Source organism: Saccostrea cucullata, unplaced genomic scaffold (genome assembly GCF_032062105.1).
Source record: "Saccostrea cucullata isolate Sc308-1 unplaced genomic scaffold, CSIRO_AGI_Scuc_v1 ctg472, whole genome shotgun sequence".
Classification (NCBI taxonomy): domain Eukaryota; kingdom Metazoa; phylum Mollusca; class Bivalvia; order Ostreida; family Ostreidae; genus Saccostrea; species Saccostrea cuccullata.
Window position 1 is genome coordinate 247,545 of NW_026928959.1, and position 72,089 is coordinate 319,633.

General features: G+C 33.0%; 5 protein-coding genes across 6 annotated transcripts; all 5 read left to right on the forward strand.

The window, feature by feature from the left end:
* The first annotated feature begins 3,750 nt into the window (after positions 1 to 3,750).
* On the forward strand, positions 3,751 to 7,766 carry LOC134279414 (uncharacterized). The gene is made up of 4 exons (XM_062761809.1): positions 3,751 to 3,936; positions 5,063 to 5,195; positions 5,432 to 5,782; positions 6,626 to 7,766. Exons 1-4 carry the CDS (start codon positions 3,757 to 3,759, stop codon positions 7,510 to 7,512), a joined length of 1,551 nt encoding a protein of 516 aa, XP_062617793.1. The 5' UTR covers positions 3,751 to 3,756; the 3' UTR covers positions 7,513 to 7,766.
* A 1,471-nt stretch (positions 7,767 to 9,237) lies between these two features.
* LOC134279413 (uncharacterized) lies at positions 9,238 to 20,156 on the forward strand. The gene is made up of 5 exons (XM_062761807.1): positions 9,238 to 9,474; positions 14,896 to 15,104; positions 15,831 to 15,963; positions 16,684 to 17,034; positions 18,953 to 20,156. Exons 2-5 carry the CDS (start codon positions 14,925 to 14,927, stop codon positions 19,840 to 19,842), a joined length of 1,554 nt encoding a protein of 517 aa, XP_062617791.1. The 5' UTR covers positions 9,238 to 9,474; positions 14,896 to 14,924; the 3' UTR covers positions 19,843 to 20,156.
* A 5,121-nt stretch (positions 20,157 to 25,277) lies between these two features.
* On the forward strand, positions 25,278 to 35,024 carry LOC134279416 (uncharacterized). The gene is made up of 5 exons (XM_062761812.1): positions 25,278 to 25,375; positions 30,387 to 30,553; positions 32,334 to 32,466; positions 32,767 to 33,117; positions 33,719 to 35,024. The coding sequence occupies exons 2-5, from the start codon at positions 30,398 to 30,400 to the stop codon at positions 34,627 to 34,629; spliced, it is 1,551 nt and encodes a 516-aa protein (XP_062617796.1). The 5' UTR covers positions 25,278 to 25,375; positions 30,387 to 30,397; the 3' UTR covers positions 34,630 to 35,024.
* Positions 35,025 to 39,020: 3,996 nt separating this feature from the next.
* LOC134279417 (uncharacterized) lies at positions 39,021 to 44,479 on the forward strand. Its single transcript, XM_062761813.1, has 4 exons — positions 39,021 to 39,086; positions 40,682 to 40,814; positions 41,476 to 41,826; positions 42,859 to 44,479. Exons 1-4 carry the CDS (start codon positions 39,021 to 39,023, stop codon positions 43,773 to 43,775), a joined length of 1,467 nt encoding a protein of 488 aa, XP_062617797.1. The 3' UTR covers positions 43,776 to 44,479.
* Positions 44,480 to 47,852: 3,373 nt separating this feature from the next.
* Positions 47,853 to 57,482, forward strand: LOC134279415 (uncharacterized). Of its 2 annotated transcripts, none has more exons than XM_062761810.1 (6): positions 47,853 to 48,041; positions 53,459 to 53,628; positions 54,042 to 54,183; positions 54,881 to 55,060; positions 56,388 to 56,555; positions 56,789 to 57,482. In XM_062761810.1, the coding sequence occupies exons 1-6, from the start codon at positions 48,035 to 48,037 to the stop codon at positions 57,304 to 57,306; spliced, it is 1,185 nt and encodes a 394-aa protein (XP_062617794.1). In that variant the 5' UTR covers positions 47,853 to 48,034; the 3' UTR covers positions 57,307 to 57,482. The 2 variants fall into 2 exon arrangements, with proteins under 2 accessions (XP_062617794.1, XP_062617795.1); XM_062761811.1 differs by lacking the exon at positions 47,853 to 48,041 and adding an exon at positions 48,308 to 48,328.
* Positions 57,483 to 72,089: the final 14,607 nt, after the last annotated feature.

Genomic DNA, 72,089 nt, shown 5'->3' on the forward strand with positions numbered 1-72,089 from the left:
CTCGAGAGATTCTGAAATTCTATAGCGATCCGTTTTAAAGGAAAAAAGAAGTTTAAGGTAATTGTATTTTTAAGCATTTTTATCACTAATAAAAAAATACTATTTGCTCATAGAAATATCATAAAAATGCTAAAGAGCACAATGATTATTCTTTAACTGAGATGTTTACCTATATTAAGCTGTTTTATCAAATGGGCCAATCTTTCGATTTTGTGTTTTTCTATTTAAATGTTTATTCATAACCCACTACTAGTTTATAGGCATAAAATTGAAACAGCAATTTATACGTTGGTATGAAATTACGAAGAAAGTCAATAGCATTATATGCACAAAAAGTAAAATAATTATAAAAACGTGTTTATTTGATGTGGCAATTTATACTTTATAAAATCAACTTTATTGGTTTATTAAAATCACAAAAAATATTACTTTAATGGAACAGGTACAAAAATGTCGTTTAAGAATATTTTCTCTCGCATAAATTTGTGCTGCAAGCAAAGGAAATGGGCTTCTATATTTTTTATATGGCGTAGTTTCTGAGCATACCTGTGCAATGAAGGTCTTGTATGTTTAAGACCATTGTGTCTTTTAAATGTACCAGAAAATCGGGCCCCAATGAATTGTGCAGAACGAACGCTGACGGATACCTAAAAAGCTGTTTTGTTTGAATTATTTACACACTTGAAACTATTTATAACACCAATTCAATCAAAACGTGTTTTCAATCTGAATGATGTACATTTCTATTCATATTGCAAATTATATTTTCATACAAATTAAACCTTGAAGGATATGGACATAACGAACAGTATTCAATATTAGTCCATGAAACAATAAAAAATATTAGCAGTGCAAATACGGACCTTTAAAACATCAGATAATATATTGTAGAATATTAAATACCATTGCACTGTAATTATTATAAAATTTATTTTTTCCAAATGACATACATGTTATGCTATTGAATTTATTTCCTCATTTCGTTGTTTTCGAACCTTTGTCAGAATACTTGACCATTCAAATTTTTCTTATATACAACTAAAATTTATATTTGCTGTGATTTTTATAGGAAATGTAACAATTATTTTCGTACAAAGATATTAACTGCTGCTAAAGAGAAACTTCAGGTGTACTGTTCTGTCGTAATTGTAGCATGACACATATGGAGGTAACGAACATTATTCAAGATCAAATATCTATAAAACAATGTAAAATAGAAGCAGAACAAACAGCGCAACGAGGTTAAGGGCTACCCAAAGGTAGATCAGTGTATACAGAGCTTCGAGAATTCGATTATTACGTCACGGTGAAATTGTACAACAGAATCTCGGCGAATAAATAAAAATTTTCTTTTTCATATACTCTTACATACTTTGATTTCTCATGATAATTGTAAATATTAATCAATGTGTAACTTATCTTGTCATTATAACACTATTCAAATGTAAAATGAAAACCAACTTGATCTCGCTGTACTAACAGATATGACGTCATAGGCTAGTTTGACACGCAGTTTCTCTGTACTTGAGACGCAGATAAAGCTATTAGTGGAACTGAAAATGTGAAAATTAAATCTAAATAAGCGTGATATGACTATAATTGATTAATTTTTTGAATGCATTAATAAATAGTTCACAGTCTTATTTAATTGATAACTATTAGGTCTCTTATAAAGCCGCAGTCATGCACTTTCATACAGAAACGTACTACATTCACAAGTATAACCCCTCCAAAATCTCAAAAGTTCAACGATATTCGGTAGATTATAAATTATAATATTTTATACACATGTAGCTACTGTCCCTACTATTTTGAAAAGTGCTGGGAGCAAGTTGTGCGCTGTTGATTTTTTCCGTAGTTTTACATTTCTTAAATGCGTATAGTGTAAATGCACATAGTTTATCAAAAGACGGCTAATTTTTATATAATTCCCGGGCATGGAGAAATTGCTCCCAGCACTTTTGGGGTTAAGAAATTTGTCTTAAAGAAAACACAATCCATTTCATAGTGAAAAACTATCCGTATATCGTTGAACTTTTATGATCTTTGTATCGTACATATTTTTTCTAATTTCATACAAGTCACGTGACATACAGCTGATGTAAGTGAAGTCGCGTTGACCGAACTCGGTCGAGACCCCATACATACATATGCATTAGTATAGTTCCTATTAAATTAAAACTCATGCTAATAAAAAAATATCAACATTATATTGATTTTTTCGGAATGTTTTCAGGCTTATTTCCTATGAGCGGCCTTAACCTAGCTGCGAGGGACCTTCAAAACATCAGAGGTGGGATCTAATGCCATGGAGTAGTGAGCATCCCTTGCCGACCGGTCACATCCGCCGTGTGCTTCTTGTCCCGATCAGGAAATAACGGAAAAATCCGTCGTCAATTCAGTGTATAAATAATAGACTAACAATTGGTATGGAAAACGTCAGTCAGCATTTGATTAAATGATAAATTTTATTTGCTCATTGTATCGACCATAGAACGTAGGAAATGATGAATTTAAACGAGACTTCTGATATTCTTGTTTCATCAAGTTGTTTGTCAGTAATTCACCTCGTTTGAGAAATTGTTCATACCTAGAGCTTGCTCTTTTGTGTCGAATCAACTAGATATATAAACCGCGTGAACAGGTGATGAAGGTATATTGCTGCTTAAGTAAGGGAAGTTGAAGATAGAAAAGTTAAAGTCATCACGTTTATCTTGGAGCTTGGTTGTTAGATTACCATTAACGTCTTTTCCAAGTAAAATGTACAAATATGAAACAGATGTGTCAGACTCTGTGATATCTTTTATTTCCAGCTCACCAGGATATATCGTATCGACATACGAATGGTAAATACCATTGATAATTGACATTTACGTCGTCGATATATCTAAATGTCGAGTTGAAGGTCACAGTAAGTGTTTAACCTTTTCACGCAGAGGTTTGTGCATAAATTCTGCTTCATATGAATAAATGAAATAGTTCTGCTAATAACAGGACACAATTGCCAACCATAGGAATTCCAATAGATTCTTGGCGTTTTTAAATGTCTTGTAATATTAATGATAAATATAACAGAAAAGCCAAGACGAACTAATATCTGGCGTGCATATTGAGCTTTATTCTAATGAGCAATGTAAATTTATTTTTAAAAGCATAACCAACGTCGCCCTTGGATGCAAGTCGAACTATAATGCTACAAGCAAGTCGAATAATAAATATTACGGACATGAGGAATTAACGTTTTACGAGCAAGTCTGACTTAATCTTATCATTAAGTAAGTTAAAATATTCAAACTAAAATTTATAAAGCATATGGGGTTATAATTTTACAAAAGTTGAACTGAAATTTTAAAAGCATTTTCAAAATTAAAAGTAGCAAGCAAAATATTATTCAAAATAAATATTTATTATGTATGTATGTATGGACATCAATAAGATATATTTTTACAATGTTTGATTTTTCAAAGAGGGGTAAAAATAATCACTGTCTTTGCGAACACATTTCAAGACTTTAAGTCAATATAAAGAAAAAAATGGACATTCTTAGAGTATTGTTCAATATTTCTCTAGCAACGGAAACTATAGAAATTTCACTGTATGTAAGTATAGGTAACCTTCGGTATCTCGACATAGAATATGTCGACAACCTGGGATATGTCGACGTCCGTCCAGGGTTCCAGTTGCATTTACTATTGAATTGTATTATTGTATATAAAGCTTTTTGTGCTTTTAGAGTTTTGTTAGTTTATGTCGATCATGGACCAGTCAGATGCTTCCGAGGAAACAATGAACTCCCATACCTGTATTTTTGACACAAAGGAACAACTTCCACTCCCTGATTTTCACCGGAAGTACAAAAACAACTTTCCAATGATAGCCATAGTTGTTGGGGGACATTATGGGCCCACTCAATGGGACGATCTGTCCAGTGATCTGGTAGGCTTTGAGCACATGTTATATACTAGACGCAGGGGAATCTCAGAATACGTATATATTAAACATAATGTCGGAAGAAAATTGAAGGGGGGGGGGGGGGGCTAAACGAACAAGAAAAGGTAAACTCAAAATTTCAGTACCTATATTATGTATACATTTGCAAAAAAAGTGGAAGGGGTCTTAGCCAATCATTAATGATTGCTTTTTTTCACCTCAATGGATAACCTGCATGCACATATACCAAACGAGAAATGAAAGAATAATTATGTATTCTAACAATATATTCTGTTTCTAGATATCACTTTATATTCCTTTATTACCAAATATTTGTAGTTCGATATTCAAAATTGGCAACAGCTTTTAAGAAGTGTATTTGAATTTTCCCTTCAAATCTGATATCTACGACAATCATTCAAAATTGAAAGGGACTTCCCCAGATTTTACCACGTCAGAATTATTTATTCAACCGAGTAAAAAAGTTAAGGTTTCTGAAATGTTTTTGATGCAGTTGAGTTGCCAAAAAAATTCTAAATGATGAAAAATCATGTTTAGTCATTCAAGTTCACAATGGAATTTTACTTTGACATTTTAACCTGTATCATGTACGGATGTACAGGATTGAAAATAGATTAGAAAATCTTTCTAGTTGCAGTAGGTAAGGGAATAGAAATGTGAAGGCCGGGAGGTAAGGGAAGGGTGGTGGTCGTTTTCTTCAAGGACAACTTATTTGTGCTATGAAATAGTTCACTATATTCGTTGAATTAAATTGAGCTAAAAATTTATTTCGTAAAAAAAAACCTCTGTACTTTTTCCTAGTGTAAAAGTAAGCCGTCAACTGTACGAGATAGCTCTCCTTGCAAAAGTCCAATACTCCTATTAACCATGTCAATGTAGTGGGTAGTTTTTTGATTATGTTAAAAAAAAACAAAGATCAAATGCTTCCAGAACACGATAATTTAATTGTATTAACAAATATAATAGAACACTGTTAAAAGTACAGTAGTCGGCCACCGCTGTTAAATCAGAAATTACAATAATGACGTCTTTCTAGACTGGCAATAAACAACACTTTCCTGTAGAAAAAAATCATTAATATATAAAATACGATAACTTTTTCATATTTTAGGTGATGCGAATTGAAAGAGAGTTTAAACAAAAGAGAGTTTTGGCCAAAAATCCAAAATCATACCAAGAACAGTATATTAGTATACCTGTAAATGGACGATATAAATTCAACGTTGTTAAATCATTCAAGACACGTAGGTCACATTTCTTTATATAAGTACTAAGTGTATAAGTACTAGTGATCAATGTTTTGATTCTGTTTTTTAATAACATCATACACTGCTTACATTTTCTTTATTTATTTTCTATTAACGTTTTGATAATCACATTTTTCAATTTACCAAAATTAGATAGTAGAATATAAAAAGAATGAAATTCATGAAAAAAATACACGAAGGTCTATCTAAAAAAATCTTTATTTCAATATTAGAAAGCAAAGATCAAAGTATGGCAGATATATTGAAACAGAACGCTTTACCAGTCCTCATTCAATTTTCCGAGAGACAAGAGGTTCCCAAAGAAGGAAAGGGAGGTCCAGATGGAAAACCAATCAACCTCCTTATCGAGTATTGTCACGAAGAAATTTACCTCCAAGGGAACTACTATTTTAGTGGATGCATCACTAAAGAGAGTGCGTCTGTCACTTTATCTCCCTTTATTACCATGGCACCCGTCCACGGGCTGATGACAATGACAGAGGAGAATTATGACCAGTACCTACAGCGGATGACTGACTACGTCAACAAAAACAGCAAATTTTCCGAGGATACGTGTAACTTAGGTAAAACAGCAAATCGAATCACACCACTTTTCAAAGAGACGAAGAAAATATAAATTTTAGCTCTGTTGGTCAGAGACCAGATAAACTCATAGAATGGAAAAGTTTCTGTTCGTTCTCTAGCCGTTCGTCAGTTTGTCTTAATTCTTAAAAAAATTCTGTTTTTCTCTAAAAAGTTTCCATTTTCAATTTGTTAAAAAATCTTTAAGTTCTGGTCAAAATCACTGTTCTGAGTTGGTTCAATACGACTTCGGACACAAGTAGCCTCATATCAACTTGGTACATTACTTTTTGGATACAGCGCTGCACTTAGAGGTATAAGAAAAAAATTGAATCAAGCAAATTCTCTTTGAACACACATTATAAATATAGAGTTATAAGTGAAATACCTGCAGAATTATTAGTCCTAATTCAGTAAAGTATACTGGAAGACTTCAGGTTCTATACATGAAACATATGGAATAACGAGCAGTATTCAAGATCAATGTCCATAAAACAATACAAAAGAGAAGCAGAGCAAACATTGACCTTCAAAACATCAGAGGTGGGATCAGGTGCCATGGAGGACTGAGCATCCCCTGCCGAACGGTCACATCCGTCATGTGCTCCTTATCATGATCGGAAATAACGGGAAAATCCGTCAATTTAGTGCATAAATGATGGACTAACAATTAGTATAATAGGCTAAAACAAACAAAATTTGTTTCTACTTTTTGCACAATTTATTGTACTAGTAGAGCTACAATCTCCCCAGTAACATCTGATTTAAAAAAAATATTTCTGTCATGCATTCAACATGGCACTGTAGAAATATTCTGCTGAGTCTTTATATATTTTCTGATACAGGTATCAAGATTCTGGAAGCAGACGATCCAGATATTGCCCGAATTGTACCGAAAAAGCCGACAAAAGACAGTGGACCAGCTCCGGTCCTCCCTGCAAGAGGGTCACAACGGAAATCAAAAGTAAAGTCAACGAGTTCAAGTCAATGCAAGCGTTTTGACGTTAGCCTCAATCCAGAGACACAGAGTCTCAGAATATTTGATACTAGTGTAGCATCTCAGAGTGTAAAAGAAGAACAGAAAAATGAAGCAAAACTGGAAAAACCTCCGAAACCGAAACTAAAACCAAAACCAAAAGTATTTACCAAACAAACGATCAACGATGACTTGGATACAGACGTTTATGAAGAGATTGGTGAATGTTCCAAATTGCAGTCTCCAAATGTACAGCCAAAGAAAGTACACGGTTATGTGAATGACAATTTTTGTCCAGTCCAACCAATTTCAATAACACAGGATTCCGGCGCTGAAAATGATTATGAGGAGTACATCCAAGAATCTACGTCCACTCCAGAATCTAACAGAGAACATGGTGACATTGTTTCGTATGAAAGAATGTACGATAAGAAAACAGCTGGACAACAGACACCAGAACCAGAGTACGATTACATAGTGTCACAACCATACGTCACAGAGCATTCAGTGGGTCCATGTACTGGCTTAACGTCAAAGGAGTCGAAATATGTGTCTGGACGGACAATTAAAGAGATTGGAGAAATCCTTATCAAATTAAAGCTTGAAAAATTCGTGGATCAATTCGCAAAAAACATGGTAGACGGTGTTATAGTCCAAGAGCTTTCAGCAGAAGATTTGAGAAATGAATTTAAATTTACAAAGATAGAGGCTTTGAGGCTTCGGAAATACATTGAAAATGGTCATATTCCAGTATAAAGTTATTTTTACCTTGTAGATATTGATACTAAATCCTTAAATATCCTGTGATCCTTTGAAATTAATGTATTGGTTCATTCTTGGAGATAAATATATTACTTCCCTATTACAAACTAGAATATAAATTGTTGAGTTTTTTTATGACATTTTTTGGTTTGAAAAGATAGGAACCTGTTGAAAGGATTGTTAAATTTTGACATTATCTATCAATTTCCTTCTTGTACAGAAACTGTAAAATAGCTTTGTTTACACTCACAAGATATATTTTTTATAATAAAAAAAATTAAACTATCATATAATAGGTAGATGTTTTAAGAAATTGATGCAAAATGATAAAAAATAAACAGCATAGGCTTTCTCAATAATGAAATACCCCAAGGATTTGCTTGTAAATATATGCATTGAATTACTTTCAGGGATAAACCTGTATAAATTACTTTTGCTGTAGGCGGGACTTAGATTGAGAATTCGTTGTCGTCAATTTCTCTGCAAACCATATCAACAGCAGCCATTAGCTCTTACCATTGCATATTTGCGTAAAGTAAAGATACATCATAGCTGACCACCAAATTTTCATTGTGTGGTCGCAGGAGTTCTTCAAATTGAAGTCTGGGCTATTTGTAGAGCTTGTGCTCAATTTATACTTGTACAAAAGATTTTGATTACAAAATGTGGTCAATACAATTGTCTTCAGTTTTCAGTAAGAACATTTTTACGATGAATTATATGGAGATGATATACAGTATTCAAGCTCAAAAGTCCATGAAAGAACACAAATTAAGAACAGAATACTAAGTGAACACAAACCTCCAAAACATCACAGGTGGGATTAGGTGCCATTGAGGAGTGAGCATCCCCTGCTCACAGGTCACTCACCTTGTCATAATTGGAAAATAACGGAATATCCATGAAAAATTAATTGTGTAAACAGCCAGCAATCGACTTCATGACAAATTATATTTGCTGACAAGGTCATTGTATCGACAATAAAACTCACAAAATATTCTTGTACTTATTATAAGTTTAAACGGTAATAGCAGTAAATATTTTATTACAGCTTTATATCTTCTGGAGTTATTTAAGGAGTTGCAAATTTAAATATCATTCACCCTGTACTAATTTTTATGCTATTTATTGCTATTACTGACTATCAATTACAAAAAAAATTAATGAAGCTTAATGATCGCCATTTTTAAACCTTTATCCTGTGCCCACCCAGATTTATATTGTTTGAATGTACTTTTGAGTTTAAATACGTTTGTTACGTCCATAAATATTTCACACTTAATTTAACTACAGAATATTCCGCCTACTTGAACAAAACATTTCATTCACGACGGGTGTTTCCTGTCAAGATAGGGATATTTTCTTACCTAGGCACCTGATCCCACCTCTAACATCACCAGAGGCCTGTGTTTGTACCCTTTTCTCAGTTTTTATTGATCACTGTTTGCTAGTTTCTCGCTTTTTTTTGTACGTACATAAGATCATTGTTTCAGTAATTTCCATTTATTTCAAAGATTTCAGAAAATTCATAGAACAATTAACATCAGATACAAAATCTAAACCAAACGCTCAGGTTTTCAAAAGTTATTTTGGAAATATTTATTCAATGAAACATATATTATGAAACCTCGTATTCTTAAAACCAGTAACTCATTCAGAATTAAAGGAATTTAAAAGAAATTCCCCTTAAGAAAATTTGCATCTGACTCTCAGGTTGGAAGATTGAATTTCTATGGGAAAGGAATTTGAAAAGGGTCTTTGTAAGAAGCGTGTTTTATGAAGAGTTGCCTATATCTGGGTCAATCATTACGAAAGAATATACCCTAGGGTGTAGGAGTACCCGTGTTTCTTCAAAGGATCGCTGAGATTTTCTATTTTCAAGGTCTTATGTACGTGACTTTTAGTGCACAGAAGAATAACAATACTGATTATACAGACGGTTTAGGAATTTGAAAGGTAAGCTTGTAGGGTTATTCTTTGTTAATACAAATTGCCTATTAAACTTTATTATGAAACTAGAAAAAAAAATGTTTAAATGTCTTTTATTTTTTTGGGGGGGGGATTTCATTTTACTAGTATTATTTTGAGCTAATTGATATACTTTGGTATTAAACGGAATATGATGACAACGAACAGTATTAAAGTCCACATTAATAGCACAGATCGGGAGCAGACCTCCAAAGAATCAATTGGGTGCTATGTAGGAAAGTAACCTCCCTGGAGACTGGTTATATGAACAGAGTGTCGACATTTCACTTAAAAATAGACTTTATTTGCTGAAAATATCACTGTATCACCATGAAACTTACAAAATGATGCCGATCCATGGGGATACGGGTTAGAATAAGTCCTCAGTACCCCCTTGCTTGTCGTAAAAGGCGACTAAATTGGACGGTCCTTCGGATGAGACCGTAAAAACCGAGGCCCCGTGTCACAGCAGGTGTGGCACGATAAAGATCCCTCCCTGCTCAAAGGCCGTAGGTGCCGAGCATAGGCCTAAATTTACAGCCCTTCACCGGCAATGGTGACGTCTCCATATCAATGAAATATTCTGGAGAGGGACGTTAAACAGTATACAATCAATCAATCAATCAATAAATCAAAATGATGCCTGGAAACGAGACCCTTGAAATAAATATCCTACCGGTGATGTTTTAGAGGTCCGTGTTTGCTTTGCCCCTATTTTGTGTTGTTTTCTCGATTTTTGATCTTGAATTCTGTCTGTTTTCTCCATGTTTTATTCAAGACCTTTATCATAAATAGTCGGATTAATTTTTAAGATCCTTAATTTAACAAAACGATGCAGACGTATGGCATAGGGACATAAATTCTACAGTCTTAATTTAGCCCCGTTGCGTAATTGATTATTTGGTTTTATGTCCCATTGAAAAATTTTTCACTTATACAGAGACGAGACCCGTTGAATTTTACCAATTAGCTACGTCTTCAATCACAATCTAATTAAAATTATATGTTAGATCCGCTCTGATACTCGTTACACTAACACAGAGGGATTTGGAGATAAAGCACAACATTCAACATCAAAGTCCATAAAACAATACAAAATAGGAGCAGAGCAAACACGTTCCTCCAAAACATCAGAGGTCGGATCAGGTACCATGGAGAAGTGAGCATGCCCTGCTGACCGGTAACAGCCGCCGTGTGCTCCTTGTCATGATCGGGAAATCACGGAAAAATCCGTCATCAATTCGGTGTATAAATAATGGACTAACCATAAGTATGAAAAATATCAGTCAGCAATTGTCTCAATGATAAATTCTATTCGCTGACGAAGAAACTCTTCTCAATATTTTTCCTATTCATAGGTTCCTACCATTTGATCGTATCACCAATTATTCAGAATTCAATTGCAGGATTCTTTTCGTTAGATATAAATTTTATAAAATGAGAAAAAAGGTCCCATATATGTTAACGGTATATTTTACCTGTAAAGATGTTCAAAGTAGAAATTGTTTTTAAAAAAATATCATGATGTGGCTAATTTTTGTGTTTTAAAATTATCTGTCCCTTGTTTTATCTTCATTGTCTGTAAATCGCCTTAAAAGTGTTTGTTTTTAAAAACAAGTTTGTATTATTATCCTCAATCTTCTTAAAAGCAAGTCCAACTTAAAATTTGCAAGCATGCAGAACATAAAAGCTAGAAGCATATCAGATTAATATCTTAAGAATGCTTTGAGCTAAATTTTCCCCATAAGTTGAATAGGTCTTACAAGCATATATATATATATATATATATATATATATATATATATATATATATATATATATATATATATATATATATATATATATATATATATATATATATATATATATATATATATATAAAAAACCAACAACACTGTATATCCTAAATGTCGGATCTACCAAGTAGATACAAGGTCACGGATGGAAATTTATATAAAGCACTAAAAATGACCGTTTTACGACACGAACAATAAAAATTGTCAAATTAAATTAAAGCACTGCCCTGTCCCTTCCTCAGGACAGTAGAAAAAAGTTAAAAAGTCATAAGAACAAAGGTAAAAAGGAAACAAAAACAACTAGCACTACTACTAAACATAGATATTTACATATTAATTACATGATGAATTGGAAATTTTTAAGAACACTAATAAAAAATTTATTGAAATTAGGCCGCTATGAAATGAAATCCGGTCTATCGGGTATACTCAGTGTAATGCGATTTACATAATGCCCTTAATGTTGAACGAATTAATTATGCTAATTAATTACGACAATCAGTAAATCGTACATTGTTTCATTCTCTCAAAATGGCGTAACTTTACTTAATAAAGAATAATCGAAGAAAAATAATATTGCAGGGATATTTAAACATATGAATTATGATCAATTATAAATTTTGAAATATTTAAGGACTTATTACCGGGAAAAAATAATTAACAAAGGTGTAAGCAATGCATAGTTATGAGAGTTGTTCGAGAGTTGGTGACGCTATAATTAACTGTAGAGTTTACACTAAATTGAGAGAATAATCTTGTTTAAGTATCATCAGGAATTGGGTCTAGTTTACGTTCATTCTGGTGAAGTCATTCAGTTTGTTAATACCATTAGGGCGGAATGACTTCAATCTGGGTCATCCAAGAACTTTTCTTTGCTTTTTCTCTGAGCGTCTGTCCATCTTGGGTTATGGTCAATCACCACTACTGTCATGTCCTCCCATTTGTGACCCTCAAGGTTAAATTTTCCCCAATGGGTTCATTGAGTTTTTTGGTCCTAATGGACGAACGGTGGTTATTGTCTCCCCTGCGGAGATCTCCTGTTTCGCCAATATACTGTTTGGAGCAAACTTTGCAACTGATGAGATAAATGCAGTTGACAGTAAAAGCACATATACAGTAAATTCCCAAGAAAAGTATTTTGTAGCTGCGGCCTGTAACAGGGCTGTTAAAACTGTCTGTGTCAGTGCTGTGCTTACAAAGAAGACATCTTCTGTCAGAGCAAGTTTTAAACCCCCCGTAAGGTAATGGGTTGTGCAGTCTGCATTTTACTACCATGTCCTTTAGGTTCCTTGAAATTAATATGTATGCAGCCAATGGGGGCCTCCAAAATTTTCTTGAAAGACCTCTGCCATTCGTTTGTTTGAATCTTAAAAATTCAAACAAACGAATGGCAGAGGTCTTTAAGGAACCCCCATTGGCTGCATACAGACGCCCAAGGAACCTAAAGGACATGGTAGTAAGAACCAGACTGCACAACCCATTACCTTACGGGGGGTTTAAAACTTGCTCTGACAGAAGATGTCTTCTTTGTAAGCACAGCACTGACACAGACAGTTTTAACAGCCCTGTTACAGGCCGCAGCTACAAAATACTAGGGAATTTGTCCTGTCATACTGACAACTGCATTTATCTCATCAGTTGCAAAGTTTGCTCCAAACAGTATATTGGTGAAACAGGAGATCTCCGCAGGAGAGTCAATAACCATATTTTACGACCATTAGGACCAAAAAACTCAATGAACCCGTTGGGGAACATTTCAACCTTGAGGGTCACAAATGGGAGGACATGACAGTAGTGGTGATTGACCATAACCCAAGATGGACAGATGCTCAGAGAAAAAGCAAAGAAAAGTTCTGGATGCACAGATTGAAGTCATTCCGCCCTAACGGTATTAACAAACTGAATGACTTCACCAGAATGAACGTAAACTAGACCCAATTCCTGATGATACTAAACAAGATTATTCTCTCAATTTAGTGTAAACTCTACAGTTAATTTGCGTCACCAACTCTCGAACAACTCTCATAACTATGCATTGCTTACACCTTTGTTAATTATTTTTTCCCGGTAATAAGTCCTTAAATATTTCAAAATTTATAATTGATCATAATTCATATGTTTAAATATCCCTGCTATATTATTTTTCTTCAATTATTCTTTATTAAGTAAAGTTACGCCATTTTGAGAGAATGAAACAATGTACGATTTACTGACTGTCGTAATTAATGAGCATAATTAATTCGTTCAATTATGTAAATCGCACTTCACCCGAGTATACCCGATAGACCGGACGCATTTCATAGCGGTCCGGATTTGGATAATTTCTTTATTAGTGTTCTTAAAAATTTCCAATTCATCATGTAATTAAGTATGTAAATATCTAGTGTTTAGTAGTAGTGCTAGTTGTTTTTGTTTCTCTTACCTTTGTTCTTATGACTTTTTAACTTTTTTCTTTGTATGAGGAAGGGACAGGGCGTCCCGAAAATTTGACAATTTTTATTGTTCGTGTCGTTGGTCATTTTTAGTGCATGTATATTATATATATATATATATATATATATATATATATATATATATATATATATATATATATATATATATATATATATATATATATATATATATATATATATATATATATATATATATATATATATATCGAACTTAAAGCTAACAAGCAATGCCAATTCTATTCATAAAAACATTACTAAATTCTCCCGTATAAGAGCATCTAGTTATGATCTTACAAGTGATTCAAAATTAACTTTTATTTTCATGTCGAAATACCGTTTTACGAGAAAGTCGAATTTACATCTTTCAGGCAATTTAAATTAAAGCACTGCTAGGTCATTCGAACTCTTATCTTAAAAACATTCAGACTTACAAGAAAACTGACCTTTTATCTAGATCATGCATTGAAAATGGCTTAATTTCGAGATATATATATATAAAATGATAAAACATATGGAGATAACGAACAGTACTCAAGATCATTAAATCATTAAATGTCTGGATGAAATATAATTTGATATATAATTCTATAACATCTATTAAACAATACAAATCAGAAGTAGAGATGTATTACGGACCTCTACAAGAAGAGGTGGGATCATGCCGACCGGTCATATCCGCCTTGTACTCGGAAATAATGGAAAATCAGGAGGTAATTAAGAGTGTAAATAATTATCTGACTATTGTGAAAATTTTCTCAGTGAGTATTTGACTAAATGTTGGATTGCTTTTTCTGCAAAGGTCATTGTATCGACCATGAAACTTTCGAATAATGACTATTTACGAGACTACTGATATTATATAGTTTTAGGATGGTTGAAAGCAAGGACAACCTTTACAACTTATATGATACTGTAAAAAAAAAATCAAATATTTTCGTATGGTTTAATTTCCGTGATTTGAGGAAAAATTCTTATTTCGTCGGGTTTTAATTTCGTGGATAAAGAATGTTGAGTAGTTATGCATGTAATTTTTTTACATTTCGTGGTAGACATGAATTCATGGGTCTCTTCATACCTCAAAAACAACGAAAATTAACTCCCCAGAAAATTTGTGATTTAACAGTATTTCAATTGATAATATTATTCCATTTTCTTTTTAGGGTATAAATTTCGCAGATTCATCTCGATCATGGACCAGTACAAAACATCTGAGGAAACCATGAACTCCCATACCTGCATTTTTGATACAAAGGAACAACTCCCACTACCAGATTTTCACCGGAAGTACAAAAGCAAGTTTCCTTTGATAGCCATAGTTGTTGGAGGACATTACGGGCCCACTCAATGGGACGACCTTTCCAGTGATCTGGTAAGCTCTGACAATATTTTCATTGTGTTTCAGGAACAAGTATACATTGAATACCTGTGATACTTTCTATTGGCATGCTTAAATGAATTCTGTAAGAGCTCTTGTTATGTGTTCATGTGAAATCAATGTGTACTAATGATTGCCTTTTTTTTTACATAAATTCATAACCTGCATACATATTTACAAAAAATAAATATATAAATAAATAAATAAAAATAAATAAAAGAATGACATTGTATTGTAACTGTACATGTAGACCTTTTTTAAGTATTTATAAATTTTGATACGTATTTTTACGAAATATTCGGATATACTAAAATGGTGACAGCTTGAAAGAAATAAATTTGATTTTTTCACTTGGCAAATCTGATTTCTACTACAATCTTACCAATTTGTAAAAGAATCCCACAGATATAACGGTACAATTTTCTTTAGAGAAAAAAGTTAACGTTTTTTTAAATATCTATGATGCAATTGAGTATCAAAAAAAAAGACTCAATATAATTTTTTTTCATGACAAAACTGTGGATATTAGTTGATAATGAACTGAAACAAATCAACGATCATACTGAGGATACTTTTTAAACATAAAACATCTGATTGCATGAACGACTGTACAGCTGTTGCAATAGGAACAACGCTATTGACAATAACAAACAACGCTTTCCTGTAAAAATGAAGAGTAATTTCGGTAAAAATAAAAAAAATAAATCTCTCATAATTTAGGTGATGCGAATCGAAAGAGAATTTAAACAGCAGCGAGTTTTGGCCAAGAATCCCATATCATACAAAAAGCAGTATATAAGTATACCTGTAAATGGACGGTATAAATTCAACGTTGTTAAATCATTCATGAGACGTAAGGCATTTTCTGTTTTATTAGTTATTATTATCTTATTTGATTCCATTTTTTTATAGCATCATAATCTACATTCAATTTTTATGTAATCTTTCTATTAACGTATTAATAATCACATCTTCAATTTAGCAAAGAAGAATTTGGAGATAACGAATAGTATTCAAAATCAAAGTCCTGAACCAATACAAAATAGGAGCAGAGCAAAGACGGGACTCCGAAACATCAGAGGGGGATCAGGTGCCATGGAGGTGTGAGCATCCCCTGCTGACCAGTAACACGCGCCGTGTGCTCCTTGTCATGATCGGGAAAAAACGGAAAAAATCCGTTGTCAATTCAGTGTATAAATAATGGACTAATATATATTAGTATTGAAAACGTCAGTCAGCATTTGACTAAATGATAAATTGTATTTGCTGACAAGGTCATTGCATCGACCATAGAACTTATGGAATGGTGACTTTAAACGCGACTGCTGATATTCTTGTTTCATTAACTTGCTTGTCAATAATTTACCTTGTCTAAGAAATTGTTAATAGGTAGAGCATGATCTTGCGTATCGAATTAACTGAGATATATACACTCCCTATGCAGGTGATGAAGGTATATTGCTGCATAAGTAAGGGAAGTTGACAGTAAAAGTAAATAGTATGAAATGAATAGAAGGAACTAGATATAATATGCACGGACGTCAATCTCAAAAAATATTTATTTCTATATTAGATAGCAAAGATCAAAGTATGGCAGATATATTGAAACAGTACAATCTCCCAGTCTTCGTTCAATTTTCCGAGAGACAAGAGGTTCCCACAGAAGGAAAGGGAGGTCCGGATGGAAAACCAATCAACCTTCTTATCGAACATCGTCACGAAGAAATCTACCTCCAAGGAAACTACTTTTTTGAAGGATGCATCACTAAAGAGAGTGTCTCTGTCATGTTATCTCCCTTTATCACCATGGCACCCGTCCACGGGCTGATGACAATGACAGAGGAGAATTATGACCAATATCTACAGCGCATGACAGACTACGTCAAAGAGAACAGTAAATTTTCCGAGGATAGTTGTAACTTAGGTAAAATAGCAAATAAAATCATTATTTTCACGGAAATAAAGTGTCAAACATTTTTGATCTTTTGATAAGAGTCCTGAAAAGCTCATGAAATAAAAAAAGTGAAGTCGTCTGTCGGCTTGAGTGCCCTCTGTAAACAGTTCCAGAAATATCCTTTTCGCTTTTTTGTCTTCAATCTTGAATGGCAAATTATTGTTTCCTTAAAATTCTCCAGGGTCTGGTAGATTTAAAAAAAAAAAATTCTTAACCTTGTCTAATCTTCATGAAAATATATACCGAGTTGGCATATTTTCAAAAAAAGTTGAATTCTTTCAAAAAGGTACAACTAAATGAGGAACTGTCGGATTTCAGAACGGCTTGGGACATAAGTAGCCTTAACTTTGACACAAGTGTGTACTTGTTTGCATACGACACTATCCTATCCTATAATGAAAACTTGATTAAAGTGATCTTATCTTCTATTAAAACACTATATATAGGCTTTTGCGTGAATAATTGCACAGTTTCAGTTTGATTTCAATCATAAATACAAAAAGATTATGACAATGCTTTTCAGGTTTCAAAAAAATTGTGTCAAAACGAGTTTAAATAAACTTTTTTTTTTATTAATTAGTAGTATTAAGCAGTAGAGGTACATTCTTGTCGGAGTCTTCTAGTTACAACAAGAATTTTTGGAATTTTATTTGTATAAGTACGAGGGGTTATCAAAAAGTTCGTGGACTGAGGCTATAAAATTAGTACTATGTAGTCTGAACTTTCAAAATTTATATGAAACATAAAACAACAAAAAATAAAGAAATGTTGAAAATTTTAGCTCGATATGTTAATTAGTTGCCAAATTATTATAAAATAAAAACGACATTATTTGGTCACCCGGTACTGTCGTCGTTTATTTTCATGACGTCCGACAACGTCATTTTTTTAATGTCCTTTTCTTCTCCTACTTCATACATTTTTTTTATGAGATTCCCTGGAGGTGAGTAAGGACTTAAACCCACCTTGTTTATATGACTTTACAATGTCATTAACAGCGGCTTTCAATGAATATAATATTCCAAATGGATTTATATATTGGGAGAGATCCTGGCTTGATTGTTCCAGCATATTTTGCTTTTGGTTGTTCAATATCTATAAAACATGATCAACGTCATTTTTTTACGTGATTGATATTACACACCTTGACTACAAATCGACATTAACTGTGTATCCCTGTTCTTTCTGAATCTATTTTGACATTAAAAGACAAGTACTCTGAACGCATATTATTTCTATGTAGCCAATTTAAACATTTCTTAGGTCTATACAAGTTTTCTCAGGGGCAAAACTTCAAAGAATGCTGGAAAAGGAAACCCCTCCCCCCTTTTGACGTCATTTTCAAGGCCTCATTTGTTTGTACATTCCATGTAAAATTTACGATAAAATTTCATAGAACTTTCAGAATGAAGTGAAAATTTCATATTTTATGGAACAATTGTGGTCCGACACATACCTGAATTTACGGGATTTTTGGATGTCAAATGTTTATATCATTAAGAGTTTTTCTCAGTTAAACATAGGTCGCAAAAACGTCGTGTTCGAGGTTGCGCCGCCTGGGCATACCATTGCTTACAAAAACATTACTAATTTATTTAAAAATAAAATTTGTGATTTATCATTTATTCTCTAGATAGAAAAGATGATGCCAACTAGATATTTTGAAATTCATTGATGTGCCTAAAGCGGTTTTAATTTTATGGCGCTAGTCCACGAACTTTTTGATATCCCCTCGTAAAGCTCTCAATTGTTGATTTAAAGTTATAATCCAGCTTTTAGGCATTAACGCAGGAAACCTATACCTTAAATAAATTAGATATAGAAGAAAGATTTTAGCGTTGTGAGTGAGGGTTAATATTAACAGTAAATGTAAAGTGTTTCTTCACAGGTATCAAAGTTCTGGAAGAATCTGATCCAGAAATTGCTCACATTATCCCGAATAAACCGGCCATAGACAGCGGTCTCGCCCCGGAACTTCCTAAAAGAGGTCCAAGACGGAGGTCAAAACTATCAGCGATTTCAAGTCGAATCAGGCGTTTTGAAGTTGGGATCATTCCAAAGACGCAGGACCTTCAAAACTCTCATGACAGTGAGGCAACTCAGAGTGTAAAAGAAGGAGAGAGAAATAAATCAGAAGATGGAAAATCAACCAAACCGAATGTAAAACCAAAACCAGTTGTTACCAAACGAATATCAACCAATGAAAAAGATGTATATGATGAGATTGTTGAATGTTCTGAATTGCCGACTCAAATTGTGCAGCCAAAGAAAGTTAATGGTTATGTGAATGATAATTTTTGTCCAGTCCAGCCAATTCCTATAACACAGAAAACCGGCGACCAGAACGATTATGAGGAGTATATGTTTATGTCCACCCCAAAATCTAACAGAGGACATGTCGAAATTATTTCGCATGAACGAAGATACGATCAGAAAACAGCAAAACTACAGACACCACAGCCAGAGTACGATTACTTTTCACGATCCATCGGCAGAGAACATCCAGAGGACGCCTATGCTGGCTTTACCTTAGTGCAAGACAATATCCAAACACCGAAAGAGTCGGAATATGTATCTCGAAAGACTATTAAAGAGCTTGGAGAAATCCTTATCAAATTAAAGCTTGAAAAATACGTGGAAAAATTCGCCGAGAACATGGTAGACGGAGAAATTGTTCAAGAACTTTCAGCAGCAGACTTGAAAAATGAATTTGAATTCACAAGGGCTGAGGCCTTAAGGTTAAGGAAATACATTGAAAAGGGTCACATTCCAGTGTAAAGTTATCTGTGCATTATTTGTAAACATGGTATTTGAAGCATATTTTTTTTATTATCTCATTTTGCTTCTCATCATCAAACTAGCATATACGTTTATGAATATTCAACGACCTTTCTTGCTTATTATATCCAGTTTGTGTTTATGTTACATAGACAGAAGCTTGATGAGTTTTAAAGAAAGTTGGCTTTCAGTTCACCCCTTTTTGCTGAAACTTAAGATTTTTTACACACATGAGATATAATATATTATAGTACATAATTTGTAAAAAATATTTGTAATCTTGGATATTGCAAATGTCGTTACTTATTAAAATTAACCAGAAAAACGTTTTAATTAAAAAATTAAGATAATGAACATTAATACAGTAAAACTCGTTTATTACGAACACAGATATTGCGAATTTACGGATATAGCGAAGTCATCTTGAATTCCAAGCTGTGTGAATGAAACTTATTCTTTATAAGGATATAACTAATTACAGATACAGCGAAGTAATTTTATAGATCCTAGTGAACTCGTTATAACCGAGTTTAAATATATATAGTCTATTTATATTCCCTTTACAGTCTACACAAGCGCAAGCAGTTCATAACACTGAATATTCACTGGATTTGAGGTCGTATTCACTGGAGGGTCATTGCACGTGCATTGGCATTGTGACGTCACAATCAACATCCCCAATCAACGTTGTAAACAGTGGTTGCGACGGCCGAAGCGAGCTACGTAACTGAGCAAGAAAAATATTACACAAACCTATTGCAGGATTATTTTTAAACTTCTGGACATCTTTTACAGCGAAACACGGAAAGGAAAACATGGAAGTGACAAACTATAATCTGGAGTTTTTTCAACGGCAGAAGTTCATTAATGAAAAGTGTCGTCATTCAGCCTTCAATGTCTTATTTATTCAAATTTGGAAAATATAATTAAACAATTATGGACTTTTTTTGGTGTTGAATATGGTTTGTTATTCACCAGAAAAATATGAATATTTTTCTGGTGAATAATAAACCATATTCTACACAAAAAAGTCCATAATTGTATAGTATTCAATATCAAAAGTCCATAAAAATACAAATTAGGCGCAGAGCAAACATGGACTTCCAAAACATCAAAGATGGAATCAGTTGCCATAGAGAAGTGAGCATTCCCTGCTGACCGGTCACACCCGCCGTGTGCTCCTTGTCATGATCAGGAAATAATAGTCAAAAATCTGTCGTCAATTCAGCGTATAAAAATGGTCAAAAAATTAGTAAGAAAAACGTCAGTCAGCATTTGACTCAATGATGCATTGTATTGGATGATAAGGTCATTGCATTGACCATACAACTTATCAAATGATGATTTTAAACGAGACAGCTGATATTTTTGTATGTCAATAATTTACCTCTTTTCAGAAATTGTTCGAACGTAGAGCATGCTCTTGCATATCGAATCAAGTGCGATTTATGAACTCCGTAAATAAATATGTGGAAAATATCTTTTCCAAAATTTTATAAAATGAAGGATATGGAGTAAGGATATGGAAATAACGAACAGTATTCAATCTCAACGTCCATTAAACAAATATACAAAACAAGAGCAGAGCAAACACGGACCTCCGAAACATCAGAGGTGGGATCAGGTGCCATGGAGGAGTGAGCATCCCCTGCTGACCGGTCACACCCGCCGTGTGCTCATTGTCATAATCAGGAAATAACGGAAAAAATCCGTAGTCAATTCAGTGTATAAATAATGGACTAACAATTGGTATGAAAAACGTCAGTCAGCATTTCATTCAATGATAAATTGTATTTGCTGACAAGGTCATTGTATCGACCATAGAATTTACGAAATGATGACTTTAAACGAGACTGTTGATATTCTTGTTTCATCAACTTGCTTGTCAATAATTTACCTCGTTTAAGAAATTGTTCATACGTAGAGCATGCTCTTGCGTATCGAATCAACTGAGATATAAATACTCCGTATGCAGGTGATGAAGGTATATTGCTGCATAAGTAAGGGAAGTTGAAGATAGAAAAGTTAAAGTCATCACGTTTATCATATAGCTTGGTTGTTAGATTACCATTTGTGTCTTTTTCAAGTAAAATATCCAAGTATGAAGCAGATGTGTTGGACTCTGTGGTATCTTTTATCTCAAGCTCACCAGGATATATCGTGTCGACGTAGGAATGGAAATTATCATTATTAATTGACAATACGTCGTCGATATATCTAAATGTCGAGTTGAAGGCCACAGCAAGTGTTTTTTTCTTTTCACGCAAAAGATTTTGCATAAATTCTGCTTCATATGAATATAAAAATAAGTCTGCTAATAACGGAGCGCAATTTGTACCCATGGGAATTCCAATAGATTGTTGGAATACCTGGTCTCCAAAAACCACATAGATATTGTCAATCAGAAACTCAAGCATCTTCTTGATGTCAACTTCAGAGTACTTATGTGTACAATCAGAATCTGTTTTAACAAAATAATTTTTCAAATGACCAATGACGAGGTAAGTAAACTTACGAGTTCCATTTTTGTTGAAGAAGCAGCTGTCAATGATATCAAAAAGCCTGGATTTTAATTTGTCGTGCGGAATTGTTGTGTATAAAGTTGAAAAGTCGCAAGTTTTTATGCTGTTGATTTTTGTAAAGTCTTGTGATTTCAAATTGTCCAAAAGTTCTTTAGAATTTTTAAGTATCCACATCTGATTTACACCACTTCTTGAATATATAGTTGTACAGTACTCTTGAAGTTTTTCCTTCACTACTGTCAATATTTTAGTGAGAAGTAACGAAAGAGGCTTGGTTGAACATTTACTGGAACCTGCAATGTATCTTTGTTTGTAAGGATTCTTATGAAGTTTCGGAATCCAATATATATAAGGTAGTTCAAATTCATTTTGGCTCTGTGGAATATTAAAAGTATTCAAAACTGACAGGTGATTTTGAAGGATTTCTTCCTTAGAAAGAGTAGTATATGTATAAGTAGGATTACCGCTCGTAGAATTAAATCCAAGTTCTTCTAAAATGCAATTAATATAATGAGCCTTACAAACGAAGACAATGTTGTTACCTGCTTTGTCGGCAGGAACCAGTACGTACTGATCGTGTAATCTATCTAATTCTTTTTTCATATCGAAAAGTATTCAATATCAAAGTCCATAAAACACTACAAATTTGGAGCAGAGCAAACTGATACCTCTTAAAAAAATAGAGGTGGAATCAGGGAATCAGGTGTCATGGAGTACTGAGCATCCCCTGCTGATCGGTCACTCCCACTGTGCGCTCCTTGAAATAACGGACAAAACCGTTGTCAATTCGGTGTATAAATAATGGACTAACAATTAGTTTGAAAAAGTCAGTCAGCATTTGATAAATTGTATTTGTTACTATGTCATTGTATCGATCACAAAACTTATGAAATTAATACTGTAGATATTCTTATTGCATCAACTTTTTTCTATAACTGACCTCCGTTTAGAAATTGTTCATACATAGAACATGCTCTTGCGTTATGTAAAGATATGTGAGTTATGTAAACTCCGTATACAGGTGATGAACGAATATTGCTACATAAATAAGGGGAGTTGACGATATAAAAGTTAAAGTCATCACGTTTATGATAAAGCTCGGTTGTTAGATTACCATTACCGTCTTTTTTATGTAAATATTCAAGTATGAAACAGATGTGTCAGACTCGATGGTATCTTTTATCTGAAGCTCAAAAGGATATATCGTATCGACATAGGAATGGTAACTCTTCTTTTTACGCATAAGATTTTGCAAAAATTCTGTTTGAATGAATATAAAAATAGGTCTGCTTATAACGGAGCGTAATTGGTACCCATGAGAATTCCAATAGATTGTTGGAAGACCTGGTCACCAAAAACCACATAGATATTGTCAATCAGAAACTCAAGCATCTTTTTGATGTCATTTTCAGAGTACTTTTGTGTGCAATCAGAATGTGTTTTAACAAAATAATTTTGCAAATAACCAATGAGAAGGTGAGTATATTTACGAGTTCCAATCTTATTGAAAAGGCAGCTGTCGATGATATCAAGAAGCATGTACTTTAATTCATCGTGGGGAATGGTTGTGTATAAAGTTGAAAAGTCGTAAGTTTTAAAGCTGTTGATTTTGGTAAAATTCTTGTGATTTCAAATTGTCCAAATGCTCTTTGGAATATTTGAGTTTTTACATCTAATTTACATCCCTCATGTATATATTGTTGCATAGTACTCTTGAGGTTTTTCCTTCACTATTGTCAATATCTTAGTGAATCAAGAAAGAGGCTTGGTTGAACATTTACTGGAACCCGCAATGTATCTTTGTTTGTAAGAATTCTTATGAAGTTTTGGAATCCAATATATATATTGTATAAAAAGATTTTGAGTTTACGTTTATTTCATAGTCAAAACCTCCGGGCCAAAAAAGAAATGACCATTTTTCATAAATGAAAATTTAATTATAAAAAAAGATGTTTAATCCAAGCTTAAGCGATATCAAGCATAAGACAACTTCAATGTTGTAGGGAAATATGGGAAAATATCTAAGTAGTAAATTGCTCAGGATTTGTACGATTTTCGGGAAAATTACTGAGTTCTATCCTGCTTTCAATTACTCTTGATAAAAAAAGTGAAGATAACACTTAATCTTTAAAAAAATCTTAAACCAATTCATATTGACGAACAGAACTCAAGGTACAGACCTAAAAAAAATTATATAGTGTCAAGTGCTTCTACTTCTAGTTTAGAATTTTTATGAATAAAGTTTACCTCCTATGAATATAGAAACAGGTAGGCTATCAATGAAGCCTACCTAATACCTAGTATTATTCAAACAGCTCATTGGAAGACCTGGTCCCCGAAAATTAGGAAGATATTGGTAACGAGAAATTGTAACAACAACAGCTATAATGATTTAAATTTGTATTTTTTTTTCTTACAATTTCCTTTTTTATTTCATTTGGGGGTAAATGAATTTCTCGAGTGAGAATATTTTCTTCCTATCTGCATTCCATCGATGGAATACAAAATAATTAAGATTTATTCTTTTCTAATCAATCAAATAAGTTTCACAATTTTTTCTCTTTGAATATTCATAGGTCTTGGAAATGTTTTTTTTAAATTGTTATCTTGTTACCTTGTACTATAAAAACTACAACCCCTTTCTTAACAACTTATCGAAATATACACGGGGAAGCCAGGATAAGATTTTTTTTCGACATTTACAATGTCACAATAAAGATTGTATTACAGATTTATTTCTTCATCTCTACCATTATGTAATTATAAGGAGTTATGAATTAAAATTTCATACATCTTTAAGCATTTTCTTGCATATCATGGCTTCTTCTCACTATCTATTACATAAAATTAACAATTAGCCTTGATGATCGCCATTTTTAAATCTTTACCCTGCGTTCAGTTTATCAGATAAATAAAATTTAGCACACCTGCACCGACTTATGTAAACAAAAGCGTATTACTTCCTGTTTCACCTTGATTTAAGTTTAACTTTATTGGAATATCTTCCTACAGTAAGTATCCTTTATTCTTTTTAAAACTTTTTTATCAACTTTTTTCTTTGGATAGATTTTAATTTTTTTTAGGTCCTTGTTTTTAAATTTCTTTATTAATTTTTTTTTCAAAATGACAACAGGTTGATGTAACTAAAAGAATAACAATTACAGCATAATCAGTTTATTGCAAAGTGGATATTATCTAATGCAAATAGACGCCCTCTTCCAAATCGATTAGTCAGCAAAGTTCTAGTTTTTGGAACAAGATCTTTTTATAATTTTGAAAAATATTTTACTTTTGCAAAATGATCCTATACACAGTCACTAAACATAAATATCGATCGTATTTGCCTATTTCTTTATTAAGACTACCATTTGATTCGCTTCGAGGGCAATTGTAAATGGGAACATTAAAAAAGTAAGAAGATTATAAAGAAAAAATTGATAGTAGATGTCATAAACAATTAAAGGTTCTACTGATTAGTTATAAAACACCATCAGCAAAATTCAAAAACACCATCAGCAAGAGTGCGGTGACACTTTTGATCCGAGTCATTTTTAAATCTGAATGGTATAATAGTACGATTTTGAATGAAGGGTTAAAAATTTTTCCTATAGAAATTTGTTACAAAGCATTACAAGGTTTTCAATCTAACTAGGCCAAGGGTGAAACTTTCGCACGTTAGAACTCTTTCTACTTTGGGTATAAAGGCCATTATAAACGAACTATTGCTTTTGATAGAAATTTGTAATGAATGATCAGGGTTTTAACACATTTCCAAATTTCCACCTGCCGAGGAGACTTATGTTGATATACTTGATCAAGTACAAAGAATAACAAGGCATCACCTAACTAGTAGCATATTTGTCTGAATTTTTTCTTATGTGTTGCTCAATCAAAAGATGAAAACTTCTTCCATGACATACATGTATAAAGCAATGGTATATATGAACATAATGAATAGTATTCAACCTAAAAAGTGCATTAAACAATACAAAATAGTAGAGTAAACACGGACCTTGAAAATATCAGAGGTATGATCGGGTGCCATGGAGAAGTGAGCATCCCCCGGCCAACCGGTCACATCCCCCTGTCCTCCTTGTCATGATCGGGAACTTCATCATGAATATGTTTAGATAGAAAAGTAAAGATTACTAGCAGTGATCGATGAATTATATGAATAAAATAGTATTTAAGCTCAAAGTATAATAATACAGTACAAAAACAGGAGCAGAGCTAGCACTCATGGACGTCTGAAGAAGAGATGAGTTCAAGTGCCCTAGAGGAGTGAGTATCCCCTGTCGACCCATCAAACCCGCTATGTGCTCTTTGTCATGATTAGGAAATGACCTAAAAATCTGTCTTTAATATTGTGTATTTATAATCTCAACTTATAAGTCAGCATCAGAGGAAATGTTAGATTGTATTTTCTGAAAAGTTCATTTTATCACAGAACTTGCGGAGTGTGACTTTAAACGAGACTGTTGATATTTCTGTTTATCAGTAACTTACCCAGATTAAGAAATAGTTCATCATATGCAGAGCAAGCTCTTTAGTATCGTAACAGCTCAAAGATTTCAAACCCTCTCATGAGAAAGGTATATTACTTTGTAAGCCAGAGAAGTTGACGGTTGAGAATTTAAATTCATCACGTTTATCACCTCTAAAATTTATAATACCAATAAATGAACAGGGCGTGAAACATGAACCCAAGAAAATTACAAAGGTTGTATCAGATGTCTCGGACCGCATCCACATTTAACAGGTCACACCCTAAACCCTGAATGTATAATCACCGGGTAGACGGTTCTTTCCGTGCATAAATTCAACAAAAAAAAAATAATACGAAACACTTGGTTTGAAACATGTCTGCCAAAAAGCTAAGTTATCCTACGATAAGTTATATTTGCCAACAAGGTCTTCTAATCGAGCACATAATTCAAATAAATACTTAAAATGAAGTTGCTGAAATCGTTGTTTCCTCAAGTTATCCGTGACTAGTGTGTTTTTTATTTATAAAATCGATGGAACTCAAGACAAGTTATTGAGTAGCAAATAAGTTAAGACACATAAAAACACTACTTTTTAATAGGTGATAGCGGAAATTCTGTTGTTAGTTGTAAGGTAGTCTTTATCGTCCATAGTCAGCAAAACATTTATGTTTAACATTTAGGTAAAGTAGTGAGAATAGCAACAAAAGATAACATAAGTGGATTAAATATTTCATGTGTATGCCTCCATTTGAAGAAAAAAAAACAATTTTAAGGTAGGATCCTTCTCTGGTTTCTGAGTAGATGAAATATTCAATGTATATTTGCTTATATGTCTCATATATTTAGGTGTAAGAGATTTAAAAGATCATATTTTTCTTTACTCAATTGTACAGCTTTAAACAGAACTGGTAAATTGTGTTCGAAAACTAGCATGGACTATATTGTTGGCGGAATGTTGGCGTATGAAAATATTTTTTCTTCTGCCTCTCAAAATTATTCTATAAACAACGAATTTAGTTTTAATTTTCACACAATCAAAGACTTGAAGAATTAATCAAATGTTAGCTAAATTAATAATAAGGAACTAAAGTTTTAAAATATATCAAATAAATTATGATTTTGAAAGCTTCCAATCTAAGTACAGATAAGAGCCAAAAATCCATAGAACGTGTTTTTACTCTGTTAGTAAACGGTCAAAATTTTTGTTTTTGTATCAATTTGTGACTTCTTTACCATATGTGAAAGTAAGAAAAATTTAGATATAGGGCGCATATAAAAATAACTTAAATATCAAAAAAAATTAAGAAAAATAGAGAAAATTCGGATAAACCAAAATCCATTTTTGTTTAACTATTTGAGTCAATTTGGTTATATCATCTTATAAACCCTATATGGATATATCTTTTTTTATGCAAAAAGAAAAACAATTAATATTTTAAAATAGAAGACCCCATTGCATGATTGGATGCAGTTATTTTTATTATTAATGTCCCGGGAAAAGGTAATAACCTTGACCTGACCTTGACTCTTATATAAAACGGTCAAAACTAATCTAACTGATACCATCACTTAGAAATATTGTCTTCTTGATTCTGGGAAAATTTCATTAATTTTTAAATATAAGAAATATAGTTTTGTGTGAGAAGAATCCTACCTTAAAGTTCTAAAAATGTGTATTTCATCGTTCGTTCTTCATAAAATTATTTCAATATTTTGGTAGAATACATTTGAAGTTTGCTGCATGTGCTCCACACATCTTTCAATCCTGTGACCTATGTTCAACGTATGCATCAAGTATACATGACATAATATACTAGTTATATTCATATTAATACTTTATATTAACTGGTATTTTGTTTTCTTTAGTTTATTCACACGTTACAGGTTTTACAGTTTAAATTGACAATTTGATCATTTGGCGAACATATTTTTTTTAGCAATAAGGTAACCGAACTTAATCAAAAAGAAAATAAAAGCTAATGTCATTTATTTTATTTTCAAAATATCTATCACACATTATTTACGTGCTACAAGGCGATCTTGGCTTCGATACGGCTTCAAGCAAGTAGAAATGTTATATCGACACCATTTATCTATTTTGATCTCTCCATTATGTAATTCAAATGCTTTTGATTTGTCGTGTTTCTTTTAACAGTGTATACGAGTTTTTGTTGACCGAAAAATCATTTTAACCTTTGCATATGAGACAATTACTCACAAAAACTATCCTATCGTAATAAAAAAGAACTTTTTAAAAATTTTCAACCAATCCTTCAGCAGGAAGAGTTGACATCTTTTCTTAATGTTAGCAAATAGACGCTTGAGAAAATAATGAGAGGTGCATGAGTCATTGCAATAATATTCTCGTGACGAATGAAATGTACTTTTGTTATTTGCCCCTTTACATAATCATCTACATGTAAGTTTTTTTTATAAAAAAAATTCAAATCAAGGAAAAATGTGAAGATAATAAATAGCAGTCGATTAAAAAAAAACTGGAAGTCATAGAAATTTGTAATAGGTCAAAAACATGCATCCCCAAACTCCTGAGGATAGAGCAGGTACGAAAGAGGAGTAATCATCGCTTAACTTCATTGGGACAAAAATAAAGATCCCTCCCTATTTTTACATGGATATACATATCATGGCTTGAACAGTTGTGTCCCTAATTTAGTATCTAAATTAATATAAACCTTCATGACAATAAGGATTTTTAAAATCTAACAAAATTTAATTGTTAAAGCTTTCTTGAGAAGACATTTTTAAAAAAGTATATCTTGTACAAAACATTTGACTCAAAAGCACCCTTTTTCAGGCAAAAAATATACAGTACATGCCAGCTTTTATTTCCTCTTAAACTTGAAAAAGGAACCAGCGGCACATTCGTTGATAACTTTATATTTATTAGAGATTACATTGATGGCAATCTAACCATCTAAAATGTTAATTCGATTAAAATTGTGCTATCTAGAAGTTTTTTTATGGTCAGCTTCCCTGCTTTGTGTTGCAAATTAATAATAACTGTGAAATCATTGGGGGGTCAGTGTTCGAGAATAAGCAGGCTTTGGTTGGTTCATGGTGACATAATTCCGTCGGTAACTCATACATACAGAAGATTCAATAAATAAAATGTTGATAAAATAAATGATCCAGGGGAGGTAAATTTGTGGAGAAGTGTGATCCACAAATTGAACATGAACATCGGTCTCCCACGAACATTGATGATTCCACAGTACACCTGTGTATACAGTGTATGTTTCCAGTTGATTCACAAGCGTTTGAGAAAATAAGACTTCTACAATTAGAGAGTAGTTTTCCAATTTTCTAACACTGTACTGAACATACTTCAGGTCATTGGGACAAGCTATCTTTAATACCATTGTGACAAGCTATCTTTAATACCATTGTGACAAACTATCATTGATACCACTGAGACAAGCTTTCATTAATACCATTATGACACGCTATCTTTAATACCATTGAGACAAGCTATCTTTATTACCATTGTGACAAGCCATCTGTAATAACATTTCAGGACGACCTATAATGCAACCAGACATCACAACGTGTATCTATAACGAAAAAGAAGAACTTCCACTTCCGGAGTTTCACCGGAAGTACACAAACAAGTTTCCGATGCTGGCTATTGTTGTTGGAGGACACTACGGACCCACGAAATGGGACGACCTTCCAAGTGACATCGTAGGTTTTTGATCCCTAAAGTAATTCTGTCAAGTAAATCATTTGAAATTGGATTTGAGTAAACTGATCAAAATGATAAGTTGTCTAACATTCATCATACTGACTTGCTGATCACAAGAGATAATGATGGGATTTACTGAGGAATTAAAAAGGATATTACAGGATATAAAAATATAATAGAATACAACATATGGAGATAACGAACAGTATTCAAGATCAAAAGTCCATAAAACAATACAGAATAGGAACAGAGCAAATACGGACCTCTAGAATATCAGAGGTGGGATCAGCTGCCATGGAAGAGTGACCATCATCTGCCGACCGGTCACACAGGCTGTGTGCTCCTGGTCATTATCGGTAAAGAAAACATTTTGCATCATACCACATAAACCTTTTTGTTTAATTTAAAAGGAAAATGTTTTGAAAGAGATATATTTATTAATAATATGGTATGTGACCTGTGGATAAAAAATGTACTGATACATATAGGGTGAATTCACCATGCATCGGACACATACCTTGCTTCGGACAACTTTAGACAATAAATTCTCTTTCAACTTGAGAGTTCCGTGTATTTATTTGTTTCTGTCTAGAAGCTGAAGATTTAAATTTTTTAATGATACCGATTGTTTTTATCATGTGATAAAAATACCCCGAGAATGGCCTTGAAGTTACGTCATATTTTACATCATCAAAGGGGAATAACCAGAAATTTATGATTTTGCGATTTTTAGAGTTATCGTTCTTAAAATTCGACTTCAACGGAACGAGTCAGACTTTGGTAAATAAAGTCAAAGATTGGTAATTTTACATAAATTTTAAAGAAATTTCACTTCAATGTTCGTATAATTCTTTTTAGAGCTGGTTTTCACTAGTATGTTCACTTCCCCGTACATCGGACACAAATTAACCATGCATCAGACACTTTCCGATGCAATGGTAAGCACTACCATTTTCATACAGAACCCAGCTGATAGCTGTTTTTTGCTGAAAAAGAAAATAAAAACTCTATATTTTCAGTCAAAATACAAGTTATGGATATATGACGTCTGGAATTTGACACAATTTATTTCTACAAACCAGAGTATGATAAACCATGAAAAAAGGGCGCGAATTACCACATTATAAGCATTTTAAAGCATTTCTAAGGCAGACTGAGGTCTCTTGAATCGTTCTACATTTGTGCAACGATATCGTCAATTAAATTTAGTTGAGGGTTATTTCTTAGATAAAAGATAAAAATATATCCATATCAAGCATTTTAAAGCACTTTGATAAAGGTATGATATTTTTCTTGTCAAAATACTGTCTGTCCGATGCATGGTAAACAATGTCCGATCCATGGTGAATTTTGAGTTGTTCCTAAAAACTCGATTTTTGAGGGTATTTTCTCAATAAAGGGCATGTAATTGTGTCCCAAATTGATATTTTAATCACAAACTAAATGTTAAACTCCATTTTGATAATTTTCCGTCGGTAGCGATATCGCTAGAACTTGCTGAAGTACAAGGGTATCCGATGCATGGTGAATTCACCCTAATTGTTGTTCGTTTTTTTTTTTGGTAAAATATCTATAAAAAGAAATACATGGAGATAACGATCAGTATTCAAGCTCAAAAATCTTTTAAACAAAACGGGTAAAATAAGGTGACATGATAGATAGAGCATCCGCTGCCGACCAATTACACCCGTCGTGTGCTCTTAAAAGCAACAAAATAGACTGGAAATAAGAAAATATCAATTTTGTTCAACAATAATTACAATGCATTTTCTTTTGTAGGTAATGAGAATCGACAGGGAATTCAGACAACAGAGAGTTCTGGCGAAGGATCCCAGAGCTTACCGTGACCAGTATCTGAGTATTCCTGTCAACGGTCCTTACAGATTCCACGTTGTCAAATCCCTCAAAGAGAGTACGTGTATTTCATTAAGCATAATCAAGGAGAACATATGTATCCCTATCATGCTTTAGATTAGAGAAAAGTGCATCAAACAAAAAATTGACTCATTGTTTCCTAAATACACGAATTTCAAAGCTAGTGTTAGGAAAGAGTTTTATAAAGTATCATCGTTTTGATATGAAATATATATAAAATGCTTTCAAAGAATCCAGTGATCATTCTCTTATATCCGAGAAACAAAAAATATAGACATGTAAAACTGAACTTCCTGAAACTATTATTATGCAGTAATTTATTGTTGTCTTTATTTAGAAAGTGAGGATCAAACTCTAACAGAAATTTTGGAGAAGAATCCTCTGCCCTTTTTGGTCCAGTTTTCTCTGAGGGGAGAGGTTCCGAAGGAGGGGAGAGGGGGACCGGATGGAGGGTTGATCAGTTTTCTTATAGAATACCGTTACGAGGAAATTTACCTACAGGGAAATTTCTATTCCAACGGCGCTATCGCAAAAGACAGTGCTTCCGTGACATTGTGTCCACTCATTACTATGGCTCCTGTTTATGGATTGAAAGAAAAGACAGAAGAGGAGTATAATCAATATCTACAACGAATGACGGACTACGTAAACAAAAAGAGTACATTTGGCGAGGAAACATGCAATAGAGGTACAACCAAAGCAGATTTCATGTAAAATTAAAAATATAACAATTTTTTATTGAATTTCTACGAAGAGGTTTTATTTTTATCTCGTTTATCAAATTTATGTTAGATGGCTCAGTGCAAGTGCAAAAGTTGAACTGAGAGAAGTACCTAGTTGATTTAACTAGTGTGCCAAGTAAAGCGTTCTTTGTGATTAGTAATCACTCTGTTTACTAGCTAAGATAGTGAGAAGTGGAGTGGTGGTCGTAAAAATACTTAAATACCTAGTGAAAGTTACTTATAAATTCTTAGATTTACTAATGTTATCTAGTAAATCTACCCTATACCTAATAAAACTACTTTTGAGGTAGTGATTGTATAGACAGTAAATTAACTAGTATTTTTAGTGACTTTCACTAGTTTTTTTTTCAGTGTGTCTAAGCGTAAGATGATAAAAAGTATAATATAAAAAAGGAATGAATATCTTATATAGATGGAATACTTTACGAGCAAATTAAAACACAAATATGTCTATGTTTGCCTTACTTTTAATCGATAACATGTCGACAAGAAATTAGATATTTGATACAAAACTATAGTCTTACTGAAATTCTCGTGTTTACACAGGTATAAAGGTTTTAGAATCATCTGATCCAGAAATCGCCAATATTATCCCCCCAAAACCCGAAATAAACAGAGGACCACCTCCAGCACTCCCGAAAAGGAGAGGATCCGATGACAAAAACGAGCAGAAGCGGAAACCCGCAAACACTGGAAATTTTGCTCGCCTTCCAGGTCGACAGAGTGCTCCGAAAAGTCAGGCATCTGGCATTGGGGAAGTTCAATCGAATGTTAAAGTTGCTAAAATTCCCCCCAAACCGAAACCAAAACCGAAAATAAACCCTGTCGCTACCAAGGAATTTTCTGCCAATGACAGTGATGATGAAATATATGGCGATGATTATGAAGTGATAGATGAAGACATCAAACTGAATCTTCCCACTCTCCCAGCTGATAAAGGGCCTGGTTACGCAAATGATATTCTGTGTCAAGTGCGACCGTACCAGGAAGCAAAAACAGAAGATCCCGATGACGAGAGTGATGAGTATGAAGAAATTATAGAAAAACTTCCGACTCCAGAGAAAAACATAAAACAGGTCGCCTCCGTCCGAGCTGTACCTGATTATAAACAGATAAACACTCTCAAGTCGGATTCAGAATGTGAGTACGCTGAACCAGAGCTTGATGACGTGGCAGAGGAAGAAGCTCACTCGAACATTAGTTTTAGTGTTCAACCAACAGAGGACAAGGGTCAAGCAAGGTCAAACCATGTGTCAGGAAAAACCATCAAAGAACTAGGGGAAATTCTGATGAAATTAAAGCTCGATAAATACGTAGAACGATTTTCTGAGGATTTGATAGACGGTGAAATTATCCAAGATCTTACTGTACAAGACTTAAAAGAAGATTATAACTTTACAAAGACAGAGGCCTTAAGGTTGAGAAAATTTATTGAACTTGGTCACGTCCCTATATGATTTGTCTCTCCAAGATCTGAAAAACAGAGCCATCCATGCCAAAGAAGATTCCCTTATTATCGACATGATTTGCTTTTATTCAATATGAAATCGTGTATAATGATTTCCGTAATGCTACATTGATACACATTTTCGTTTGCAATATTTTAGTGTTTAATTTGCATATTGTATTTGCAAATTGGGATGTAAAGGTTATGCTTTTAAGATTTGTAGCAATAAAGATATTGTATTGGCTTTTACTTCACATTAAAAAAAAAACAATAGTTTCGAAGACACAACAGACTAATGGCGATATCATTTGACAAGTACTTTTAATTCAGCATATCTGTTTTATTGCTTTATAAGTTATGATTTCAGTGGAAAATACTGAGTATTAAAAATGCCTTTCAATTTTACTGTGTTGCAGAGTTTACGCGAAGCACAAGAATTTCGCAGTATTTTTTTGATCAAATTCGCAACCTTAATCACTATTCATTATAATTACAAAAGAATACATGCGCACATTTGTTAAAAAATCGCTTATTTGTTACAGTAGTGAAGGAAAAACTTCGAGTGCTGTGCAACAATATATTCAAGAAGTGGTGTGAATCAGATGTGGATACTTTAAAATTCCAAAGAACTTTTGGAAAATTTGAAATCACAAGATTTTACCAAAATCAACAGCTTAAAAACTTACGACTTTTCAACTTTATAGACAACCATTCCCCACGATAAATTAAAGTCTTGGCTTTTTGATATCATTGACAGCTGCTTTTTCATTAAAAATTGAACTCGTAAATTTACTTATCTGGTCATTGGTTATTCGCAAAATTATTTTGCTAAAACTCACTCTGATTGCGCACACAAGTACTCTGAAGTTGTCCTCAAAGAGATGCTTGAGTTTCTGATTGACAATATCTATGTGGTTTTAAGAGACGATGGTATTCCAACAATGTATTGGAAGTCCAATGGGTACCAATTGCGCTCCGTTTTTAGAATACTTTTTTACATATTCATATGAAGCAGAATTTAAACAAAATCTTATGCGTGAAAAGAATAAAACACTTGCTGTGGCCTTCAACTCATTTAGATATATCGACGACGTATTGTCAATTAACAATGGTAATTGCCATTCCTACGTCGATACGATGATAAACGTGATGACTCTAACTTTTCTATCGTCAACTTCCCTTAATTATGCAGCAATATACCCTCATCACCTGCTTACGGGGTATATATGTCTCAGTTGATTCGATACGCAAAAGCATGTGTATGAATAATTCCTAAAACGAGGTAAATTATTGACAAACAATTTGATAAAATAATAATAAAATCAATCTCGTTTAAAATCATCATTTCGTAAGTTCTATGGTCGATACAATGACCTTGTCAGCAAATACAATTGATCATTGATTCAAATGCTGACTGGCGTTTTTCATTCATACTAATTGTAAGTCCATTATTTATACACTGAATTAACCACGGATTTTTCCGTCATTTCCTGAACATGACAAGGAGCACACGGCGGGTGTGACCGGTCAGCAGGGGATGCTCACTCCTCCACCTGATCCCACCTCTGATGTTTCCGAGGTCTGTGTTTTCTCTGCTCCTATTTTGTATTGTTTTATGGACTTTGAGATTAAATACTGTTCGTTATCTCCTTGTTTTTCCTCACACAAGTGGTATGGTTGTACATATTGATAAAAGGAAAAGCACATGTTCAGAAAAGTAGAGGAAATTCTGTCAATACAGTCGAACTACTTAACATTTTTGAAAGTTTATTTGCAATGATTATTTGTCACTTTTCTTGATTAAATTACCGAATTACAAAAAAAAAAAAACTTCAGAATAGTAAAATACTTTTTAAGGATTCCTTGACCATTTTGGAAATTTTATTAAAGCAATTTATTTACATGAATAAAATGACTTTGGTTCGGTGTTTTGTTTGACTAACAGTTCTAACATAATTCTAGAGCCTTGGCTCCACAGGAAAGACATTTCAAAATATTTTTTTTTTTAAATACAATCTATTTTGATACAACTACCAATTGCGTGAAGTCCGGCGAGGGTCTACGAGATAATTGATTATGCAAGCTGAAGCTCTAGTAATTAAATGCTCTATCTCTTAGAACTGAAAGACGGTAGAATTGTTTGATTAAAGTTTCAGTTAGAGAGAATTTGTTTGTTTGAATTTTCTAATTTTTTACTAATTAGAAAATTAGCATATTTTTTCTGTCTTGCACGTATAAAATTTGAATCGTTACTGTGTCGGAGAAAATTTTACCGTGTCGGGAGCAACACAGTAAAACAGCTCAGGGAGAACCCTGTCTATCTGTGCCATAGTATCTTTTTTTTTATATATATGATTTATTAATTTATTGAATGATGTTTTACTTCATACACGTATTTGAGAACTTTCACTCTTATAAACAAGGTGTTACATACCGGCGAAAGGCTTCAAAATCAGGGCTATTAAGCAGTGAGGGATCTTTATCATTCCAACACCTGCCTTGACACTAGTCCTAGGTTGTAAGATCTTATTTGAAGGACCAGGAAGTTTAATTTCATATTGCCGAGATTTTCTTGATGACATAAGATAAAATTATAATACAAGTTAGTCTACTTGGTTAATAGCATTTGATTACGAAAGATATTAGAGCAACTGTGGTGCTTCTTTTGTTTCATATCTTCTGTATAACCGAAGTTAATGATGACTTGGAGGGGTTTTATTCTAAATAACATTTTTGGCTTACATTCAATCACACAATCGATGAATATTCATTTCAAATTAAATACATGTAATTTATGGTAATAGTCACAGTTAAACATTTTGTAGAGAAGTCATTAAAACTTAAGATTTAGAATTGACACTTTCTCAATATATTTACTTCTCTTTCCTGTGAGAGGCTGTTTGTTTAACTTCAAAGTGTTATGCTTGGAGATCTATGTGCTATAGATATGTTTAATCTGGTTATTTAAAAAATTAATTTCTAATTTGCATCATCTTTTATTAAAATAAAATTGACATAAAGTATTTGAAAAGCAGTAGTTAATTTAGAAAAGGCCCAGAATACATTTGTGTATACTTTTATCTCTGGACGTGAATGCATATATTCTTCCTCCACCACTCGGTTCTGGCAATCGAAAGAAGATTAGGAGGAATGGAAGTGCAAATGCACAAAATCCTCAAAATGCAATTTTCTGATGACAAGGACAGCGATACTAGAGCAAATCAGAGAAGTTTTATTCAAGAAGTGTATGCATGTTTACATAATTGAAGTTAAGTAGGAAAACCAGGAAGACTTTTTTAGCTGGCTTAGATAGAATGTAGATTTTGCTTAACTACCTTCCGTGAAAAAAAGTCTTCATCAATTAGTAACTCTATGTAAGTAGCTTTAATATTTTTTCTGGTTAATTATGGTCATTGAATATCTATTTTCTGTTTCCTTAGTGGACATATATGAATATTTATTCATCATTTATTTACCTTATATTAAGTACGATTACTGTAATTAATATTTTCTATTTATTAAGCAAACATGTATAATGTTTATCACCAACATCCCGATTTCATTGCATTTTTTAAACATAATGAACTTTTGTTTTCATTAAAAGAAGTCCATTCTTAAGGTGAAAAGATATATATAGGTATAAAGAGCTCATGTCGTCTTTTAATATACCATGTTCTTTTTCTAGATGTAAAGTACTGTCAATGAATTTCTTATTTAGGATGCATCGACATAAAATAAATATATGTTCATGCCTTACAATTCAGCTGCGGATAGAGCAAGCATTACTTATGAAAGGATTACAGATAGCACAAAGGAATGTATTTTTTAAAAATATTTTAATAGAAGTGTAAATTATTTGTCAACAATAAAAAAGTGTCAAGTTATTACATTTCCCTTCCTCCTTTAAAACACACATTTTCTTCTTTTTCCTTTATTTACCTTATCAAGAAAAAACAGACATTCTAGGAAATATATCGCAACATCCTTCCCTTTAAGTAAACTAGGCGATATCAAGATAGTTATTAATTATTTGTCATGTCTCAATACCTTTCAATATTTCAAATTGTCCTAGATACATGTCTCACAGATTTATTTTCTTTTTTTTTCAAATTTCGAACGAACTGTATTCAAAAGCTAAAATTTGCTAGATTACTGTCAAGAGTAACTTCGATATGGTGCGTCTTTCCAGATAATATATCCACCTGATATTTTTTTCAGATTAGTTATTTTGTTGAAAAACTCTTAGGTCTCTCAAAATCTTCATTATAATTATATGTAGATTCAGTTTGTACACCTTAACATACTGTTATCTACGATGAAAAAGAAGAAAGCTGCCATTTGCCAGAAAACTTTTTCACAAGCATATATTTTACAATAGATATTGTCTTACAATATGGGGCAATGACCGCCATTGTCACTGGCGGTTACTATGGCAACACAAAGTGGGATGACCTTCCCAGTGACCTGGTATATATACTGGTTAATAACCCATTGTGACTAATTTAAGTGACCTCGTATTAACCCATCATATTTTTCATTGTTAATAGACAGATTCTGTTGATAAACCTATTGATCAAATAATATATAAACTAAAAAAATTACATATATTATCACCAACCTTACCTATTTTTAAATGTGTTATGTCCTTTTTAATGTTTGAATATGTCCTTTGTAAAAATCTAACTTTGTTAAATACAATCTCTTTAAACACATAATTCTTTATTAATTTTGAATCTATATCTCATTTAGATGTACATTACATTTGAGTTCCTACATGTTTTATCATTGTATCATTTGTGTAGTTGTGAGATAAGGAATTTTTTGTGGAAACTGTTCTCGTGCAAAAGCAAACATGTTTTTTAGAATTCCATAAAAAATATCTAAATGAGAAGAAACAACTCTTTGTGTGACTTTAATTTGTCAAATATATCGACGACACATCATCAATTAAAAGCTCTGTGAAGATTATATTCACCTGTTTATATTTAAATCTGCCATTCTTCGAATTTCACAAGAATTCTAATTAATGATTACCGCCAGTCACTGGCGGTTCTTGGAAACACAACTGTTTCATATTTGGTATGTATACTGCTTAATAACCCACTGTGAACATTTCACGTGACCTCTTATTTATCACTTATAATATTCAGTGGTAGTAGACAGATTGTATTGACTAAACCTATTGATCATATAAGTATATAAACTAAATATAAAATGTAATAAATATTTCATTAAAAATATCTTCCGGCCTTTTTTACCTTTTCACATCTTTTGATTGGTTCACCTAAAAAACAACTTTGTTACATATCAATCTGCTTTAAATACAAGTACTGTAATGTTGGTATTAAAAGGAATTAAGTTGTTGTTAGTGTGAAAGGATTTTAACTGTCTTTCAAAAGCATTCTTTTTCTTTGAAATTGAATTTGATCAAAAATATCAAAATGAGAAGAAACAACACTTTGCGTGACTTAAATTCGACATTAAGATATATCGACGACACATCATCAATTTAAATTAAACATGTATTCAATTCTATTCGTATGTCAACTCTTTATTATACAATGAACTAAGAGACACAACATTCTTCCACAACTGTTTTCATATTTGGAGGTTTAACTAGACATAGACAATTGTAGCTAGGTGTATGACCAACAGTATTATGTAATCTTTCCTACTTAAGTTGTTATATGGTGTTTATGTCACCAAAAGCGTACTCTTAAAAAGATTCGTTTTTAACCAAAACAGGCTATTGACAATGAAGTTGTTATTATAATGATTTTAATAAACACAAGTATTATAAACGATGATCGTTCAAATGACCTTTTAACAAATACAGTCTCATTTGGGTCATGAATAAGTAAACATCCTCTGTTTGCCGGTCACACCCACCGTGAGGGTTTTGATTGATTGTCAGACTTCTAAATTGTCTTATACAATTTTCACAATATCTTTTTAATCACTTTAAATTATTCATGTCATGTTAGATTAACAGCTCTAATTTACTCCAATAAAGATGTTTCTGATATTCCTCGACAAAAGTTAATGATTCTTTTTCGTTTTAGATAATGAGAATCGACAGAGAATTCAGACAACCCAGGGTTCTGGCGAGGGATCCAAAGTCTTACAAGGAACAGTACATCAGTATACCTGTCAATGGTCCATATAAGTTCAACATTGTCAAGTCCATCAAAGAGAGTAGGTATATTATATGTATCCATACTCAACAAGTGAAATAAGACCAAGGTCAGGATTTACTTTGTCAAATCTAACATAGAAAAGTACATTGTTTGCATGCTCGTATTGATTGAAAGTTAATCTGGTATAGAATCAAAACTATTAAACCAATCATTTTATTGTAAAAATGAAAGTTTATGAAAGAATTGTCAAATCTACAAAAGAATATATTAATGAACTAAATTTAACTCATAGTACGCCCAAATTTTAAAAAAAATATAGACTTCATATGAAAATACTCTTTAGTTATGTTTTCCAGTGTTAAGAGCCTATATTTTTCTTGAAGTTTAAATCGGAATCTCTTAAAGATAAGCTCGTAGTTTTCTTTATTCATGTCAAGGTAAAATTAATTAGGACCCTTGGATCCATCGAACCCTAATATAAAGGAAAGTGTATACATTGGTATGGTAGTTGAAGCCAGACGAAAACTAATAATAATTTCCAATTTTCAGTGCTTAATGATGATATATCATATATGGTAATAAGCCATCATGCAGTAGATTCATTAAAAAAATATTATTACAGTACCTTTACCTATCTACACAACTATGCACAAAAATTTGGATGTTCCTAGAGATATTTTATCGTAGAAAGACTAATCACAAACTTCTCTTTAAAAAAGAAAGCCAGGACCAAACAATGGCAGAAATTTTGGAACAAAACACGCTGCCCATTCTTGTTCAATTCTCTGAAAGAGGTAAAGTTCCAAAGGAGGGATTGGCTAGTGATACAGGAATGCTGATCAGCTTCCTGATAGAGTATCGATATGAGGAGATTTACCTTCAGGGAAACTTCTACAATCATGGAGTCATTACCAAGGAGACAGCGTCTGTCATACTCTGCCCAATCATCACCATGGCACCTATTCACGGACTGATGGACAAAACAGAGGAAGAATTTAACCTATACTTACAGCGAATGAGTGACTACGTTCACAAAAAAAGTCAATTCTCCGAGGACACATGTGATCTAGGTAAGAGAAAGAACTATAAAAATATTGAAAAGACTTTGTTTTAAATGATAAAGTATAAATGAGCACATTCTTTTACACATCTATCCCTGTCGACTATCGATGCATATCAACGTATGTCGGGTGAAATATTAGATAATATCTTACTTTCATGTAAATTACTTGAATCTGATTCGTCGAGAAACATTTGCACGCCCTCCTGCGTAGCAACAGTCAACATTGCTTGAAATATCCAAAAAATAGATAGAATTTATGCGCGCATTCACTGTTACATGTATTTGTGTAAAACATTGTATAATATAATAAATATGCAGTAACAGTCGAAAACCATTGTCACGGCTGCGCCTCGGTTAATTTGGTTACACTCAATACATGCTATATGTATATTGTAATTTCCGAGAAATTGATATGCAGAAGTCTCAGTAATTGGACTCATTGCTTTTCCTATTGTCTCAACATTAAAAAAGGCTAAAGAATATTGACACAATAAATAATACGTGAGTATAATAATGCTTAAAAGTACAATTAAACAATGCAAATAGATGGCAGATAAAACAAGAATCTTTATGATCTTGGAAAAAGGAAAAGCATCCCATGTCAATTACACACTTAATGAATCTTTTGTCTTTGTAAGATAAAATGAATAATACAAAGACATTTCAGTATGGAAATAATAGTCAGATATTTTGTGTAAAAATGTAAGTCAATTCTGCCTAACGACAGGTTGCATTTGCAACTCATTTTATTGACATTATAATGTGCGACATGTTGACCTTGAAGTGTTTTCTTTGTACCATAGCAACATGAACCTTTTTTGTCAGAGGTCTGTCCTCCGAATAAAAAAAATCCCAATATCATAACCCTCCCCAGACGCATTTAATTAACTAAGATGTCTAAACAATTTATGGTGAAAATGGTGTAAAGCTGCATGTTAAATGAAATATTTTTGCTTCAGTATCTGTCTCTTATGAAACACTGAGTGGAAATTAGTCAGGTTAAATTTTACAAACCTCTAAACCAAATATATTTTTTTAGGTGTAAAAGTCTTCGAGGCCTCCGATCCAGAGATTTCTAATATTATCCCAAAAAAACCTGACATCGACACAGGACCAGCACCAGCTCTACCAAAACGGAAAGCACTTAATGATGCAAGACTGCAGAATGGAAAACCGAGCCTTAATAAGACCAACTCTGCAGACCACAAGAAAGAAAAAAACTTAAAGAAAATAAAACCTATTGAAGCACTCTCGGATTCTAACCTTAAATCTGCAAACTCCAAGGAGGTACCAGGTACCACCCAGGTTCCAGTAGAGTGTAGCTCGGATGATGAAATCTATGGCGGAGACTACGAAGAGATCACGGAAGAGAAGAAACCAGAAATTTCAAACGCTGTTCTTACGAAAAAAACGGGATATGTAAATGATGTTCTCTGTCAGGTTCGACCATTCTCAGAACCAGGGACAGAAGAACCCGGGGCCGAAGACTCGGACGACGAGAATAATGAATACGAAGAAATTAAAGAAATTTATTCTAAACCACGGATGAAGGACAAAGAAATCGTCTCAAAAAATATAGACAACCGAGAACAAATGAAAGTAATTGAAACTCCTACAACACAGCGAGAATATGATTATGCTATTCCTCGATCCAATTGTTTTGTTTTACCACAAGAAGACTATGGGGACATGGAATCTGACAAAGTTCCTGCAGAAGAAAATATTCATACGCCCAGTGTTTCTAAACACGTGTCTGGAAAGAACATAAAGGAACTTGGAGAAATCCTTCTCAAACTAAAACTTGATAAGTTTGTGGAACGATTCTCAGAGGATATGATAGATGGTGAAATTGTCCAAGATCTTACGGTGGCGGATCTTAAGGAGGATTACAGCTTTACAAAGACAGAGGCCATTAGATTAAGGAAATTTATCGAACAGGGCCACATTCCAACGTGAACATGTCTCTTACAAATGATTTTTACCGAGCTTTATAAATTGGACAAACGTTTTCGTTGTGATATTTGTCAAAATATTCCTCTTACTGTTTGTTTGACCCCGAACTAAAGCATTATTTGAATTTTAATAATAATTTAAAGTAATATTTACCTCTGGGCAGAGGAAGAATAGGTTATACACTTAATGAAATGTAGGAAATGACAGAAATGATGCTAGAAATATTTTCCCAAGTTTTGTATCATGTCCACTAAAATATAGGTAGCTGGTATATCGAAGGTTATTCTAATTTTGTTTCCTGTTTAATATCCTTCTCGAGAATTTTTCTTTATAATGGAGACGCCACAACTTGCCAGTAGAAAGCTACGAATTTTGTCCTACACTCGGCACACATGGCCAGTGAGCAGAGAGGGATCTTTGTCGTGCTAACAAGCACTGCGACACGGAAGGTCGGGCTATATGGTCTCATCCCCAGGACCAGTCTCCACGTCCCACAGTGCCAATGGAACCCTCGACATAAGGATCAACTCATTACACAACGACTCTAGGGCAGACTCTCATGCCACTGCACCACGTACCACGAAATCAAGTATGCGCTCTAGTTAGCATTATACATTATATATGTTTGTTTAATTGAACCACATTTTCACTTTGTCTGGTATTTATAAATTTTATTAAATTGACAAAATAAATAATCGATTGATATTGACCTTGCCCATTCTTGAATAAAACTGTCAAAATGTGACAATATCATTTAAGAATCAGCATTAAAAGCTTTATAAAATAAAATGAAATTGACTGGGTAAGATAAAGATGCAGATATCTTTATCTCTCTCTCTCTCTGTCTCTCTCTCACATATGTTAGAAATTTTTTTTATACATAATGTAAATCAAGAGACGCTAAAGTGAAGAAACGATTTTTTAAAATTAATACTCCAGTTGAACAAAATATTTCAACGGTATACAAAATTAAAATATTTAACAACAATACAAAAACTACACATTAAAGTTTAGATTGTGTTGAATATAGTGTCTAATGAATTTATATATATATTACTCTTTTAAAATCAAACAAAGCAATACCTACGTCCTCTTCTTCCCTATTTGCCTTGTTTCTTTTCATTTCCGCGCGGAATTAATTTAAGCTTTGTATCCAGTCAATCTTTTGCATTTTTTGTCCCTGCGTATTAAAATATATTTATGGCGAAAAGTATAAATAAAATATCGGTATCAGATATCTACATTATTTTTTCTACCAGCAATATTGAAAAGAAATTGTAATTTTGTTAAAGTAGCTGATAAAAAAGGGTGCATTTCGTTAGACGAGGCCCTGTTTAACTGTTTGATTTTATCCAATGTAATACCAAGTAACTTTGATTTTATTGCAGTTTACACTGCAGGAGGATATTAAGGAATCAGATTAGTTGAATCTGTTCTGTTATTTAAACCATGCAGTTACCTGCAAAATGAAGTCCCAATAAACCATGACAACTTATGTCTCGGGCTAAGATTGGCCCAAAAGAACGTAAACAAAAATAATCTCCAAGTGTCTGAGAAAAATTGCTGAGTTAATTTTTTTTGGTACAAAGTAATGGCGATGTCATATACGAAATCGCATTGCGTATAAAGAACATTTCAAAACATAAATTATATAATAATTGACATGCATGGTTTAATGAAAACACTCATCTGTTTGTTTAACATAGCATAAAGGCCTTTTAAACGCTCATTGATCTACGAGATGTCAGTGTTACAGGGATTCATCCGAGAGTAATGTCAAGAACTACGATAAGATCTGTATTTATCAAACATTTTCAAAAAATGAATATTTATGTCTCCATTTATTTTGCCTAAAATTCATTCAGATCTAAATATGCAATACCTCATAAATTTAAATGAACACTGCGATGGGTTTTGTCCATATCTGCACGACAAAAATGTACGACTTCGTTATGACGTTTGTGGAATATTCATTTTGAATCTGAGTATGCATTAGATTAATATAGAACAGTATTACTTTAGAAATAACACTGGACATTTTTTTTACCTAACTTTACTTCGGAATGTACCCTCTATTTGATAAATGCTAAGGGGGGCTAAGGGGATTATAACGATCAACAGAGGTTATACTTACTCTTTCCAGACCTCTTATCCAACTTCTGAAACTTTCAGGGGTACGTCCACATGTTTTATACCCTCATCACAAATTGTATTATTTAGGAAAGTTTGAGATTGATCATTGTATGCTTTCTTCACTTTTTTCATAATATTAATATTACAACACAAAACACGACTATTTATATCAAAATATGTATAAAGATTCTATAAAATGAATCATCTGATAATGAATAAAAAGATCAACTTAAAATGAGGTACATAAAGTAATGTTACAACGACGTTGGTCACTTTTTTGCCGACAGAACCTAACGCTTTGGTTATCTTTTTACCTAAAATGTACATATATTTTAATTATTTATTTTAACAATATTTTATTTTGAATGAACATAATAGGATCGGACAGCAGGCACTGCTTATTAATAAGTCCTTTCTACAATACAATGATCAAAGTCATACATGTACTAGTAAATATTAGCTATATAACAATGAAAAATATAAATATATACATGCATATATTCAGTATATATATATATGGGAAAAAAAAAGGATAGGAGAAATAACATGTTTGTTGAAACCATCTAATTGTTAAAGATGATATTGCAGTATTAACATTACTTTTGAATCAACACATGTGCATTTGTACATTTGGATTTTACTTTATATATATCTGTCACACACTCTTTTTTAAAGGATTTGTGTCAATATTTTTATTTTATATTTTTTAAAATTCAAAACAATGCACAAAAATTTACAAGCATCCCAGTTTATATTAACGGTTGATCATTTTAGAATGTGCTATTTTCAGCAAAAACTGGAATAAACGACATTTAACAAGTATTTGCCATAGACTTTTAAATGATCAAGGGATAGAATATATAATGTTTCCTGCTTTTAATCAATAATTTCAATAAGGGACCGATTAACGTATAACAATTGTGAATTTAAAAAAATATATTATGATAAATCTTCACTGAAATATGCTTATTGACAGCCGTGATATTATTAACATTCCGGTATCTTTACATCATCCTACTATAAAACGATTAATTATGTGCTAAATATTCTTAAAAAATTATTTTTAAAAAATGAATGATTGAAAGCGTCTTATTCAGGAATATTATTGACACCCTGCAGCAAGAACCATAAAGTAAATTATAAATTCTTATGAGAAACAACATAATTTACAATATAAAACACAAACACGGAAACAGTGAAACAATGAGTGTCCAGATACTTACAAAATACTTACACGTTATTCTGAAATAATGCTTGAAATATGATAAACGTGATGACTTTAACTTTTCTATCGTCAACTTCCCTTACTTATCCAGCAATATACCTTCACCACCTGCATACGGAGTGTATATATCTCAGTTGATTAGGTAGCAAGAATTTGCTCTACGTATGAACAATTTCTAACACGACAACTAGGTGAATTATTGACAAACAAATTGATGAAACAAGAATATCAGCCGTCTCCTTTAAAGTCATCATTTCGTAAGTTCTATGGTCGATACAATGGCCTTGTCAACAAATACAATTTATCATTGAGTCAAATGCTGACTGACGTTTTTCAAAATAATTGTTAGTGCATTATTTTTACACTGAATTGACGACAAATTTTTCCGTTATTTCCTGATCATGACAAGGAGCACACGGCGGGTGTGACCGGTCAGCAGGGGTTGCTCACTCCTCCATGGCACCTGATCCCGCCTCTGATGTTTCCGAGGTCCATGTTTGCTCTGCTCTTATTTTGTATTGTTTTATGGGCTTTGAGATTGAATACTGTTCGTTATCTCCATATCATTCTTGCTTAAAAATCGATTTTGTTACTACAAAAATAAAAATCTTTTTCCCATTTTTGTGAGTAAACTTATTACATGCTTGTTGTATTGCAATTGATACATCTTTATTATAATTGCATATCTTTACATCATTTCATTCCTTTGTAAATACAGAGTAGTGCTCTTAGTTCAGTGTTGATCTTATGAATCAACCAATGCCAAAGTTTTCTCCAGCTGTTTAAATTTCTGTGGATCTTAGTTATGTGTGACATACCCGTGATCCAATGTAAATTAAACTTCCTGTTTGTGATAATGGCTGTTACAAAACTACACCCAATGTAACGACGTAAAAAGTTGGCAATGGAAGGTACGTTCTACTTGTTTAATTAGTTACATAGAATTACATTTGTCCAGATATTACAGACTAAAGACTATATTGCGACGTACATCAAAAGACTTATGCATGAAATAGGCGATGTTAACTGTCAGTTATTTAAGGAAAAGTACTTTATAAAAGAAATAAAAAGAATAAAAGAAATCTGCGCGTACAACACTAAATGCGGACCCCTGGAAATTCCGGAGGTGGCATAAGGTGCCTTGGAGGTTAATGAACCTGTTGTTGACCTGTCATACCCGACATGAATCATGTATCGTGTATGTAACCTTAACATTTCTTATACATCATGACATTTTAAAAGTTAATACTATTTTTATCTAAGAATTTGAATGTAAAATTCAAAAAGAAAAAGTCATGCACAAAAAGATATCTTTTATACTGTATTTATTTTAGTAAACGTATTACACGTATATTGCGAGATGACTTTAATATTTGTAGAAATAACATTGTATGCCCCATTTAATATCAATACCCATGAGGGTTTATCACAAAAAGTTTTATCAATTGTAAACAACATATGTTTACACAGGTTTACATGGTTGGAAAAAAACACTCCGGCACGGAGAAATAAGTTTTCTGAAAAGCACATTGCAATCAAAGAAGTAGACAAAATCAAAATATGAAAATCAGAACAACAGCAGTACAAAATCGCAAAAGAACTGAGAAATACACGTACTAATCTCCCTTACAATCGAAAGCACTGACTGTCAGATTAAAACGCATAATTTAGAGTACAAGCACAAAATGATTTAGAGTATCTCTGAGAATAATTGTAAATTAACCAAGAGACGAGAGTACCGTCACAATATAGAGTACGAGCACACATATATAGTAGGACGATGAATTTCAAATGTACAAAAGAACTCCTCAGTTCACAGATATATCACAACAAAAAGCTCATTAGCAAAGATGCTGTATGTGATCATTATTTTGCGTATTCGAAATTTAGCGCAATTCTAGATATGGAGTTGTTGGTGTAACCATGAATTAATTGCACGTCTGTACTGTGTATCTTATATATTAATGATTTCTTAGCAGTATTCATGAATGAGCGCATGGTTGTTTGCGCCAAAGGCGCTTAAATATAAAGCCCGCTTTTTAAAGTACACATACAGTATGTCATAAAACCGGTGGTTGTAGCTGGTCGATAGATGTTTACTCATCCATGGCACTTGATTCACTTCTGATGTTTTTAGAGGTCCGTGTTTCTTCTTTTCTTTATGTGTGTTGTGAATATATCGTACCTGAGGGAGAACATGTATTTTAGCATTATTACTGTTTCGCTATCTTCATATATCATCTTTATTTTATTCGATTGTTTTTCAATTGATTACCTTGTTTACAAATCGTTTGTACTCAGAAAAATCTTTCGTATCGAATCAATTAGGAGACATTATCCCAAAAGCAATGAGTCCTTATGTATCAATGCATTAAATGTGAAGTTGACGCTTGAAAAAAATTAGGATATCACATTTATGATAGAATTTTTGTAAGGTTTGCAATAAACGCCTTAATCTAGTGAAATATGGAAATAGCACTCAAAGTCCATTTTAATTTTAACAATTCGACTGGGAGCACTACAAACAAAGACCTCTAAAAATATCAGAAGTGGGATCAGGTGCCATGCGGGTATGAAAACTCCCCGTCATGTGCACCTTTTTATGGCCGAAAAAAGCAGAAAAATCCGTAAAAAAGTACAAAAAATTTAGTCATTCTGCATTTGACTTAATGATAGGTTGTATTTGCTGACAAGGTCATTGTAAACATTCATGTTTGGTACAGATATGTCGGATGTTATGATCACAGTTATAAGCCACTTCAGGATTGAGGAGAACAAAGGCCATTGTAGAATTAGAAATGTAGGCTTGAATTATTATCAACGCCATTATATTTGATAAAGCTGCTAAATAAACAGCTACATAAGATGCCAAGGACACAGGAAGCTGCATTCTCCTGTTGAAGTTACAAAATCTTTTTGATTGCTCATTTCAAAAATTGATATTAAAAAAAACTCCAGTAAGGATACCTTGACCATGCTCTATTTTGTGAAAATTATCTTCTCTCAATTATATGATTTATAATTAAATGATGATTGGCTGATTTTCTAACATTTGACTTTCACTTCATATTTATAAGGTTTTCTTAAATGTAGTGGATGATAAAAATGACACTGCAATAGTGTTCTTAATTTACTATTGAAAATGAGTATCAAATAGAGAGATAAACGTTAAACGACTATAAGTAAACAAATGTAAACTTCGAATGAAATATCCTGCATAGTTATTAAAATATAGCTTTTCCTTCTTTTCAACTTGAAATGTAATTATTTCCTTCCTTCGCAAGATAAAATCTAAATGTGGTTAAAAATTACGTAAGAAATAAGGATAAAACACATTTGATTCAGAATTTTTTAGGCTACAATAGACAAATAAATTCTGGGTGGAGAAAACGTTCTTATAAGTATTCATTATACTACATGTGTCTTTAAAATATCTGTTACATAATCATGACAAAGAATTTGAAAGATCACAATACATGTAAATGATTGTTCCGATCACGTATTCAATGAAGACAATTCTATTTATGTCAGCGATTTTTTTTTATTGGTGCAACCTAATAGCTATACACCCTATTAAAAGAAAAATGTTTAAATGGTTTGGGAAAATATCAAAATGCAATTCATATTTCAATAGGTAGGTTTACAAAATGATATTTATGAAATGTTACCATTGTATTTTGAAGAAAAGTCAGGGTTAGGGTTAGAAATTCATTTATGCTATCATATAAAAAGACACACAATTACAACAAAGGAACATATTCGTTCAAGAAAAATAGCGTTTGTATTTTACATTCATAAAACATGCCATTAACTTCTGTATCAGACAGAGAGCATGCATAAGATAAAATATCGTTGAAAATTTTAAAACAAAACTAACATAAGTGAAATAAATGAAAAAAGTAAACACTTGTTGTGGCCTTCAACTAGACATTTAGAAATATCGAAGACTTATATAGTCAATAAGAAATGGTTATTTCTTTTCATATGTAGACAGGATATATCCCGGTGACCTCGAAATTAAAGATAACAGAGAGTCTGACACATCTGTTTCATATTTGAATACCTTACTTGCACAAGACGTAAATGGCTATTTGACAACAAAACTTTATGAGAAACGTGATGGATTTAACTTTTCAATTGTCAACCTCCTTTAATTATGCAGTAATATACCTTCATTACCGACATAAGGGGTTTTATCTCTCAGTTTATTCGATCCAGAAGAGCATGTTCTACGTATGAGCAATTTCTAAAACGAGGTTAATTATTGACAAACTGCTGAAACAAGAATATCAGCAGTCACGTTTAGAGTCATTATTTTTGGGGGTCCATGGTCGATACAATAACCATGTCAGCAAATACAATTTATCATTAAGTCAAATGCTGACTGACGTTTTTCAAACTTATTGTTAGTCCATTATGTACACAAAAAATCGGATGTTTCAATTCCGATCATGAAAAGAAACACACGGTGTGTGTGTGTCCGGATGCTCACTCCTCCATGGCACCTGGGGCTCGTAACATAAAGCTTGCTAAGTTTTTGACTTAAGTAAGGTCGTAAGTACGTTTTAGGCACAATCTTAGGACCTGTCTAAGTACTACTTAAGTATGTCTTAAACCGTAACGTAAAGCGAACTAAGCTAGGTCTTAGCTAAGTCAAACTTATGTTAGAAATATTTCATATGAGTCAACCTATGGTTTTTGATTTTATATAGATATATTGCTAAAAGTGGTTCAGTTAAGGTTTTAATTTATTACATATTGAAGTTGACGTCCTTACCTATTGGTTTAAGTTATGATAGATTAGATTTCGTATTAAAATTATAATTATGTTATAAATTAATCGGAATGTTTGGAAACAAATACCGCATGGTCAGAAAGTGGCGATTTGTGGTTCATTGTAGATGTACGACAATTGTTTTATCACCTGAGATGTTTTCAGTTTACCTTTTGTAACCCTTTTGTTTTGACAAATATTCACTTATCCTGTAATTATAGCAGACAAGAAAAGATAATCGACCGTCTATCTACTTAAAATTGAAACTCTAAAGAGTTCAATACATGTTGAATCCCCGCTATGTATAAGGCCATGCATGTCAGAAGCAAAAACTTGCAGAAGTTTTATGATATACTCCTTTGCAATTTAATCAAGGATACAAAAAAAAAAAAAAAAAAATTGGGATATTTTTTCATATGTCTCCACATCAGCAACTCTCTCTCTCTCTCTCTCTCTCTCGAACTGTAGTGAGCCCTGTCTAACTCTGCACTTGTCACGTTCTACAGATACTTTTTATAATATTATTGTTACTGTCATCATCCTCTTTCTTTTCTGTTTTTAACAAATCATTTTTTCAAAGTGAAAATACAGATCCATGGTTTATTACTGTGTTCAATTTATTTCTATAGCCGAGGTCCCTCTAATTTCAGACGTATCCCTAAAATAAAATTTTGTATTTACATGTATGCTGTGTTGGGAGTGATATTGCAATCAGTGATCAGCACCCCCCCCCCAACGAAAAAATAAAATTCTTAAATCAGCGTCAAATAGAGATAATTATTTTCTTTAATGCATAATATGAATAGAGGAATATTTTAACATCGAAAGTCAACATGAAAGAATTCTAAATATATGTACAAGAAAGTTAAGATATACTTAAGTCACCTCTACCGACCGCCTAAGTTTTGCTAAGATTACCAAATCTTAGCACGCTTCTAGTTACGGTCTTAAGTTTTAGACTGTACTTAAGTCCGACTTAAGCACAGTCTTAGACTTAAGTAGCCTTTATGTTACGACCCCCAGATCTCACCGCTGATGTTTTGGAGGTACGTGTTCCTCTGCTCCAATTATGTATTGTTTAATGGACTTTTGATCTTGAATACTGTTCGTTATCTCCATATATACCATGCCAAAATGACACGAACATCGATATACAATATAATAATCTTCCAGGTTAATGTTCGATCGTCATCCATCTGTCTGTCTGTTTAGTTATTCCTGTTTTTCTGAGTGTGGTATGTAAGATAACCTCGATGTGCCCCAGATTAAGATTAAGGAAAAACAGTGAAAAGAATCAGCAAATACAATAATATTTTAATCTTTTTTAATAAAAACAGAATATAATCTCTAATTATGTTTTTTGAGAATTTTCTTGACTTCTGGACACTGTTCCAATCGGCTATTTTATCGTATTGAATACCTTATTAGCGAATAATAAAACAACGAAAACTATACGGTGTTCCTTTTATCAGAACCAGAAACCTGGCTTTTAGACTGTACAGCCCATTTGTCTTAACATTTGTCTTTATTTAAAGTGTGTGTGTATATTTTCAGAACCAGAAGACGACCTTGGGTCAGTGTACCAGCTTTATAATTTTGATGTCTCCAAGGAATTAGCTCTCCCTGACTTCTACAATCAGCGTAAAAATGAATTACCTATGTTAATTATTGTCAGTGGGGGAAACTATGGTCAAACAAAATGGGATGAAATATCTACAGATCAGGTAAAAGAAATATAGTAAATGTATACATCTATTGCTTTTTAAGTCTGTTCAAATGCATACATTAGTATCTCTGCATTTGGTAGGACTTTTAGATACAAAAATATTAAATGAAATCAAAAACAAAAGTTTTTGGATGATGTTCAATAAATAAATGTAGAAGACAAGTTTGGACTACAAAGTTTGTTTGTAGAGATAAAAAAAGGCATTTAAGCTACATTTGATGTTTCTTAATGTTTCTCGGTGTTAGTGCGAGTCTTACACTGTACAGTTGTTTTGATTTAGGCGACGTTGAGATGAGAGGAAAAATTGTATTGTACAGTTGTTTTTATATGGGTATGCTGAGGCGATCACAATTTGTATTTTCATAGATCATGTTGCATTTGAGCCTTATAAATACAGTTGTCTTTATTCAGGTGATGAGGTTTCACACTACACACTCTGTACGGCGAGTTTTGGCGAGAGAACCGACGGAAGCCAACGACATCAAACTGGAATATCTCAGCATACCTGTCAATGGCAACTTCCGGTTTCAACTGGTCAAGTCTCGAACTCAACGTAGGCATCTCAACTGCACTGTTGTATTCTAGAAAAAAATATTTATGTATTCCTTAAGTTCAAAGCAAAATTTATGCATTGATGTACTTTTTTCTTTGTTTTAGTTTTCCAGAGTTGTATATTTGATGATAGATATACATATATTCAAGAAAAGAAAATTTGATTTGTAGTCTGAGATTTGTTCCTTTTGACAAAAACATTTCAGACTATTTTATCTAAAGATCTCTACACTTCACATGAACTTTAAACGCTAAATCAAGAGTGCTGCCTTGTAAATATTTTTCGAAATGGGTAAAAGGTTCACAATGAACGTTTGCTATGCCTCATAATTCACAAGAAAGGTTTAAAAAGTTGCTTGAAATACCGGTGTATATCTTTTCACATGCAATAAGTGAATCTTAAAACATTTTTAACTTAAAATTTTTAAAGCTCTGCTATTTAAAGAAAGTACAATTTTAGAAATCTTTTTGTTCAAAATTTTTTTATCTCTACAAACACCCCCTTTAGAACTCAATTATGATATAGAAAATCGTGTCAATTAAAAGGGAAGATTTTGCTTTTTTAAAAATTTCAATAACTTTTTTTAAGCTAAATGGTTAATATTGTGAAAAATATATTTTCTGTATATCTTCTTGGTATTGTAAGATTTGGTAACAGCTTATTTTTTAAGTTATCTGTCTTAACATTTTTTGTACAGAGAGTTCTTCCATGACAATGAGTGAGGTCCTGGAGTCCAGAGAACTTCCTGTTCTGATTCAGTTTTCTAATGACAAACCAATTCCTGACGCCGGCAAAAACCGAGACGGGAGTCTGGCCTCATTCCTTGTTATAGCAACACACGAAGAACATTTCATCCAGGGAAACTACTTACTGATCGGTATGTCTGTTTTCTGATATATACAAATATGCTTCAATGTCCTATTATATAGTATATGAACATATAAATCACTTGTCTTCTCCTGTCTCTCTCCTATCCTATAAACAGTTTTCAACAAATGCCTACTGATTATGGCCGGTATGTCTATCTGTTAATTCCTCAACTGCTGAGTGATATCTTTCCGTTTTCCTACCCAATGAATTTTCTACAATTACTCAGTGATTTACATGTCTGTCTCAATATTAATCGCTTGCAGAGCAAACAGGGACCACTGAAAAACATCAGAGGTCGTATCAGATGCCATGGAGGAGTAAGCATCCCCTATCGACCAATCACACCCGTTGTGTGTTCCGTGTCATAAATAGCAACACGAAAAATCCTTCAAAATTCCAGTGTATAAATTATAGCCTCACACATCCTTAAAAACGGCGGTCAACATTTGAGTTATTAATTTATTGTATTTTTCAAGTCAGCTTGTTTTATGTACGTTGTACCATGCTCTGAGTACAATCATGTTTTAATAGATGTACGATGCTGAAAATAATTGGATGTTACAGCGTTTCCACTTATGTCTTCAAAAGTTTTGCATTTTGCAAATATTTGCTTGTATTGATGAAGTAGGTCAAACATTTCGTCGACGAATTTAAATAAGGAAAGCTTAAGATGGAAACCTTGGTCGCTCCATGTTATAGTTAACTGATAATTAACATCAGTACAGTCATGTAGACAGGGGAAAAAAGAACCCTGACATACTCTGTGTTTTATAATTGAAAACGCTGTGCTGAAATATTTCGAGTAAACATATGAAATTTATTGAGATAACGAAGAGTATGCAAGCTCAAAAGTCCATAAAACAATACAAAATAGGAGCAGAGCAAACACGGACCTCTTAACCATCAGAGATGGGATCAGATACCATGAAGGAGTGAGCATCCATTGTCGACCGGTCACACCGATCGTATGCTCCTTGTAATGATTGTGAATTAACGAGAAAATATGTCGATGCATTCAATGTGTAATTTACGGCCTATTTAGTTGATTAAACGTTGTTGATCAATATAGATTTCGAATTCAAGGCCAAAGCAAGTGTTGTTTTTTTTACCTAATGTACATGTCACTTTTAAATGAATATAGAACATAAAACAATTTCTTTCTAATTGTAAGACGCATTTAAACTGAATATTCTTTAGCTTTTACCTCTGATCTTACCTTGCTTCATTTTCAGGCATAATAAATAACAGCAGGCACCCTGTGATACTTAGTCTATGCTTAAGGCCATCTCGGGGAAGCACCTGTATTAATCTGGGCATTTTTTTTTGTATTTCAGACAAAATAGGTAAGGATACTGCAGCTGTTGCCCTCAGTCCTGAGATTTCCGTGACAGAAATCACCGGGTACAAGCAGAAATCTGACGAAGAATTCCAGAACTTCATCAAGGAACTGGACAGCTTTGTGGATGAAAATTGCACCTTTCCGGAGACCAACTGTGATCTTAGTAAGCTTACTGTTTTTTCTCTCATAAAACAAATTTACCAAACTTAAGATATTTAAGATAGCGTATATATTTTTGATGATGTTCAGGTAAAATTCGATCAAAAGTGGCAAAAGTATGTTGTCCCGTATCCCAATACAACATACTAGCAATGGGAAATACACATTAATCGTATGCAATATACGCGGCCATATTTGATGCAATTGAATACGCAATTGTTTGTTTTATTCGTTTAGGAATAAAGAAATATAATATACTTGATCCGGAGATAAGGGAAGTGGTTCGTAGTGACAATATATTTCCTTCTGGTATCTATGGAGACACGGGGGAGAGGCTACCAGCGCCCCCTGTACCAGCACGTGGTAGATCCCTCAAACTCAAACCAGACAATAAGAATGAAGAGGAATTGGATGAACATTACACCAAAATTAAGGACATACCACGTTCCAATAATTCAAACTACGCAAAACTTGCAAAAACTTTCGAAGAAAAGGTGGAACCTTCTGAGAATACTTCTAAAGAATCAGTGGCGCTGGTCAAGTTCACGCAGAGCAACATGTCGGTGAAGGAAGTGGGAAACATGCTGAAGAAATTAAAACTCGGTAGACACGCAAAAAGGTTCAAGAGTGAAATGATTGACGGCGAAATACTGAAAGAGTTGACGAGATCAATCCTTGTGAACGATTTCAACTTTACTCATGTAGAAGCTATACGACTGGAGAAATACATCGAATCTGGTCACGTGCCAGAATAAACAAGGTCTCAACATCATTGTCAGTAGTTCATTACATCATCAGAACTTAGCTGGAGTGTGTTCATATTTTAATGCTGTGTTTATTGTAATGCATCAGCCACTCAAGTACTCTCGTAAATTGTAATATCTTTTCAGTGATTTTGTTTTACAAATATTAAACCGTCATAGTGTCAGAATGATGCATCTTTCTCCTTACTTTTTATGTGTACAAAGATTGACTTAATTAAGAAGCCCTGGTATCACTTGTGAAAAGCAAATATACTAAAGATTTGTAAAGGTTTACGCCTTTAATTTTGTTTGTAATGCATCGAATTATTTATTTTTTTTAAAAAAATTTTATCAGATCAATTTTAAGATCGAGCACAACCACGATTTTAACTATTTTCTTTTCACGTCTACTGTAATGATGAAATTTAGAATAATGAAAGCAGTATTTGAAAACGAAGATCTTTAATTTTTTTTCAATTTATGATAAGATATGTTTTAGAGAAACATCGGAATATACATGAAATTGACGCCAAAGTCCTTAAAGTTAATAAATGATACAAAATGATTCGTTAAGTCCGATGACTTGTTTCATGATACAGATATGTTAGAGTTTGCGGTCTGTCTTTCATTTCAAATTCATCGGAATATATCGAATAAATGCATGAATAAAAAATGAAAATTTTAAGTTGATAAAATGTCGCAAATATATATTTAGCTTTCGAATTTCAGACCAAGAAAATACATGAAATCTATTTCAAAGTTCAAGTTTTTAAAATAAATTCTGCACACAAACAGGTAGAAATGAATATCCAAAAGATTAGGGTTAGTCTGAACAAAAATTTTTTTATTTTGAACAATGAGAGAAATAAAAAAATCAGTTGTTTTCAGTACCATCAAAAAAAAAAATCAATAAATTACAATACATAACTTTTCAGAATTTGGAAACTTAATTATCATTCCCATTAATTACACTAATTTTTAAAAGTAATGAATTACATTACCATAATTTTAATATAAATGTATAATACTCGTTACTTTTAAGGTTTTCAAACAAGAAATTAAAAATCGTGTAGACATTATTTTAAACATCATATTTTCTGATGAAATTTTTACTCTTGAGCAGACTTGAGACAAGTTACATTTAGTCTGTTACCTGATTATAAATGTATTTAATGGGATTTTCAAGTCCTTCAAATACAGTTCATTTTATCAATATATTTCGTCTTCAAAAATATATGCGATGTATATTTATTAAATGCAACATTATGTTACTATAATTGTCAGAATTTTTATTGTTAAAACGGACCCTGGGGTTCGTATATTAATCGTTATCTCCATATATTTCATTTATCTCCATATATTTCATTTTTTAACCTTACATTAAGTAAAGTAATTTTTAAAGGAACTGTACATCCCATTGAATTTTTTTTTTAAATCAAAGCTATATATCTTTAAAGAATAAATAGGGCATTAAAGTTTGTAGTAAATAAAATTTAACCTTTTTATTATAAAATCTAAGCGTATTATCATGTCATTTCGTGTTTTCAATTTTACACAAATTGAAAAATACTTATTAATATTATTTAAGTGATAAGTGTACACAAAATAAAATATTGTAATGCTATGTAATGCCAATATTACTCTAGATTTAATTGAACAATGCTTTACGTTACCATTTTTGTAAGGCAGTTTTTCGGCATGACACATTACTAGGAGATGCGGTTTCTGTCCTGTTCGAAATTCATCTTGAATTAAATTCTTATTCACTTTTCCAAGGTAAAATAATGAGTTATGAATTAGATTCTTATTCACTTTTCCAAGGTAAAATAATGAGTTATGTTTCTTTATTCTTTCACAGGAATAAAGGAAATGGGGATATTTATCTGAATACTAAGACGTAAAATTTTGCTATTGTCATATTCTGTGTTAAATAGTATGAAATATCAATGTTAATTAAAAATTTTCTGTTTTAGAAACAAGAGGATAATGTTCATCGTTTAAAATCAAATAACAGAATAATTTTACAAACCTGAATGAAATGTATATGGAGATAAATTATATTATTCAAACTCAAAAGTTCATCAAACAATACAAATCCTGCAGGAGAGCAAACACGGACTACAAAAAATTTCAGAGGTGGGATCAGGTGTCGTGGAGGAGTGAGCATCACTGTCAATCGGACCAATCCGCTGAGAGCTCCTTGTCATGATCGGGAAATAACGGGAAAATCCCTCAACAATTCAGTATGTATGTATGTTGTTTAACGTCAATGCAGTGTGTAAATGATGGCCTAACAATCAGTATGAAAAATATCAGTCAGAAACAAATTTAATGATAGATTGTATTTGATTGACCAGGTTATTGTATTGACCATATCTGAAACGTACAACATGATGACTTCAAACGGAACTGTTGATATTCTTCCTTCAATAACTTATTTGTCAATAACTTCACTCATTTTAGAAACTGTTCATAGGTATAGTATGCTCTTGCTTATCGAACCAACTGAGAGATATCAACCCCGTATGCAGATTACAAAGGAATATTTAAGGAATAACTGTCTTATTTATCGATTTCACGATGTGATCAATCGATTGGCTTTCATGATAATTTGCATAGACGCCGAATGCGTTTATGCATAGAAGGATACGCAGATAACGAATAGTATTAATAAACAAAGTCCATAAAACAAAACAAAATAGAAGCAGACCAAATACAGACCTCCGAAAGAGGTGGGATCAGGTGCCATTGAGGAGTGAGCATCCCCTGTTGACCAGTGAGCATCCCCTGTTGACCGGTCACATCCGCCCTGTGCTCCTTGTCATGATCGGGAAATAACGGAAAAATCCGTCGTCAATTCAGTGTATAAATAATGGAGTAACAATGAAAAAAGTCAGTAAACATTTGACTCAATGATAAATTGAATTTGCTAACTAAATCATTGTATCGACCATAGAACTTATGAAATGATGCATAAAGTTATCACGCAATCCAATCGATTGATCACTTTAATGAACTTGAAAAATTTGACAGTTATTCCCTATATTTACATGCTCTTCAGTTCGTCAATCCACGTGCTACAAGTCCCCCTTTTTGTCTCTATTTGTCCTGCCCTGCATGTGATTTTTTAAACGCGCCTATCGATGAACCAGTGCATGGATAAGGAAATAAAGTACATTGACTATTTGCAATTTTATATTGGACATAAACATTAGAAATGTAAATATTGCAGCATTAAAAATGTTGATGATTAAAATGTTAAATCATTATGAGTCAAATTTAGTCATTTCTTTAATTATTGAATGATTTGTTAAAATCTATAAGCAGTATATAATTATTCTGAAAGTGCATGGCATCAAATATGGTAAACATTATATTGAATGTAAAAAAAACTTACAAAATGTTGGAACATGAGGGATATACATTACATAATGACAGCAAATGTATCATTTTAAATTTTACTCTTGATTTGATTAAAAAAATTCCCTTCTTTGATTATATTAAATTACACGTACTGTTAATCACTTTTTTTATTCGCGAGAATAAAGTCTGAGCTTTAAGTCTGAGAATTTACATTAGACAAACGGTTCATTTTATAACAAATAGATCAAATGTATTCACAAATAAAGTGTATATATGTCAGTAAGTTTACAATGAATTGAATACATATCTTACATGTTGAGGAAAAAGGATAAGATTTACTCATTATAACAGTATACTGTATTTTCAACTAATTTATTTCCTACATGATACAATATCTGAATATTTGTTTTAAAGCACTAAGGACATAGGTTAAAGGTTATTGTTATGAATAAAAGAAACAAACAATGGATATTGTTCAAGACTGAGATGCTACAAGTATTAATGGACCAAGTATTAATGACTGTATGAATCGAGGCTCTGATTAGAGGCGACATTATCACTATCACGGATGAATCGACAAACTATTATTGAATTGAAGACAAAATCGGTCAACAGTAGGTGTTTAACTGTTAGACAATAACGACAAAAGAATCTCCCCCTTTCAATCCCGACGATTTGATAAAGGCATTGAATGCCTCCATTTTGACATCCCGTTCCATCACGTTAACGGACATTACAGTCGCCCCACTACCGCCCTCTAGTGTGAACGAGAACGGGTAAGCGTCGCAGTAAAAGGGATATCTGATTCCATTTGTCTTGATGAAGGCGGAGCACGCTTCCTTGTCGTTGAAGGATTGAATCCCTTTGTTTTCTGTAAACGTCATCGTGTCTCCATGGTCCTGTTTCCCCGTTCTTATATTCGCACAAATCGCCATCATTTTAGAACAGTACGGTCGGAGATCCAGTACTTTGGAAGTGGATGTCAGTATAGATAGTTTTGGATGCTGTTGGAGTAAAACTTGATTCTTCATTATGCCTCCATAAACGTGCATTATTTCTGGACTATAAACCAAACTAGCCAACAGATTTATTAGAGGCAACATGACCAGTCTAACCTTACCATATTCATTTACCTGAACTACATTGCCTACTCTATCTAAACCGTAATAATCACCACTATTAGTAAGAAGCAATGGTGTTATATGCAGTGTCGTAAAAACGTAATTTTCACGGATTGTTTTCAACAACAAAGGTTCAAAAATATAAATTCCCCTATTCAGTAAACCTTTTGCCAGTCCTAATGAGCAATTATCCTTGTTGAATGAATTCAAACATGCTTTAATTGAAGAGAGTACCGAGAGAGCTTCGGACAATTTTCTCTGAAATGATACATCAGTAAGATTTGAGAAAACGGGGTACAACATGCTGTACGTTTGAATTTCTGTTTTGCCAGTCGACTGGAAAGCATTTGAACAACAGAATGATTCTGATAAAGTTTTTGATTTTGTAATTCCAGGCCAATCATAAATTTCTATTTCGATTGTTTTCTCAAAAAATAACATATCAACTTCAGCAAAAGCGTATAATTTGCCCCGTAACATGTTTAATTCGGCGCGTACTAAATGACAGAAGTTTCTTTGTTGAAAGTTTAAAGCAACGTTGGTTTGAACACTGCCTGTCAGAACATCAATCTCTCCCTTTACCCCCAATTTTGCCAAAATAGCGCTGGCATACACGCTGGCAATTGTACTTATCGATGCCTCCGGTTTTCCGATAGCAATTATTTGTTGTGGTAACATGCTACCATCATTTCCTTTAAATTCAAATCCATATCCAAAAGAAATAGATCCAATAATTTCCACATCTAAGTTTATAGAGGCTATAAATAGTATACCATACTTAAACGGAAAGACTCCGAAATTTACATGCTCCGTGGTAGTTTTTATAATATTGCCGCTATTTGCATGGCATGGATTTCCTTCTTTGGTAAAAAGATTTAGCGAAGATGTATAAGTTTTCCCAAACAAGTCATAGTCATCTCCAAACAACTTCCACGTCATAAAAACATGAGACATAAACACACCTGAGTCGAGGAAAAGGTTTAATGTACCTGCTTCTAGGACCCTAACACGTTTATCAAACAATTTAATGTCAAAGTGAGCGATGCCGTTGAAATCTAATTCAGAGCCACGGACTTCTGAATCCATGTTCATAACAAGGTAGACACCACAGTTCTGCACCTCTCTTTTAAATTCAACAGGATGTACTTCAAGATTTTGAAGTTGCACAATAATTTCATTAACTATCTCCAATTTGGATTCAAAATCCTGCATTTGATTCTCTGTACAATGATGAAGTAATTCAGTAAACGTGTTTCGAATTTCAATGAGTATTTCTGCGTCCTTTGTATGGTATGCTATCTGTAGAATGGCATTTGAGTCATTCTGACCTATCCACTTTCCTTTAAACGCTAGTGTCTGTAAACATCGAATGGCTATTTTCTTATTTCTCGTTTTCAAAAGAGCATCCAAAACAAGCTTGTAACTTTTGTACCCTGGGATATTTTTCAGAGCTCTAATACTCAATAATTTAGAGAATGTGTCATTGCTTTTTAAAAAGTTTGATAGAAAATGTAGCGCTTTTTCGGAGTGAGTATTCCCAAAAGCAGATATCAACATATATTTTTCTTCGTGAGTGACATTCTTCTTTGAAAATGCTTCACTTAGGATAGGGATAACTTTATGTTCCAGTCCCCTGCTCCCCAGTACGCCGAGAACTAGACCAGCCCGAGTCTTTACATCTTCATTCTGAGTATCTCGCATCCGTTTGCTAAGTATTGGAATCAAATCTGTAGAAGGCTTTACCATTTGAGCCACAGAACCTAAGGCAAGATAATGATCGCCCTTAACCTTCTCCTCTGCATCCAATATTTGCATCAGGGTTTTCTGGCCCGATACGGTTTGTGAAGATCCAAGAAGCGCTATGAGGAGTGATCTCGACTCTTTGTCTGGAGGACTTTGAGAGAAAATCATCTTTTTTATGATAGAAATGGCAGATTCTTTTTTTCTCACCAAAGCTAGACCAAGTGACAGCCTGAGATTTTTAGATGGATGTCGAAGGACGTTTTCAATATCCTGATATACAATGCTGTGTTCGTTTTCTTTTTCTGTGGAAATCTCTCTGAAAGCAAATTCATCAATAGAAGAGGACTTGATATTATCCGATGCCAAATCTAGGCTAGCACTTTCTAGTTCATCTTCTGTCATTTCTCGTGTCATACTCTTCATGGAGACCAGATGTCCGACCGCAAAGACATTTCCTTTGAAAGATGGCAACAGCGACAAATTTCTTTCGTCTTCGCTCAAGAAGTCTCTATCATCGTCACTCTTATTCTTACCAATGTTATAAAACTCTGACATGGTGATTCGTTGCGGGGCTCCAGTCTCTCCCAAACAGACTTTCTTCTCCTCTCGGTCGGTTATCATGTTCTCCTTATTTTTTACTAATCTTGTAAAATTAAAGCATTGCAGCCCGGTTTCAGATTTTAATCCATTGCGCAGCAAATAAATTTGCTTCCCGTCAGATGTCGATTCCTCTACCATACTTTCAACATTCGACTGTTTTACAGTCGATGAAGCGAAGTAAGCGAGCTATGAAAATAGCCTGGCCTTCCGTGGAGGAATTATAGTAAACATGCATGATTTTCCCAGTTGTTAAGTCCTGAGAAAACATAGCCCTGGTTTGCAATAATTTTTTTACAGAGTCTGGGTCGCAAGTAGCATTTTGAAAATCTTTCGTCAGATTTCCCAAATCTGTATGGCAAAAAACATCCAAAATCTTAAGCATCCCTATAGAGTAATTTGCTTGTGTATTGACAGTAGAAATAGAAAACGTTAAATTGACATTGGAAACGAATTGTCTCGTGTCAGCATTGCTTCTGTAGGAATAAGTATTCATCAATATTTTTGATTCCATTGTAGAGGATACTGAGATTTTATAGATATATCATAGTCGGATTAAATCCAGGGGCAAAGGGCATTTCACATGTCATTCCATGCCATCCATTCTCACACGTGCACGTGTTAGGTGCTGTACACGCACCATGCTGTGTGCACGGCATATCACACATCGCCAGGTGAGTCTCCATGGTGACACATGGTTCTACACTGGCTCGTCACCATGCTGTGTGCACGGCATATCACACATCGCCTGGTTGCAAGCATTACCGGTCCAACCAGGATTGCAACTGCACGTGTCTGGACGGATACAGTCCCCATGGTGACACATGGTTCTACAAACTGGCTCGTCACAAAATTGACCTGTGTACCCAGAAGGACTCATGTCATAGTACCCTTGACAGCCGTCACAATTGAATACAATAACGTCACAATTAAAATTGAGCAAAATTGTTTTGATGATCTTGCATACCTGTTAGCTCTATAGACTGTGCTTGTTAAAAGCTGGCTCATTTTACGTTTTTAGAAAATATTTTGTTATTAATAAACAATTTTGGAACATAATTTACTTTGGGGTATGAATTTCTTGGTACAGATTTATTAATTTTATCTTGTTTTATTTCAAATTGTGAGTTAGAAAAAAAAAACACTACAACCAAAGGTAAACGATTTAAGTCTTTCTCCTCGAACATGTTAAGTGTTTATACTCATTATTTTTTTATTGAGTATGGAGAGAAAATAATTCATAATTTAAGAATCATTTAAGTTATAGAAACTTATACAGTATGACAATCAATTGTTTATGTTATGTTAACCCATTGCGACTTATTAAATATCTTGTTTGATAAAATGTCCTATTTTTGTGTTTTGATATGTCCCCTTTTCACTGCAATAAAGGCTTCCTCCGATTTTCTTTCATTTATTAAAAGAGGGATGCAAATTGCATGATATTTGTGAAAAACAAAACATTTCATCATTTTTTTTTAAATTTGTCAATTCCTTTGTTTATTGCGGTGTTTTAGTATGTAATTATGTATAAAAGCGCTAAAAATGGTCCAAATTTTAAAAGTGCACCCATTTGGCTACAATACAGACAAGGTAACAAAATTTTATCTATTTTTTCTTAGCATAATATGAGAAATACAGATTATTTCCAAGAATTAAATCTTTTTTATTCCGTTTTCGTAATTTCCAACTAGATTGGGCCTTGTTAATTAACTTTAAGAATTTCCTATTCATAATTTTAAATTTAAATTTATCGATGGTATCTTATCAAATAACAATGGTTATTTTCATTCATATATCGACTCCCTATATTCCAGTGAACTTAAAATAAAAGACACCATAGCGTCTGCCACATCTGTTTAATGTTTGGATACTTTGACATTTAAAGCTATATTATGTACAGAGGTATAGAATTAATAATAAATCAGAAAATATTTCATTGGTAATAAATATATGGTGTTATGGACACCTACATTTGAAGGCGGGGGATAACGGTAGAGTGGTTGTCGTATTCTTCAAGAAAAATTATTTGGGCTTTGAAATAACATGTCATTTTTTGTTTTATTGAATTTTGAGCTACATATTGATATAATAAAAGAGCTTACATACATTGACATAAAATAAAAGGCAGCCGTCAACTGAAAACGTCAGCACTCTTCGTAAAAGTTCATTGACAATAAAGGCTAACTTACAACTAATGTAACTATATTGTATGACAAACGAGATGGCTACATCTATTCGTCAACTTCGTCTGTTCTTTGGTGTTCATGTCTGGAACTTATTCGCTACTCAAGAGCTTGCTGTGAGCACAATTTTGAAGCGAGGATTGCTACTCGCTGATACAAATATGTTACCTTATTTGTCTATAGTCAATAAAACATTCAAATATGAAACAAGGGTGCATTCTGATTGTACACACAAGTACTCTGAAGTTGACATCAAAAAGATGAGTTTCGGATTGACAATATCCATGTGTTTTTTGAAGACAAGGCCCCTGGATCATGAAGCATCATAAGCATAAGTCAAAGTCTTAATGTTATACTAAATTGATAAATATATTTCAATATTGATTCACAAAAGTGCTATAATATGCAAATTTTGAGATTAATTCATTAATTAATTATTTTGTTTACAGGCACTTGGAAATTTGACTTAAGTCAAAATCTGTTCATGATCCCTGGGCTAGGTATTTTAACAATCTATTGAACTTCATATGGATACCAATCGCGCTCCATTATTAGTAGAATTATTTTTGTATTCATATGAAGCAGAATTTGTGCACAATCTTATGCGTGAAAAGAAGAAAACACTTGCTGTTGCCTTCAACTCAACATTTAGATATATCGACGACGTATTGTCAATAAACATTGGTTATTTCCCTTCCTGTGTCGATACGATATATGCTTGAGATAAAAGATACCACAGAGTCTGACAAATCTGTTTCATTTTTGGATATTTTAATTGAAAGGGACGTTAATGGTTATCTAGCAGCCAAGCTTTGTGATAGACATGATGACTTTATACTTTTCTATCATCAACTTCCCTTGCTATGCAGCAATATACCTTCATCCCCTTCATATGGAGTTTATATATCCCAATTGATTCAAAACACAAGAGCATGCTACGTATGAACAATTTCTAAATCGAGTTAAATTATTGACAAACAAGTTGATAAAACAATCTCTTTTGAAGTCATCATTTCGTGAGGTTTTTGTTGTTGCGGTGACCCTTTCGACGGATACAGTTTGACTTTGGGTTAGGTGCTGACTGACGTTTTGATTGTTAGTCCATTTTTTGAACACTGAATTGACGGAGGATTTTTTTCCGTTATTTCCCGATCATGACAAGAAGCACACGGCAGTTGTGACAGGTCAGCAGGGAATGCTCACTCTTCCATTGTTCCTGATCCCACCTATGATGTTTAAGAGGTCCATGTTTGCTCTGTTAATATTTTGTATTGTTTTATGGACTTTGATATGTTATACTGTTCGTTATGTCCATATCCTTCAAAGATATGACAGACTCTTGGTTGTCTCCTATTTTAATTTCAGTGGAAAACATCAAGTCGACATATGTAAGAAAATTATACACATTGTTATTAGTAGATTACATAGATATATGTGAATGTCGAATCGTAGACCACAACAAAAATTTTCCACTTGAAAATGTAATTTGAATATCAGAGTTTTCTAAAAATAAAACAGAATAGTGGGAATCTTTATTTGAATATATTTTACCCATTTAGGTAAGCTAATGAACTGGTTATTTAAATATCAGTCAAGATGTTTGTGTCTGTGAATTTTAACATTAAAATCTGTCAGTAATTTTACTAAATTATCATTAAAATTATATAAACGATCGAATGTGATAGATAAAAAAAGTTATTTCTGTCAACTGCGTTTGAGATCTTTAACCATTTTCAGCTTAAGAAGGAATGGATGAGCTTGACCTATATACTGTTAAATGTGTCATTAGACATATTTAAGAGAGAGAGAGAGAGAGAGTTGAGAAGTACTAGTATATTGGGGTCACTCGGGTGGGTTTAGAACTCTGTCCCTTTATAGCATGTATATTCAGAGGTGGTTTTGGAATTTAAAATATTCAATTTCCAAAATTGGATGTGCTAAAAATACTACTTTTGCGACAAAATGAACTTTCCGACAATAAACTTTTTATGTATAGAAACATTTCCAAAAATTTTCTGAAAGAGATCTACCTACAAAAATACATCGACCATTGCTTCCAAACTTTTCAATTACAAAAACACTTTACATGGCCTGGATAAACTATCTGAAAAATAATCCCCCTTCTTGTTATGTTCTTCTTCGCCCTATAACACTAGTCCATTGGACACGTTATTACAGGTGACATAACATATAATGGGTAATGAGGTATACATTTTAGATCACTTATTTTAAAAGGTTGAAAATGATGTAAATAATATATTGTCTGAATATATAAATATTATAGATTCTGTTGAAAATTTCAAATGGGCCAGATATGAAAAAGAAGACTTATGACACCTTGTCAGAATGGATTAAATGTATCAGATCCATTTTAAAAATATTACAAGATTGAGGGGCAAAATGAAAACCATCTATCCTTCTGTGTTCAATAACCAGAAGTGAAAAAAGAATTAGATAGATTATTACACGATCAGTAAGTACTGGTTCCTGTCGACAAAGCAGGTAACAACATTTTCTTCGTTTGTAAGGCTCGTTATATAAATTGCATTTTAGAAGAACTTGGATTTTTTTTACAAGTGGTAACCACTATCTCATATCACTGTTTCATAAGGAAGAAATTTTTCAAAATCAGCTGTCAGTTTTGAATACTTTAAATATTCCGCAGAGCCAACATGAATTTGAACTACATTATATATACTGGTTTCCGAAACTTCATACGAATCCTTACAAACAAAGATACATAGCAGGTTCCAGTAAGTGTTCAACCAAGCCTCTTTCGTTACTTCTAACTACGATATTGACAGTAGTGAAGGAAAAACTTCAAGAGTGCTGTGCAACTATATATTCAAGAAGTGGTGTAAATCAGATGTGAATACTTAAAAGTTCTAAAGAACTTTTTGACAATTTGAAATCACAAGACACAAAAATCAACAGCATAAAAACTTACGACTTTTCAACTTTATACACAACAATTTATATACAAATTAAAATCCAGGCTTTTTGATATCATTGACAGCTGCTTCTTCAATAAAAATGGAACTCGGAAATTTACTTACCTCGTCATTGGTCTTTTGCGGAATTATTTTGTTAAAACAGATTCTGATTGCACACATAAGTACTCCGAAGTTGACATCAAGAAGATGCTTGAGTTTCTGATTGACTATATCAATGTAGTTTTTGGAGACCAGGTACTCCAACAATCTATTGGAATCCCTATGGGTACAAATTGCGCTCCGTTATTAGCAGACTTATTTTTATATTCATATGAAGCAGAATTTATACAAAATCTTATGCGTAAAAAGAAGAAAATACTTGCTGTGGCCTTCAGCTCGACATTTAGATATATTGGCGACGTATTGTCAATTAATAATGATAATTTCCATTTTATGTCAATACGATATATCCCGGTGAGTTTGAGATAAAAGATACCACAGAGTCCGACACTTCTGCTTCATACTTGGATATTTTACTTGAAAAAGACACAAATGGTAATCTAACAACCAAGCTAATAAACGTGATGACTTTAACTTTTCTATCGTCAACTTCCCTTACTTATGCAGCAATATACCTTCATCACCTGCATACGGAGTATATATATCTCAGTTGATTCGATACGCAAGAGCATGCTCTACGTATGAACAATTTCTTAAACGAGGTAAATTATTGACAAGCAAGTTGATGAAACAAGAATATCAACAGTTTCGTTTAAAGTCATCATTTCGTAAGTTCTATGGTGGATATCGATACAATGACCTTGTCAGCAAATACAATTTATCATTGAGTCAAATGCTGACTGACGTTTTTCATACCAATTGTTAGTCCATTATTTATACACTGAATTGACGACGGATTTTTCCGTTATTTTCTGATCATGACAACGAGCACACGGCGGGTGTGACCGGTCGGCAGGGAATGCTCACTCCTCCATGGCACCTGATCCCACCTCTGATGTTTCGGAGGTCCGTGTTTGCTCTGCTCTTATTTTGTATATTGTTTAATGGACTTTGAGAATGAATATTGTTCGTTATCTCCATATCCTTCTATTGTATATTAAATATTAAAGTGGTATTGAATTTATTTTTGAAAGATTAACACAAGAGGCCTATTGACCATGTGCATGTTCATCTGTGCACTTTTCCCGAGGATATATTTCATGTAGATTCTAGAATAATCAGTTGGGTTATTTTTCTGCATCAGGTGCTTGAAATTTGTCATTATCTCATTGCTTATGGGTTAGATTATCATTTGATGTATGTTTGATTTGGACATTTTGGAGAAACACATTTAAATTCTGTCCATTGTTTATCGGTGCATTTGATGAGAAAACCCAAGCTGGATACGTAGGGAAGCTCTCTTATTATTCTGTGTAGTCGACATCTAGACGAAATCTTATATTTGTTATCCACGGTGGCCAACTTCAAACTTATCAGAGTTTGCCATCAGCAAAATATTATGTCTTGTTTCTGCACATTGTCTAATAAATTAATTAAGTTACCAAGATCAATGATTGACAATATTAAACTATTGTGTTTCTAACACTTCGTCATACAACTGATAGAATAAAAGCTAAATGCACAAAAGGTATTCGTATTTCTGAAATTTATCATGAATTATACATTCGAGAGGAAAGATTGTGTAACTGTGTCGTTCTACTTGTGTATTTTAAACTTGAAAGGAATTCTATGAACATTTTTCCAGGATACTTGAGATAGAAATATTAATTGCTACAATTTAAAATACACATTAATGAAATGACAAAAATTGTTTTATAAAAAAAATATCATTATTTGTAAAATATATTGTGTCTTTATTTATACAAAATTTCATTCACAAAGAGAATGGGATTGAACAGCAGGCAAAGCCTATTTTAGCCCTCTCATAAAACTTTAATGCAACATTTGAGAATTACAGTATATATAAGACTACATTATGTTTTTCATCATTAAATATTAATAATTTGATTTTGAAAATGACTCTTTCGAAAATGTCTTTTTTCTTTAATCTTTATCAAAGCAGAACTTACAAAGAGAGCTGGGATTGTTAGGCTCCTGATTGTTCTTCCTCAATGACAGAGTAAGTGAAATGACCAGAATAAGCGCTACAGCAAGGACAACAGCTGCCACCAGTCCAATTACCTTTCTGTTCATTGTCTAGACAAAAAAATAATAAAAAGTGTGCAATAAGGCAAAATTTAGCAATTCAAAATATTTATTGTATGGATCCTGAGGTTTACGCGGAATATCATTACATACACTTTTTGATTACCCCCTTAATGGATATATGAAATACATGTATGTTGAGATAAGGAAGAATAATTCAAGCTCAAACGTCCATTTAATTGACAAAAAAAATCAGGGGCAGACGAAACAGGGATACCTGAAACAACAAAGGTTGGATCAGGTGCCCTGGAGGAGGGGCATACCATACCAACCAGTCGCACCCGCCGTGTTCTCCCTGTCATGATCGGGAAATTACAGAAAAATCCGTCTCTTCCATTTAGTGTATAAATAATGGACTATTAGTATGAAAAACGTCAGTCAGCATTTGATAGATTGTATTTGCTGACAAGATCATCGTTTCGACCAAAGAATTTATGAATTGATGACTTTAAGCGAGATTTGATCTAAGGCTGGATTCAAGAAAATCTTATTTCTCTAAAACTGAATCATTTTTTTCTCCTTTTATTGGGTATAATTGTCAACTTTTATAAGACCTTTTCTAAGACTTCCAAAGATCTTGAATCTTATAAATATGAATAAAATGGTGAAACTTGTTGCATGAAAAA

Excerpts from the sequence above, each read along its gene's own strand:
- LOC134279414 (XM_062761809.1), top strand. The coding sequence starts at position 3,757 with ATGGACCAGTCAGATGCTTCCGAGGAAACAATGAACTCCCATACCTGT. Across the intron at positions 3,937-5,062 it reads ACGATCTGTCCAGTGATCTG|GTGATGCGAATTGAAAGAGA; the intron begins GTAGGCTTTGAG and ends TTCATATTTTAG. Across the intron at positions 5,783-6,625 it reads CGAGGATACGTGTAACTTAG|GTATCAAGATTCTGGAAGCA; the intron begins GTAAAACAGCAA and ends TTTCTGATACAG.
- LOC134279413 (XM_062761807.1), top strand. The coding sequence starts at position 14,925 with ATGGACCAGTACAAAACATCTGAGGAAACCATGAACTCCCATACCTGC. Across the intron at positions 15,105-15,830 it reads ACGACCTTTCCAGTGATCTG|GTGATGCGAATCGAAAGAGA; the intron begins GTAAGCTCTGAC and ends CTCATAATTTAG. Across the intron at positions 15,964-16,683 it reads TGTTAAATCATTCATGAGAC|ATAGCAAAGATCAAAGTATG; the intron begins GTAAGGCATTTT and ends TTTCTATATTAG.
- LOC134279416 (XM_062761812.1), top strand. The coding sequence starts at position 30,398 with ATGCAACCAGACATCACAACGTGTATCTATAACGAAAAAGAAGAACTT. Across the intron at positions 30,554-32,333 it reads ACGACCTTCCAAGTGACATC|GTAATGAGAATCGACAGGGA; the intron begins GTAGGTTTTTGA and ends TTTCTTTTGTAG. Across the intron at positions 32,467-32,766 it reads TGTCAAATCCCTCAAAGAGA|AAAGTGAGGATCAAACTCTA; the intron begins GTACGTGTATTT and ends GTCTTTATTTAG.
- LOC134279417 (XM_062761813.1), top strand. The coding sequence starts at position 39,021 with ATGACCGCCATTGTCACTGGCGGTTACTATGGCAACACAAAGTGGGAT. Across the intron at positions 39,087-40,681 it reads ATGACCTTCCCAGTGACCTG|ATAATGAGAATCGACAGAGA; the intron begins GTATATATACTG and ends TTTTCGTTTTAG. Across the intron at positions 40,815-41,475 it reads TGTCAAGTCCATCAAAGAGA|AAAGCCAGGACCAAACAATG; the intron begins GTAGGTATATTA and ends TCTTTAAAAAAG.
- LOC134279415 (XM_062761810.1), top strand. Across the intron at positions 54,184-54,880 it reads GGTCAAGTCTCGAACTCAAC|AGAGTTCTTCCATGACAATG; the intron begins GTAGGCATCTCA and ends TTTTTTGTACAG. Across the intron at positions 56,556-56,788 it reads GGAGACCAACTGTGATCTTA|GAATAAAGAAATATAATATA; the intron begins GTAAGCTTACTG and ends TTATTCGTTTAG.